Below are 70,836 nucleotides of genomic sequence, written 5' to 3'. Positions count from 1 at the left end.
CAGTGCAGTCACTCTGAAAGGAGCAGACTGACTGCAGATTTTAATTGGAACTACACAGGAAACAGCCCCTAAACATACACTGCCCCCCAAAAGTACTTGATAAGTCAGTCTCATTTCTTTATTTCTGCTTTAGACTGAAAACAAATTGGGTTTGACATTAAAAGATGAATAGGAGACAAAAGGTCAACAATTCAGCTTTTGTCCGAACTTACCAATTTGTCTTCAATATTCATCTTTAAATTATATTTTTGTTACACCAAAATGTTTTCACTAGAGCAGAAGAAAAAAAAAAATCAATTGGCCTCAGTGTTTCAATACTTTTGTAGGAGAGTGCAGACATACAGCTCTGGGAAAAAAAGAAACCACTTAAAAATCTCATTGAAAACCTCTGGAATATAATCAAGAGGAAGATGGATAATCTCAAGCCATCAAACCAAACTGAACTGCTTGAATTTTTGCACCAGGAATGGCATAAACTTATCCAAAAGCAGTGTGTAAGACTGGTGGAGGAGAACATGCCAAGATGCATGAAAACCATTTTTTTCCCCAGAGCTGTATGTTTAACTACATGGTCTCAGTCTTCAACTGAGCACAGCAGAAACTAAAGGAGCAGTTCTGACACACTGAATATATACATACACATTCACCTCACCTCAGGAGAAATACAGTACCTGCGCACTCTCAAACTAAACGCTGTCAATCAACCATGTACACACCATCGTACCCGTGAAAAAAAACCCTGCTCAGCTAAAATGAATAAGTGAATCCAGTTTGGATATGGCTTTAGACATTCAGCTGAACAACTATGGTGATGGGTTAACCTAAAAATCAAATCAAATACATATAGAAAACATTGATGATGTCTTTAAATCAGTGAAAACTTCAGCATCACCTTTGCCTCCTTTGCAGTGGATGGCAATGACATTCCCTCAAACTGGCAGTGTAGTTCAACATGTCACTGAGAACACAATAACACAAAGTTCAATATGTGAATAAGAGCTTAGGTTCTCTGCCCAAACCCAACCCAAGGTCTGACCTGGCTCGAGATTTCCCACCACTTTCCTCAGGTTCCTCGGGCTAAAGAAAATAATATAGTTATAAGTTATTTTCATTTTATATAAAGCTATGAATCAAAATATAGCAGAAACAAATCAAACTGTTTTTAAAAAAAAGTTGCACAAGTGCAAAGTGCACACTGTCCATATTACGCACTTCACCTGCCGCTGCGCTTTCCTCCAAATGTGCTGGCTGCTTGGCAATGCTGCATCAGCAGCAGCTCGAAAAGAAGCGGTGGCTGACTTCACATGTATCGGAGAAAGAGTGTGCTAGTCTTCATCCTCCTGGTGTGTTGGGGCATTACTAGTGATAGGGGGAGTCCTAACGAGTGGGTTGGCTGTGTAAATTGGGGAGAAAATGGGAAAAAAATATAAATAAAATTATAAAAGAATTTATTTTCTTTTCTTAAACCATGTTATATTATACTAGATTAGAGGAAAGTCATTCAGACATTGTTGTAGCCTAATGTTTAGGCCTTTGGATCATTGTTTGCATTGTTCATGTTATAATCTTTTGGAGATCTGTTCCTAATAATTAATAATATTTTTCTTAAATAATAGGTCTTATTCATTCTTCACTCATTCTAAACAGAACGAAAATGTTTTTTAAAAGCTCAGTTTTAATGCTCTACTTACTCAAAAAAGGTCAGGTTTAATTCGGGCTTTGGCTCAAAATGACAGTGTATGGGGCAGGTTGGGTCGAGCTCTAATGTGAATCCTTATACTGCATTCCATCTGAAGTAGGAATTCAGAACTGGAAATTTCCAAGTTCTAAGTAGAACATTTCAACTGGAATAAACCCACAAGTTCAGAACGCAAGATGGCTGCACCAAACATCAACAGTAGTAAAAGCAGTAGTATTTTACGTTTCATTAGCACGTCTAGCTGTTCATGTTTCCATTGTGTGTGTGAATGTGCGTCTGGTATCGCTGACAATGCAAAAAATTATAACCTGGGACATATAATGTGGGACATTTTTTGGTTACATTTGCTATAAAACACTGGTACATGATTAATAATTAAGTTGTAGTAAACATGAAAGTCTTTAGCTTATTTTATAATTCCCTCTGGAAAAAAAGAAAACAAGGGTAAAATATGTATACACATGAAGATTACAAATAGTGTTAACCTATAAATTTAAATTATTTTCTGTGCCTTTTCTATGCTTTCGCAGCACATTTTAATGACCATAGCGTGTTTAAAACATCAGAGTAGACAAGAATGTATATCAAAACTGATTATAGTAGGCCTATATTTACATGAAATATATTTAAATAATTAAAAAAAAAACATTTATTTAAGCAATGCTAAGACACAATCTTCAATAATAAAATGTGTCAAATTCTGAGCGCTCCATAATGTAGGGCTAAATTACTTCACTCTGCACTGATGTATTAATCAGCTCAGGCCCATAAACATTTGGTAAACATTTCTAATGTTTAACCTGTAAACAGTATTTCACACTTTCATCAAACATGATATAGAATCTTCTGTTTAAAACTTTGAACAGAATCAATTTTTAAATAAACTAATTTGGCATATATCTGGCTGTCAGGGAATATGTTTAGGTTGTGTCTATATTGTGTAGATTCTTTATTTTTTAACAGCTTTTAAATGCATCTGTTTAAATGTTGCCTTCTTGTCACCATTACTGGTAATTTACTTGCATATATAACCAATATGCTTCCCAAAGAGTGGAAGAGAGCAAGAGCTTAATTACAGCCTAAACACCTAGATTTTTCTCTGTGAATTTACAGTTATATTCCATCTGAAACTCCAATCAAGTTATCAAATTATTTTTTAAATAGCTTTTCTCAGTCGATAAACAGAGTCGATAAACAGAGTCGATAAATGGAAACACAAAGATCACAAAGAGTAAATTTGACTTTGACTTTGGTTTTTTTTTTTGTTTTTTTCCAAAACTTATCCAGGCCTGAAAATGACTATTTTCAAGTTCCTTGACTTTTCCAGGTTTTTCATGACCCTGTTCCACAGTGCTTCATATACACCTCAAAAATAGCTAGTTATGTACAGGTGCAAGTTTCACTTATAGGGTAAGACATTTTTTCGACATATTTTGTACAGTTATTTTAACAGAACGTTGTCGACTCAGGTGTGAAGTTATTCCCAGCTCCAACATCCAACATAAAAGCTAAATGGAACACAACGTTAACGGCAGAAGAAGCATTTGAGTAAAGTGCTGCTCATTACTTACTCTAATGACGGTACGTTATGGTCGTCAATCATCACTCGTTGCACTCTGTAATGGAAGAACAGTGGATCGTAGCCTTTTTGACCTGAAACAAGACCAAAGCTATGCTCAGCACCACTCATTTATTGAGTGTCTCCAGCAATATAATATAATATTATATGATCTAACTTACTGCAGAGATTGTAAACTCTGTAATGATCGGGATGCTTTGTGTCCAGAAATATGGCAGCTTCCTAAATACAGCAAATTGTAACATTGTTACATAAAAATCTATTTAAATCAATAATTCAGCTAAAATAATTGCCTTCTACAGACTTTTCAGTTTTATTTTATTTTCTTAATTGTTAAGCTTACTTTTATGGGATTTCTGTAGAGTGCCTGCTTTCCAGGTGAGGGAAAAGACATGGCAACAAACATTATTAACTATTGGATCCCAAACCATAAGCAGAAAATCTAGATTCAAATAAGATTACATAATTAGGTAAAGCATCCCAACCTGTGACATAGGTGAGATCCAAATCAAATCCATCCTTTTTGTTACCGCCTTTTGTTATCAGATACCTGCAAGATTCACAAATGCCACAAATCAGCATACAAACAGTAACTTGGGTGTATTTTAAAAGGTTTTGATGGATTTTAATAATTTTCCAACCTATTTCTAAATACATCAAAATGTTTAATTTTTTTTATTTAATTCTCTCTGAATCATGATGAAATAATCAAACTGTAATTAAGTTTAACATTTCATTAGAATCTATATGAATAATTGATATAATTTAATTAAAATAAAAGAATGATGGCCAGCATCCATTTAGATCCTCACCTTTCTTCTAGTGACCTTCTCCAGATCTTTCTTCTGAGAGGCCAGACGAAAGACACGCACCAGGATAACTATCCTCAAAGCCCTCAGGAAGCTCACCACCCTGTTAATGATAGAGAAAATCACATGAATAGCTAAGAAAGAACAACATGTAGATGAATAGTTTACCACATCATCTGAACACAGCATTTGTTCTTTGCACTGTATGATAATTTAATGATGAATGGACTAATCTGCGTCATGAAGTAGCTCCGTAAGTTAGCAAACTAACTTACATAGCTAAGCTGTTTTGGTTCTACTGTCCCCAAACGCCCCATAAACTCGAGCCACGAGACTCATATAGCTTTCATTGCCAAGATTTTACCTGCTATCACTAAAGATTAATAAGATAAATACACGTTAGCCCTGTAAATCCACCTAACGTGCAAATGATCTTAACGCCAGCACGAACGAGTAACGGATTAGTAAACACGCAGGTAACCCTCGCTGTTTCTGAAAGAAAACTTCTCCTCTGTCTCTGTTTATACAGCGATGGTTTGGGTTTAAAGCTGGGTTTGTTGTGCTGGATATTTGCTGCAATATTATGAACTGAGATCAACCAGTGCTAACCAGTGACTTTAAAAAACAAATAAACACAGCTGTTACTGGACTGAAGGGGTTTTAAATATATTGTAGCGTCCGCCTGGACTCTGAAAGAAGGACCGAGTAGGCAGTTTAAGTCGCTTTATTGACTCAACTTAGAACACAGGTTGCTGTAGGCCGCAACCACGCCGAAAAATTAGTGTTGTGTCGTTCATGAATCATTTGAGTGAACGAACTGAATCCAATCACTTCCCCAGCTGATTCGTTAATTTCTCAGTTCAGTAGTTAAGCTCAGCAGCGACCCCACAGGCCGGCAGGGGAACTGCTGTGTGGTCTGTGAATCACTGAATCACCGGCGAATCTGGTGGCGGAGACTCTAATTGCGAGGAAACTTGCTCAATGCTCAGTGATTCCTTCACTCACTGAACTGTTATCAGGGCTGGTGCTCTCGTTCACTCAGTGATTCGGTCACTCACTGAACTGTTATCAGGGCTGGCGCTCTCGAGAAAGAAAAACAAGGTTGAGGCCTGGTAATAGTAATAATAACGTATATTCAATTCAATTCAATTCAATTCAATTTATATAGCGCTTTTTACAACAAAGGTTGTCACAAAGCCGCTTTACAGGAAAAACAGGTCCACGCCTCTTATGAGCAGCACCACAGAGATGCCAATTTTATGGTGACACAGTGGCAAGGAAAAACTCCCTTTAAGAGGAAGAAACCTTGGAAGGAACCAAGACTCAGTCCGAGGAACCCATCCTACTCGGGTTGACCCGCTCAGTACAAACAAACAACAAACAAATAACAGAACAAAACAGTACAGAGAATTAATGTGAACTATGGCTAATATAACAGGTACTAATTTATGAATATAAGAATGTGATGGGCACAAACTATAGAGCTATGGCTAATACAGAAACAGATACTGAGTGTGTTAATGGTAATCAGTGCAGGGTTGCAGAGCCGGACAACAACACAGCGGGCAGTGGAGAGCCAGGCTGGGAACATCAGGAACAGGGCATCTCCATACATGTAAAAGAGATAGATAGAGAAAACAGAAAGGAAAGGAAGAGAAAAAAAAAGCAGGAGTTAGAAGGGCTGTGTAATAACTCTGATGAATAGAAGGACAGGGCTGATTCCTGAAAGCTGGAACCACAGACGGACACATCCAGGAAGACCGGCCGGCCAGGCGTCTCAGCACATGTGAGAAAGATAGAGATAGAGAACAGAGAGGGGAGGGAAGAGAAAGGGGATAGAATGGTTTTATAAAACTCTGCTGGAGTGGGATGGGCACTGGTAGCAGCAGCTCAGGACATGGGGAGAGAAAGAGAAAGCAGATGATTAGGACAGGGTTTATATTTGCTGGATAAGCTGTAAGAGGAAGAAAATTGTAATGAGACATTACTCAAAAGCTTGAGCAAATAGAAATGTTTCGAGTCTAGATTTAAAGATTGAGAGTGTGTCTGAGTCCCGTATATTAATAGGGAGGCTATTCCAAAGTTGGGGAGCTTTATAAAAGAACGCTCTTCCTCCTGCATAGTTTTTTCTAATGCGCGGGACTAATAACAGGCCAGCGTCTTGGGAGCGGAGTGAACGCGGCGGATTGTAAGGAGTAAGGAGTTCCTGTAGATAATGCGGGGCCAGACCATTAAGGGATTTATACGTCAGGAGAAGTATTTTATAATCTATACGAAATCTAACAGGTAGCCAATGTAGGGATGAAAGAATAGGTGTAATGTGATCGAACTTTCTAGCTCTGGTAAGCACTCTTGCGGCTGCATTCTGAACTAGCTGGAGTTTATGGAGTAATTTATGTGGACTTCCAGCCAACAACGCGTTGCAGTAGTCCAGCCTGGAGGTTATGAATGCATGTACCAGCTTCTCAGCATCTTCCAGAGAGAGTATACTGCGGATTTTAGCTATATTTCTTAAGTGGAAGAATGCAATTTTGACTATGCTACATATGTGAGCATCAAACGAAAGAATTGGGTCAAAGATGACCCCAAGGTTTCTCACAGTTTTACCAGGTATAATTAAGTGACCGTCTATGTCTACAGTATTAACATTTATGTTTTTATCAATATTAGGACCTAATAGAAGGACCTCAGTTTTATCAGAATTAAGTAAGAGAAAGTTGTGTGTCATCCAATTTTTAATGTCTTTAATACAGTCTGTTATTTGATTTGTACAGAGCTCCTCGTTGGGTTTAGCAGATATGTAAAGTTGCGTGTCATCAGCATAGCAGTGAAAGTTAATACCATGCCTACGGATAATTTTACCCAGTGGTAGCATATAAAGAGTAAAGAGTAATGGAGTCAGGATTGATCCTTGAGGGACACCATATTTTACTCTAGACTGATAAGAGCATTCGTTATTTAAGTAAACACACTGGAATCGATCGCTCAGATAAGATCTGAACCAGGTGAGGGCTGATCCTTTAATTCCTATAAGATTTTCTAACCTATCAAGTAGAATAGCGTGATCTATGGTGTCAAAGGCAGCACTTAGATCTAGCAGTACAAGGATGGCATTACTGCCCCTATCAAGAGCTGAAAGTAAATCATTAGTTACTCTAAGTAGAGTTGTTTCAGTACTATGGTTTTGTCTAAATCCAGATTGAAAAACCTCATGCATACTATTACTTTGTAGATACAAGCGCAGCTGGTTAAACACAATTTTTTCTAGGATCTTGGCTATAAAGGAAAGATTAGAAATTGGTCTATAATTAGCAAGCTCGCGGGGGTCCAGATTTGGCTTTTTGATAATGGGCTTAATGACCGCCAAGTTAAGAGAATTGGGTACGTAGCCCATGCTAAGGGATGAATTTACTATTTCTAGTAATGATTTTCCCACCTTTGGCAGTGCCTGTTTCAATAATTGTGTGGGTACTGGATCTAATATACATGATGTTGATTTTGATGAGTTAATTACACTAAGTAAATCTTTTTCTGTAACCGGGCTGAAACACTCTAGGTGTGTCTCAGAGCTGGAGCAGCATTCATCGATATCTATAAGTAAATTTTGGGGGTGATACTGAATTTTTTGTCTAATGCTATTAATTTTATCATCAAAGAACTTCATGAAATCATTACTATTAATGTCGACAGGGATAACGGAGCTAGTTTGTTTTTGACTGCCGGTGAGTTTAGCCACAGTAGTGAAAAGGAATCTAGGATTGTCTCTATTTTTCTCAATAAGCGATGAAATATACTGGGATTTTGTTTTAATTAGGGCTTTTTTGTAGTCTGTGAGACTATGCTGCCATGCTAGCCGGAAACATTCTAGTTTTGTGTGTCGCCATTTACGTTCAAAGTTACGAGCGGTTTGTTTTAATGTACGTGTGTGGTCATTATACCACGGTGCTAGCTTTTTATCCCTGATTTGTTTTATTTTTGTCGGCGCTACGCGGTCAAGGTTAGAGCGGAGCACAGTTTGTAGATTTTCTGTTTTGTGCTCGAGATCATGCTCATAGGACGGAAGGGAGATGGTTAAGTCGGGGAGTTTATTTACAAATTCATTAGCAATTGCGGTTGTTATTTTACGCTTGCTGATATAGCGGGGCGGGAGGAGGATATTTTGATTAAAAACTATTTCAAACATAATTAGATAATGATCGGATATTGAGTCATGTTGAGAAAGAGTAACTATATTCTCAGCCTCAATACCCAGTGTCAAAACTAAGTCTAATGTATGACTACATCGGTGAGTGGGGCCAATTACATTTTGTTTAAAGCCTAGAGCATCTAAAACTGATTTAAATGCAATTTTTAGTGGATCCTGGTCCTTTTCAAAGTGGATATTAAAGTCTCCAACAATTATGATCTTATCAGAAAGAAGAATTACTGCTGCTAGAAAGTCAGCAAATTCACTAATAAAATTTGAGTATGGTCCAGGAGGACGATACAGTGTTATAAGCAGAAACGAATGCTGCGTTTTGGAAGCAGGAGACGGGCCTGCTACTTTAAGACTAAGAACTTCAAACGACTTAGCATCCAATTGTGAGTTTTGAGATATACCTAACATTGAGTCATAGATTGTGGCAACACCACCGCCACGACCAGAGCTGCGTGGGTAACTGAAATAGCTAAAACCTGGGGGGGTAGACTCATTTAAAGCGATATATTCATCAGGTTTAATCCAGGTTTCACACAGACATAGTGCATTAAGGTGATTATCAGTAATAATATCATTAACAATAACTGATTTTGGTGCTAGCGATCTTATATTTAATAGCCCTAGTTTCATACGGACGCTGCTGGTACTCTGAGAGACGGATGCTGTTGTTTTAATTTTAATAAGATTATTAAAACAGATTTTCTGAGTTTTTCGGTTTCGAGCGACACGGGGGACAGACACAGTCTCAATCCTACCAGGTAAAATGCACTTGTATCTGAAAAAGGCACATAATTAAAACTCACAGCCTTATGCACAGGAAAGTGGCAAGATAACTCATTAGAACAATGTATATTACTAAACTGCCCATTACTTAGACCACTAACCTGGCCGGTATGACTGGTTAGGGCCAGTCAGTCCCGGCGTAGCACCGCCTCAATGTTACCAGAGAGGACGGTGGATCCCAGGCGGCTGGGGTGAAGCCCGTCTCGGTGGAAGAGGGCTGGACGTTCCCGAAAACTCTCCCAGTTGTCCACGTAGCCAACTCCACTAGCAGAGCACCAGTCCCGCAGCCAGCAGTGGAGAGCGTAGAGGCGGCTGAACGGCTGGCTCCCGCGGCGGTAGGTGGGCATCGGACCAGAGATGAGGAGGCGGGCGCGGGTCAGTCTGCGAGCGGTGTCCAGAAGAGTGCGAAAGTGCTCCTTCAGGACCTCACTGCGCCGGGCGGACGTGTCGTTGGTACCCACATGCAGGATGACGGTGCCGGGGTCCCCGCGATGCCGAACCACCGTAGGAAGCCGCCGGGCGACGTCCAGGACCCGAGCTCCTGGAAAACACGACACTGCAGCATTACTCTTAGCGTTAGACACCTTTAAATGGCTAACAATGGAATCTCCGACAATGAGGGTACTGCCCTTATCTGTTTTCCTCGGGGCTGGGGGAGGTGAAGGAGGCGACGGCGACGAGCTGAGGACCTCAAACCGGTTTGCGGAGGCAAAATCCGGCTGAGAAGGTAGGGGGGAAACCCGCTTTCCTCGGCCGCGCTGCCGCTCCCAGGTCCCTCCCGGAGCGGGGGTGAAGCAAACGACCGCCGGGGTCCGCCGCGCCGGCATCACCGGGTTGGAGACGGCCGCGAAGGCGGCGTCGCGGGATTCCTCCAGCCTCGTCCTCTGCCTGTGGAGCTCCGACTGCCTCTCGAGCAGGCGGTGGATCTGCTGATCCAGACGGACGAGCTCCTCGCTGAGTGTCAGGAGAGCACGATCCTCCGCACACGCCATTACCTCGAAGTAAGCACAAAACACACAAAAAAACGGCAAAAATCGATAAATAACACAAAAATAATGGCTACCTGAGGGATTTTATAAGTTTAGGAAGGTTATAAGACGGTTAAAAGTTAATAAGTAGTAGAAAACGTAAACAAATAGCTAAAACAGAGAGGAGCTAAACAAACAGCAAGCAGGTACGCAGACCGGAAGTTGCGTCACTCACCGCGTCACTCAGTCAGTCTCTCAGTAATTCAACAATATTGTTATCGTGGTTATTTTTTTATAATATTATTACTATTAGTAATAATAGTTGTATAACAAGCATATTCATAACCAATAGACAAAGTTTCTGAAGTAAAGGGCATAAGGCCACCTTTATCATGATGATCCTGTTTGGATTTAATTTGTTCTGCACCCACAACAGTGAGCGTATGGATGTGTCTTTGTTTTATTTATATGTATTTATTTTAGTTTCTTGACCTTTTGTTTTGCACTACAGTTACGCTATTTATTTTCAATTTGATTGCACATTGAAGTTGATACTTTCTTCTGAATGTAATTTTTTTATGTTAATTTTGCTCTTAATGTAATATCTATGTTGCAGAAGTTCATACTTATTTTTTGTATTATGTTATTTGTAATGTGATTTATATATATAAATCACATTACAAATAACATAATAAGAAAAGTCTCCCGTTTTTTTTACAAGTGTTGTAAAATATATATGAATAACAAATATTTCAAGAATTTCCCCCCGGGGATCAATAAAGTATCTATCTATCTATCTATCTATCTAACTAAATGTTGGGTTTATTATACGATATCGTATAATAAACCCAACATTTAGTTACATATTTCAATATTTGTTATTTATATATATTTTTACAACACTTGTAAAAAAAACGGGAGACCTTTCCGTCTCCCATCTTTTTAGTGAACTTATTCTAATGGTTCAGTTCATCTAAAAGAGCTGTTATGCCCATCACTACGAAAAATAACAAAAGGCTAGTGCTAACTGGTTAACTCTAGCTCTCACTCTCAGCACACACTCACGGGCAGCTCTTCTCTCTCTCTCTCTCTCTCTCTCTCTCTCTCTCTCTCTCTCTCTCTCTCTCTCTCCCTTCACACACACACACGCGCTTTCCTGCTCTGCCCCTCCCCCTACCCCAATCACAAGCCCAGCACAGAACAGAACAGAACAGTGAATTCACAGTGAACAGAATATAAAAGCAGCTTCGCTACAATATAGCTAATTGTTAAGAATTTAAAGATTAGGCTCCTGAAAGCCAGTAATGTTGACCCTGCTAAAAAGTCCAGCTCAAAATCAGAAGAAAACATTCCCTATACTCCCTATATTTAACGATATAGCCTCCCAGTATAAAGTACGTTTTTTCTGCTTTTGAGATTGATTATTTAGTAGAGAGTGTAAATCTGTACTGCAGTAAAAGTTTGTAGTTTCATAAACTTGGCTCGACCTAAATTTGGCTCACTATCTTTATAGGTCAGTTGCTTTAAAACAAAGTAATGTTAGCATAATGTAATGGAAGTGTGACTATTTTCACCGGGTAAAAGAAGCTTTTTTTTTTAACACAGGGGGACTAATTTCATCCCTTAATTTAAAACTTCACAGTGCAGTTTACACTACACTGCAAAAAAAAAAAAAAAAAACTAGACATAAAATACATGCAAATTAAGACAAATATATGTATTAAGCAAAACAAATCTGCCAATCGGGTAAGCAAAATTTTCTTAGTAAGATTTCTTACAAAAAAGCAATGGCAAAGTCTCAAAATGAGTGAAGTAACACCTAAATCAAGCAAAAAAGTCACTGTTTATGGACACAAGAATCAGAATAACTTGATTGCTGCTTAATTGTGCTTATTTTGAGTTCAAATTACAAATTCTAAGTAAGAATGATTAAGATAATTATCCCTAAAATAAGCAAAATAATCTAACACTTACACAATGCTTAGTAAGAGTCTTATCAGAGAAGAAAATAAGATTTATTGCCTTAAATTTAGATAATTTAACTTGCTAAGATTTAGTTTTTTGCAATGTAATGACTGTGAACAACTTATTACAATATAGATAACTAACTACCTATGTAGTTATGTATGCATTAGTATGGTACCTAAGCTGTCAGTCCTCTGCTATTCTGAGCACTTCAGAATAAAGATGAATCATATTTGTCAGCAAGTTCTTAGATTTTAAAATGCTATTTTATTATATACACACACACACACACACACACACACACATATATATCATATACATATATATAATGAGAGTACACCAATTTAGCTGTGAGTAAAGGAGAGATTCTAGTTGAGAAACTGTTAAAATGAAATGTAGTTTTAAGAATGTCAATTAGCTGTATTGCCATTTTATCTCAGTTTTGGTTGTCTTTCATTTTTGCATCATCTGAACCTGGGAGTTGTTCTTTAAATTGTCAATATGTCCATACATACACCTTGTTTTAAATAGCTTGTGCTTAATTTAAATGAAACAAAACTTAAAAGCTGGTGTTTTAATAAATATTAGCAATAAATAATACACATCTAAAACAGTAAAACCATAAATGTAATACATACTTTTTATTTGACTAGACTAGGCTTAAATGTTTTGTTGACTAAATGACTAAAGTGTGACAAACAAAAGACTAAAACTAAATTAAAGTCACCTGTCAGAATGAATGATGGACTGTATCTGTACTTAATTTTAAATACTTGTCATTCTTAATTCTCTGTTCTGAACATTTTCATCCAGGCTTGCTTGTTTAAAAAAATAGTTGTTTTACTAATTCTATTATTTCATCATGATAGTGTGTATCCTGCAGTAAAGTTATTTATTTGGTTACTTTTTTGACATTTCTAGTTTAGTACATTAATTACAAATACAGGCAGTGTATAAAATGGTATGAGAGAAGTGCTGAATCAGGGGTTTGCCCAGGATCCCATACAAGCTAAAAACAGTGTATGTTAATGAGACAAATGTATGAACTATGGAGAACTGTAGATCTTATTTGGATAAACTATTACAGGACTACAGTAACTATGTGAAAGTAAATCTACAGATCTTTCTCTTCTGTAAATTCAGGCCCAGTCCCCGAAGACCCAGCATCTTCAGTGTCCTGGAGCTCAAGCAGCAGCACTTGCCTCTCCACCGTCTCCATCCCCACCCGAAAGAGGAAGATCAGCAGAAGGAGGCTTCCAGGATGTAAAGAGGAGGAGAGGAGAGGGAGAGCAGATCAAAGCTTTGTAAATTGCTTTCTAAATAAGTGTTTTTTTTATTGTTATTGCTTGTGTCTGTGTTTTCTATTTATTTGTTACAAAAAATGTAAATGTGGGTTTGAGGGCCTGATTTAAGTGTCTCCCTATTTCTTCCTTTTTTTCTTCTTTCTTTTCCCTTTTCCCCAAGATCTCATGACCTCTCGCCACAGAAATAACTTTCTGGTCTCAAAAAAGTAAACAGGCACAGTAACATATTTTGATAGTTTGAGGTGCTACACATTTGGTACCTACAGCACATGTGAACCTACAGAAACTCCATGCACAAACAATAAAATAATCCCTGTCAATCATCTTGCATTACTGTTACAGAAACTAAACATCCACAGGGTCTAAAAGTCTAACACTGCCCTCTACTGGAAACTGAAAATACTGGTAGTGCCCTATGATAGTGAATATTAAAGTTGCAATAAAAGAGCAATACATAGAACAATAAAAAGCAAAGAAAACTAAAATTATTGTTAAAAGTTTTTTTATCCAATAGCTTTTATAAATACATTTTATTGAATGAGAAGATACATTATTCAGAACATTATTCAGTGGGAAGAAAAGATAGATAAATTGGTGTAATTTATTAACAAAGGAAGAAAATCTACAAAAAAACACTAAATATTTAAACACTAAAATATAACAATATGAAAAGAGAGTTATCTGACAAGTATTTGATTAACTGCTACATTATTTCTGTAAAGACCAGACATGTCTGCTTTGAGAGAAGAAAAAAACATTTTACTCTTACTTTCAGTTGAGTTTACAATGGAGAAAAGTGGTCCCTGACCTTGCAAGACAAAATGTCCCATCTGTCCTCTTTTATTATTTAAAGGCAAAGTATGATACAGGAAGCCTAGTGAGTGAGCATAAAATAACAATGTGATGTAAGTATTTTTCTCAAGCATGTGTAAAGTTTCTGTAACAGTTAGGAGGCAAATATATTCAGTTGTGTCTGTTCCTCTGACCTCCACAAGTGACTCCAGCACTGTGGGAGCAGTCAGTGTGGTTCTTCAGGGAATGAGGACAGTCCCACAGGTGAATCTCATTCCCTCTACACTTCACTCTGTTCATCCAGATAGTTCCTCCACCAGAACCATCAGCAGCTCTTCTATTAGCACTCAGCGCCGGCCCACAACCCAGCTGCCTGCAGATCACCTGAGCATCCCTGATGTCCCACAGATCACCACATACAGACCCCCATGTTTTATTATGATACACCTGCAGCCATCCAGAACAGCTTCCTACTCCTCCCCTCAGCCTCAGAGGAATGTGCTCTACAAACACACCACAGAGGGGAAAAAATGATTATCCATCAAAGTCTTACAAACATTTACAACAGTCGTATATACTGTATGATGAAATATGTTCTTATAGAGATAGAAAAGCATTGTAAGATGAAAAATATATACAAGCAGAAGAGAGCAGGAGAAAAAAAAACAGAAGTAGCCATAGTAAAAAAAAAAAGCACTTACCTTGTTTTACCGTTTTAGTTGAAACAGTTGATTTTTTTAAACTAATATTTTTTTTAAATAAGATATTGCTTCTAATAGAGTGTAGTTTGTCTGTCTTCAGCAAGCTGTCTGTTACACCTGTTATTTCCACCACTAGGGCTGTGCCATATCGTATCAAACGCAAAAAACGATACTATACCCTGAAATATCGTGCCACCCCTAATTATCACTGCAGGGCACCACTGGGGTTGCTGTTTTTATCTGTCCAATATTATTCATTTTACTTTATTATTAATTATATAGATTATATAGAGTGCATTAATAGTATCATGACTTTCTTGATCACTGATGTCTGTTACCATCTGATAAAAAGTCTTGTATTTTTTTATATCGTAGTTTGGGGGGGGTGCCATATCATATGCAAAAACAGAATTAAATTTTTATTTTGTTTCAGTAGTGTATTTTTAAAATAATATCTTTAATTCAGTGTTTTGTCATATCACCAAGAGTACTGTTATCGCGATAAATGCCATGAAACATCGTGATATTGTTTTAGGGCCATATTATCCACCCCCATCCACCACACCTGTCCTGTCTACACCTGAATTCCTCAGACTTACATAGACACTCTGATGGACTCCATTACCCAGAATCCCTCTCTAAACCTTTGTTAAAAATATCACTGTAGAAGTGTTACCTAAAATATGTTAAAGTGCAAAAAAATATGCAAACTACAAATAAAACAGTGCGAGCAAAGACAAGAATTGCTTATTAGTGAAAGCATGCTGGCAGAACATGCAGTCAAAAAGAAAGAAAATGTAGTTTATCAAAGACATGATCATTTTGATAATGATAAGTTTTCTTACTTGAGCACGGTCTCTCATGAGGAGATGAATCACACAGCCAATTTGTCAAATCTAGTGTATTTCCATTCTCTGTGGTAGGACAAAAAATCAAATATTATGAAATTCCAATTACAAACTACATTAGTTCTAGCATTCTTTAAAGTCTTTAACACCTCATCATATCTGCCTACCTGAGCAGGTAATGCAAGCAACCTCATTGTGATTATCACACCTGTTCTCCCCCCAGGAAGAAGATGGACAGTGCCACAGAGTGGAGTCATGTTTCCTACATTTTACATTATCCAGCCAGTTAGGAGCTGATTCCACTCTTGCTTTAGACCAAGACTCACTGCCAGTTCTTCCACAGTTCAGCTCTCGACAGATCAATTTTGCCGTTTCATCTGTCATCCCATTTACACACACATTCCCCCAGGTTCCATTATAGTACACCTCCAGATTCCCCTCACAGCCCTCAGTCAGTCTGATCTCTTTATACTCTGGCGGGAGAAAGATAGCTAGCTAGTTATGCACATTGATTTAAACGTGCAAAAGTTTCTTCTTTAATTATTCAAAATGTACCTCCAGTTGTACATAGATAGGGCATTGGTACTTGATTACAAGATCATTACAAACTGAGCAATTCAAGATACGAAGTACCTGAGCACACGACTCCTACATCATCCTTGTGTCCACATTCATCCTCTCCACACAGCTGATATCTGCAGTTCCACAGAGACGCCTCGTTCCCCTCACACTCCACCTCATTAAGCCAAATGGGTCCAGTTCCAGATCCAAACCGGGCTGGTACCGGTACTGGAGCACTGAGGGCCACTCCACACTGCAGCTGTCTGCAGACCACCTGCGCATCCTCAATATCCCACAATTCATCACTCACTGTCCCCCATGATCCACTGTGGAAAACCTCCAGCCTTCCTGCACAGTCTCCCCCAGAACCAACCAGCCTGATGGAGCTGTGGACTGTGTTAGATGTACCTAAAATTTACACAAATACAAAAGATGTTTTTTTAAAACTCCTTTCACAAGATATGTGTTGTGTATATGTACTCATATTTGCCAAATAATTATTCTCAAATGTTCAAAAATATGGATAATAGAGGCACTTTTGCATGTTATCATACATACAAATAAAATTATACATATATTAACTGTGCAATGCTTACCAGAGCAGGTGATGTAGAGCTGTACTGTGGAGCTGCAGTTAACTGCTTGTGAGCTGCTGCAGTTCCTCAGATGAGCTTCACTCCCAGAGCAGTTGAAACCCGTCACACACATGTAGCTGTGTTCAGGACTGGATGAAGAGGAGCTGGAGATGTTGAGTACAGAACCACAGCCCAGCTGTCTGCAGACCACAGAGGCCTCAGACTCACTCCAGGAGTCCAGCAGAACTCTCCTCCAGTCCTGCCTGAAGAACACCTCCACTTCCCCCTCACACTCCATCCCTCCAGACAACCGCACTCCTCCCTCATGAGACCCCAGAGAAGAACCTGAAGAGAAAAAAATATATTACTTGGCTTAAAATGAGGGAGTAGTAAACTTTCAGTTATTTATTATACTGCAACTGTAAGATCTCACCACTACAGATAACTCCAGCATACTGTTCATGAGAGCATGCAGTTCGACTCCATGATGAAATGGGACATTTTAACAGGTGTGTTTCGTTTCCCTGACAATCAAACACATCAGCCCAGATCCGGCCACTCCCCTCCCCAAACCAGTCTGACCCCAACACAGCCACAGCACTCCCACACTTCAGCTGAGCACAGAGGACACTGGCAGCTCTCATATCCCAGCTTACATCACACACTGTACCCCACTCACTGAGGTACTGGAGCTCCACTCGACCAGAACAGGAATCTGAGCCGTTCATCAGCCGAGCCTGAGTGTGACCTGAATTAACAGAGGAAAAATAGTAGGCAACAATAATACAATACAATAATAATAAAAAAAATACAGTAATTACAAACTAATTGCTCACAGTTTAGTACTAATCTAAATCTTTTACAAACATACTTCATCATACCAGAGCATCTTAGTCCCACATCCTTGTTGTGAGAGCAGTTGGGAAGGAGATGTCTGGCAGAGGTACATATGAGATTCGTTTCCTCTACACTGAAGCTCCTCTGACCACATCTGACCCTCTGCTCTACCAAAAGCAGCTGCTCCCAGAACCTCCACAGGAGAACCACAGCCCAGCTCCCAGCTGCACACAACCTCTGCATCCTGCTGGTTAAAGTCAGCATCACACACTGGAAGCCAAGAATTCCGATGAAGCTTCTATACTCTCCCAGAGCATGCGTGAGGACCACCAACAAGTCTTCGCTTGTCACCTACAGTATAGTATTTGTGTACATTGATCATCAAAAAACACTGCACCCAGAAGAAAGCATCAGATTACAAGGCTAGTCAGAAGAAAGATGTGCTATGCCATGGCTAAACACATTGACAGGTCAATCCACTAATCCACTAAAAAGTGCTGGATACTGTTGGACCCACGATCAGCACTCTACCACATCGCAAAATCACATTAGTGAAAGCACATTAGGAATGCCACACATCTGACATGTTGCATTACACACTGTATGTGTAGTTCCTTAAATATTACTCATCTTAGTCTAAATGAAATAATTTATTATTCCTCACACTGCCTGTAAATCAATGGTAGACATAAAAAAAAAAAACATACTTGTAGTTTTAGATAAAAAAAAATAAGACTTTGTAAGTTTCTTTTAAAATGGTCACCAAAAACAATTCAACATAGTCAAAGTCTAAACATTTTTTCATATGTATAAAACTTTTGCTTTTTGACTTCTCTGCAGCACTCCTTGTAAAATTAAAAAGTCTGGTTAGCCCTCAAGGACATAAATGACAAATCAAATTAAAGGTTTCTTAATGTTTTAATGTCTTAATATCTTTTTTCATAATATTGTGCAATACAGAAATCAATCAAACTGGTGGATTTGTGTCTCCGTCACCTGTCTGTTATCTGAATTTTGTGGATGTGTGTTTTTGTCAGTGTTTTGTGTGAAATTGACAAAAGGAAGTGAAATACCTACCAGAACATTCCAGTCCCACATCATTATCATGGGAGCAGTTGTGTTTGAGTGAAGATGATTTTGGACAGAAGTGAATCTGTGATTCGCTGCCTCTACACTGAAGCTCCTCTGACCACACCGGACCCTCCACTCTACCAAAAGCAGCTGCTCCCAGAACCTCCACAGGAGAACCACAGCCCAGCTCTCGACACACAACCTCTGCACCCTGCTGGTTAAAGTCAGAATCACACACTGTGACCCAGCTCTCACCATGAAGAACCTCCACTCTTCCAGAGCAGTGAGAACCTCCAACCAGCCTGACTCCTAGGTATGATCAAAATATAATAAACATTATGCAGTGGGTTAAAAGGTTTTTTGATCACAGAAGTTCATACTAAGTTTTTAGTGTAACTCACTTGAACAGATGACTCCAGCATCTTTAGGATGATTACAGTTATGTTTACCCCATCCTGCTGATTTACAGTTCTTTAGTATGGATTCTGATTCTCTACACTCCACATTATCCATCCAGATTGGTCCTGATCCTGATCCAAAGTAAGCACCACTAAGTGCATCTACAGCCTCTCCACAGCCCAGCTCTCTACACACCACTGCAGCATCTATCATATCCCAGTTACCATCACACACTGTTCCCCACTGTCCTTTATGAAGAACCTCCACTCTCCCAGCACAGCGACTCAAACCATCCACCAACCTCACACTTTCTAAAGAGCAGAAAGAGAAAGATTGAATGCACAACTCAAACATCATTTTGCATCTTTTAAAATCTGGTAAAACTTCATTTTAATGCTATTCACATGTGCTATATTCCAGCATGCACAAATATGGACTATATCAATAAAAGAATTAAGAAGAATATGTTTCATGAAGTACATTATACACTGACCACTAAGAAAAGAACATCTTTTCATCAAGACTCTAAAAAGAAAAAATAAATAAAATATGTAGCTCTCACCAGAACACACCAGTCCCACATCATTATCATGGGAGCAGTTGTGTTTGAGTGAAGATGATTTTGGACAGAAGTGAATCTGAGATTCAGTTCTTCTACACTGAAGCTCCTCTGACCACACCTGACCCTCCCCTCTACCAAAAGCAGCTGCTCCCAGAACCTCCACAGGAGAACCACAGCCCAGCTCTCGACACACAACCTCTGCATCCTGCTGGTTAAAGTCAGCATCACACACTGTGACCCAGCTCTCTCCATGAAGAACCTCCACTCTCCCAGAGCAGCGAGATCTGCCCACCAGTCTGACCCCTAAATTAGTTTATAAGAGAAAGAGAACATGTACATTAACATTAACACACAGCATTAAGTACTTGGAAACCTTAAGAAGTTCCACAGGGTTCTACTGTAGGACCGATGAAACTAATATTAGTGAAGAATTGATGACAGTGAAAAACTGCAGTGTGGGCTTACACATGGAGTCAATTAACAGTTTAAGCACTAAACACAAACAATCGTACTAATTAACTGCTTAAAATATATAAAGATAAAAACTCTGGCCATGTACCACTGAACTAAGGTGTAACTGTAATTAACTAAAAAATATTAACGCCTGTTTCTTTGTGAATGGGACTTCTGCATGGAAATCCATTATTTTCTACCAGAAAGGAAAGATTACAAAAATGTATTTCTCCGTCATGCCTACAGCAATAGTCTTTCTATAATTAAGTATTGTCTTATAGTGAAAATCACTTTTCATCTCCATATAATAATTTGCTTTTTTAATAATTTGACTTAGTATATCAAGTTATTACCTACATTTAAGTACTAGTAAGACCCGGTAAGTATTTTGTATGTGCTAGTTCATACAGAGAAATCACACTGTAAGTTATGGGAACTTAAGCTCTAAAACACAGGCTGTATTATAAGTGTTAACTAGGTTTATTACAGCTTATAGTTTTCTTCTATACAGTAATTTGCCACATTATTTTTTAAACGCAAAACCAGGTCTGAGATTGAGCAAACAGTGACTGATCTAGTGGTCTTAACCAAATAAAAGTGGGTTAATATAGGTGAAAGTAGGTCATGATTATGGCAGATTAGGAAGAAATGCTATAATAAATAAATTGTGCACAACTGATATACATTCCAACGACAAGTATTTTAAGATTTAGGAGAGCTCACCTGAACAGATGACTCCAGCAAGTCGATTACAAATTTGTTCCACCCATCCAGCTGATCTACAGTGCTTCACTGAAGACTCTGATCCACTACAGTTCACATCATCCATCCAGGCTGATCTTGGTCCAAACTGAACATTTTTAAATACAGCCTCCCCACAGCCCAGCTCTCTACACACCACTGCAGCATCTCTTATATCCCAGTTTTTACCACACACTGATCTCCATGTTCTGTTATAAAAAACCTCCACTCTCCCAGCACAGCGATGGCCACCATCCACCAACCTCACACTGTCTGTACAACAGAGAGAGAAAGAGAGAGGAAAAGTTGTAGAAATCTGAAAAATCAGACTGAATCTCAAAATTAATACATAAACCATTTAGCTCATACCAGAACACACCAGTCCCACATCATTATCATGGGAGCAGTTGTGTTTGAGTGAAGATGATTTTGGACAGAAGTGAATCTGTGATTCTCTGCCTCTACACTGAAGCTCCTCTAAACACACCTGACCCTCCCCTCTACCAAAAGCAGCTGCTCCCAGAACCTCCACAGGAGAACCACAGCCCAGCTCTCGACACACAACCTCTGCACCCTGCTGGTCAAAGTCAGCATCACACACTGTGACCCAGCTCTCTCCATGAAGAACCTCCACTCTCCCAGAGCAGTGAGATCTGCCCACCAGTCTGACTTCTACAATGTGTTTATAAGAGCAAAGAGAACATGTACGTTAATATTAACACACAGCATTGGGAGGGCTGGGAGGTTAATTTGAATAGAAGGGAATTAAATTATATGGGGCAGTGATTTTTATATTTTGCACTTTTCATTAACTGAAATACAAGGATTTTAAAAATATATATATATTATTTCTTAGTTGCTAATTCTAAACCAAAGCATTCAAAACCACCTCTGTAATAATCCATTTATTAAGTGTATGAAAGTGAATTTAGGTTCAGGCTTAAACTTTTCATGTTACAAAGAAGTTTTTTTACAGGGGTGTATATAAAACAACTAACAGTTGTTTAATTAATTCAGTACATTCCAACACAGGCCTCATCACATTTGTTGACATCTCTGTGTAATATGTTTTATTTTTTTGCATCTTACCTGCACAAACAGCACCAGCGTCTTCATCATGATTACATCTCTGTCTACCCCAATCATACGACCTACAGTTCTTCAGTGAAGACTCTGATCCAGCACAGTTAGCATATTCCACCCAGATCGGTCCTGATCCTGATCCAAAGCGAGCTCTCCGTGGTGCATCTATGGCTTCCCCACAGCCCAGCTCTCTACACACCACTGCAGCATCTCTCATATCCCAGTAATCATCAAAACTGTTCCCCAATGTCCTCTATGAAGAACTTCCACTCTCCCAGCACAGCGGCTCCCACCATCCACCAACCTCACACTGTCTGTGTGGAGAAAAAAAACAAACACACTGATAATCAGAGAATAATTACACTTATACTCAAATAATAATACTCAAACAAGGCTGAAATACATTTAAACCAAATCTTGGACATCAAAAGCTCCCATTTAGAGATCATAAGAAATCAGTCACTAATTTGTACTTCTATAGCAATACTAAAATGGGCTGACTGGATGATAGCAAAGTGTAAATCACATGAATGTAAGATCAAAAAGTAAATATATACTTTTCAATTAAATGCCACTTTATGCAACATCATTCAGCATGTCTGGTTTGGTGGGGGATCAGTGATGGTCTGGGGAGGCCTGTAGATGCCCAGGCCTCTACAGGTTAGACAACAGTACCCTGCCTGCTCTTAGGTATTGAGATGAAATCCTTGAACCCATTGTAAGACCCTACGCTGGCGCAGTGAGTCCGTGGTTTCTCACGGTGCATGACAATCCCCGGCCCGATGTGGAGAAAGTAGTTAAGTTCTTTGAGGATAAAGGAATTTATACCATTCACTGCCTTTCCAACAACATCCTAACAGAAAAAGAGGCCAGTATACATACAGTCCACAAAGTTAGTTTAAATATGCTGTATATATTATATATATATATGCTCAACTCAGCAGCAGAACAAGCTTTACCTCTACTCAGCCAGATAAGACTCAAGAACCTGAGAGACAGAGAGACAGAGAGAGAGAGAGAGAGAGAGAGAGAGAGAGAGAGATTCCCCACAGCCGCCAATCACACTCACTATGACCTTATTAGAAAGAGGAGAGGAAATTATCAAACATTTTCAGTGACAAATCAGAAGAAGCTTTTTTTTCATTTCGCCATATTTTTAAAAAGCGTCAGCACTAATTAACACAGCTCCACCTCCTTGTGTCTGTGTCTGTGTGTGTGTCTATGGGCAAAGGAAGGTACAAAGTCAGCTACCTTCTGGAGACAAACTTCAGAGAGAGTAAACACACAAAATACAGCATTAAAGCTGCACCTGCAGACAGCAGATCCAAACACATAACATCCACCATGAAGATAAGTCACAGTTTCTTTTAACTACACATACAAACAACTTTTTTGTGTTTCTCATGCTTTTACAGAGTATATAAAACTAGTTTTAATCCTGATTACAGAAACTCTGATTAAGTGTGGGAATATTGTGGGTTCCCTGTGAACTACAGCAAGGCTGGTGAGCGATGGACCAAACAAAGGCGGTTTGTCTGCCCTGTGAGGCGGGTGTAGGCTATGTTTGTGGAAATGCATCTAAGGATGCACCTACTACTCTACTGATCACAGCAGTTCCAATTACAAAATAAAAGTCCTGTTCTCTGGAGTATGCACTCGTGAGCCGAACTTACCAAGTTCGTTCTGACAAAGTACAAGAGTCCAAACTTGCTTAATCTATAATGAGAAACGGGCCGACTCTGGCGCTGCCAGGAACTTGTGAGCCCATGGGACCACAAGGGTGGTTGAGAAAACCTTTATTCTCTCTGTAATGATTAATTTATTTATCTAAAACAGTATGAAATGCATTAATTAACTGAAACATGTTGCTAAGTGTGCTTTTAAAAATGAAAAAAAAAAAGAAGACACATTCTTTATAGGTGTGAAAAAAATCACACTTTATTATCATAATATAGAAAACCATAATAATGTATGCTGCACAGACATATATAGATATATTTTTGATTAAGGTGAAAAGCAAATATAATTTGCATGTTTACCATGTGTCCACAATAAATCGTACGTATTAAAATATCCAAACCTGTTGTAATGTGTGGGCTCTCTTCAGCAGGTATGATATCATCATAGACCTCGCCATAGTTTTCTGTAAAAATTAAAAAATGCATTGCAGCACAGCAGCATCAGGATGATGGCAGCAAGACACTGTTACTCAAAGACTCAAACTTTTAAAATACTAAGGGGTTTTCAATGTATTGGTACTGTCGCCCTCTGCGATCAGAACTGGTTGACAAATCAAAGTGTGTCCCTTAAAAAAAAAAAAAAAAAAAAACTCCCACACACCAAAGGATATTAACTCACCTCAACATGCCTTTTGCAATCCTGTAGTTACCCCTGGGCAATCCTAAAATCACTATTACAAACTGTACAGTAGGCAAGACATTGTTTTTAACTTGTGCCAGACATGGATATAATGGAGTAGTCAAAGATAAATTGAATTTAGCATTAGCATTACCCGCTAACCACGCTCACTATTTTCCCGTTCAGGGGTGAGTCTTATCGGCCTGAAGCCTGATGCTAACTGCTAAAACACTTCAGAACCCTACACATATTGCATGGAACTTTTTTCTATAAAACAAAAAATATATATATGTTTTTTCTTCTGCATTAAAAATTCTAACACACATTCAGTATATGTCAACTTACCTGAGAGAAGCTCCTCATCTACGTCCTCATATCCTGAATGCTGATCTTCAGAGATAAAACTTCCTGTTAAAGGAGATCAGAACAGTCAGAATGCCAAAGTTCAATTATTTAATCAAAATCTACAGCAAAAAAATGTATTTGTAAGTCTGAAAATGAGATGAGGCTTTAAGCCCAATCCCATTTCACCCCATGGCCCTACCACTTACCCCAACCATTCTTTGAGTGTAAAGGGTGAAATCCTCCCCATAAGAATTGGGACAACACTTCATGCACCAGATACGTCATCAGAAGCACTAAGGTTCAGTAACCTAGCTAATTTTATGGCATTGTATGTCTTCAGAAAGGTTGGTGATTAAGGAACAATTGTCAATTTCTTAATTCCTGTTATGGGGAGCTTGGATTAGCTTTCATTTTATTTAATTGTTCTGTTCCGCCTTAAATGATGCAGCCTCTGCTGTCTCTTGCACCATTTAAGGTGAAATGGGAAAGTTGGCTAACAAACCCCATCCCTTTCCTCTGCTTTTTAACAGCAGTACAGGCCTGAATTGATAGTAACAGATATGTAATTCTTCCTATTATAGTCAGTGGAGTAACACATATTATTTTGAACCTGTAAGATAAGCTAACAATGCTACAATTGATTTACTGCATGTAGTTTTTTCATTTATAGTCATTTAAACACTCAGAATTGCTATTTGATATCTGACCTTAGATCCACTTTACATACTGTGTGAAGACTGCCTTCAGTGAAACTCTCTACATATAATTTACCTCTTTTAGTATATCTGTTAGTGACACATTTATGGTTAATCTCTTCATAGACTGCCTCAAGCAGAGTCTTCCTCCTCGCCTTAGAAATCACTGTGAGAGAAAGAAAGAAAGAAACATGGAGTCAGTTCAGTAGAAGAGAAGACTGATGACAGATTGAAGGACTAATGATGATTATAGAAAGTACAGAAAGTGGATTTTAGATGATCTCTAAATCTCCCTACCTCTCCTGAGCACTCTGTTCTGATAAAACAGCACAACCAGAAGCACTAAGGCCAGGAAGAGCACAGATCCCAGAACCAGGAGAGACACTGGATAGATGTATGGAAAATTAGATGATGGATTTTTTGAAGGAGGGACTGTCTTTTTCTCTGTTAGCTGTGCTGGTACTGAAAACACAGAATAAAAACACTGTTGAACACTGCATAGTGTTGTTTAAACTTAAAAAAAAAATCACACAAAGGAACTAATTAAAAGAGTACCTGTGGTGTAAGTTGTAGTTGTTTCAGATGAAAAAGGTAATGTGACAAATATGTCTGAAAGAAATATCATAAAAATGGTCAAGAAAAAGAGGTTACAGAAGGAGAAAGAGATTAGAGCAGCATTATTTAAGAAATGGTATTTATTGTTTTTGTGTTTATTGTCTTTGAAACAAAAGAAGTATATGGCTGATATGGTAATATTGTAGGTATTTTCAAAAATATTGTTGCATTATTGTCTGCCAATGTTACTTAGTGTATTTATCAGTGTTGTGAGCCTAAATCAGCCATAATATAAATGCTATTCTCCCTTTTACAGGTCAGAGGAGCACAATAATAATAATATTGAACCTGACTGAAATACAGAGTACACTGCTTAACATAACCATAGTTATCTTAAGAGAAGTTAATACTAGATTAAAAAATGTTCTCGCACACCTGCACAGGTGACTCCAGCACTCTGGGAGCAGCCAGTGTGGATCTTCAGGGAATGAGGACAGTCCCACAGGTGAATCTCATTCCCTCTACACTTCACTCTGTTCATCCAGATAGTTCCTCCACCAGAACCATCAACAGCTCTTCTATTAGCACTCAGCGCCGGCCCACAACCCAGCTGCCTGCAGATCACCTGAGCATCCCTGATGTCCCACAGATCAGCACATATAGACCCCCACTCAGCATTATGATACACCTCCAACCTCCCAGAACAGATTTCCTCTCCTCCTCTCAACCTAATAGGCATGTAATCTACATCACACATGAACAGACACATGAATAATATTACATTTTTATAACAAAACTACAGCAAACTGCATTAGTGTTTTTATTTAATCAGCTTTCACTCAAATCAAAGATCAACTGATGAAAAGGGAAGTTTAGAATTATTTGTCAAAACAAGTTAGAATGTAGGCACGAACAAATCTGATTAATATGTATACTTATTCAAGTAGTGAATGGAGTGGTAGTCAAATATTCGTACTTGAGCACTGACCCTGGTTTGGAAATAAGAAGAATTTTTGAAGGTTTTCAAATGCAATCAAATCAAATCAATACTACTAAACTCATTACTAAAATAATGATCTCAGCAATAACAATTGATTTTCGGACAGAACAGGCTCCTATTAGTAAATGTACACCATTATTGTAAGTCACTTTGGACAAAAGCATCTGCCAAATGTAATGTAATTCAATGTAAAATATCTTATTATTTCACTCACAAATGTAAATTTTTTCTGATACACTTTACACTTTTTATTAAAATGTGCTCCCAGCATGACCAGATGAGTGTAAAAAGCACAGCAAGGTGTAGCTTGTAGTCCCAAAAAATCTCAAGCAATCCTGCACACATACATTGCCATGAAGAAGTATTTGCCCCCTACAGATATACTGATATTTTTCTGATTATTAAAAAAAACTTTAACATCAGACAAAGATAACCCGAGTAAACATAAAAAAAAGCTCATTTTAAATGATCAGGAATAAAGGAATTTAAAGAATTTCTTGATTCTACAGGTCTGGCAGTAATCAGGCCTGGTTGAGTTAAGTGAAACTGAATACTCATCTATCCAAAAAGTGTAATTAATCACATTTTATTTTTTAGGGGGTGTTTGGATATTTTTTTCCCTTAATAAATAAAATGATTATTTAAAAATTATTTTATATTTACTCAGGTTGTATACACTTACACAGGGAAAGAGGATGAGGCAAAGTGAGGGTGATCCGGTCACTTTCTTTCAACACAACTTTCCATGAAAAACTGTTTTACTCATGCTCATCTACTACAAAGAAAAACAACATACCGGAGCAGGTAATGTGAGTCACCTCACTGCTTCTATCACAATTGTTCTGACTCCAGGATGAAGATGGACAGTGAAACAGAGTAGAGTCATGTTTCCTACATTTTACATCATCCAGCCAGTTAGGAGCTGATTCCACTCGTGCTTTGGTAGCTCTCTCAGTCTTAAATCTTCCACAGTTCAGCTCCCGACAGATCCATCCCATTGTTACACACATTCCCCCAGGTTCCATTATAGAACACCTCCAGATTCCCCTCACAGCCCTCAGTCAGTCTGATCTCTTTATACTCTGATGAGAGAAAATGCTTTATGTTAGACCCTGGAGTTTTCATGTAGTTTAAAACAAACTTAATGAATCTACACTATTAGTTAAAAGTTTTAGAACACCCCCATTTTTTGCCATTTAAGCTCTCCAGCCCAGTTAATAACCTGAAATGGTACAAAATCCAGTGTGCTCAAATGGTACAAAAGTTAGCAGTGCCAGGGCCTTTAAACAGAAAAGGACCCCAAAAAAGTGTATATTGTTAAAAAAAAAAAAAAAAAAACTGAATATATTTGTTTTAAAGAAAGCTTTGGAAATTGGCGCAAAAATAAGAATAAATTAAGTCTTAGTCTGTAGTAAAGTTAGAAGAGAATGTGTTACTGCACTCTACTGCTGACTTTGTAGTAAACTGCACTTTTATCATAATACCTAAAAAAGACACCAAAATACAGATCAATTTGAAACTATTTAGTTTGCCCTTTAGATACATTCTGACACATTCAAAAAAACAAGAAAAAAAAAGGTACAGGAAGAGGTCTGGCTGACCCACATGGCAACAACTTTAGATTGGTTTAACAAGTCTTATTTTAACAGTTTAACTAAGTCTCACTTTCAGCACTGAAGAGAAAATTCAGAGGTCTGACAGGTGAAGTGTTGTAAGAACACCAGCAATCAGCACACTGTACCTGAGCAGACGACTCCTACATCATCCTTGTGTCCACATTCATCCTCTCCACACAGCTGATATCTGCAGTTCCACAGAGACGCCTCGTTCCCCTCACACTCCACCTCATTCAGCCATATGGGTCCAGTTCCAGATCCAAACCGGGCTGGTACCGGTACTGGAGCACTGAGGGCCACTCCACACTGCAGCTGTCTGCAGACCACCTGCGCATCCTCAATATCCCACAATTCATCACTCACTGTCCCCCATGATCCACTGTGGAAAACCTCCAGCCTTCCAGCACAGTCTCCCCCAGAACCAACCAGCCTGATGAAGCTGTAGCCTAAAATTAAGAGAAACCAGTTCAAAGTATGATTTCTTAGTTCACCCGTAGTCACATGATGATTGGTTCATTTCAGATTCATAATAATTATAATAACCCTTACAATAAAACAAAATAAAACAATTTCCCCCTAACAACAGGCATTATTCACTACAACTCCAAATAATTTGAATTAAATGTACCAGAGCAGGTGATGTAGAGCTGTTCCGTGGAGCTGCAGTTAACTGCTTGTGAGCTGCTGCAGTTCCTCAGATGAGCTTCACTCCCAGAGCAGTTGAAACCCGTCACACACATGTAGCTGTGTTCAGGACTGGATGAAGAGGAGCTGGAGATGTTGAGTACAGAACCACAGCCCAGCTGTCTGCAGACCACAGAGGCCTCAGACTCACTCCAGGAGTCCAGCAGAACTCTCCTCCAGTCCTGCCTGAAGAACACCTCCACTTCCCCCTCACACTCCATCCCTCCAGTCAATCTCACTACACCCTCATGAGACGCCAGAGAAGAACCTGAAAGTACCACAAATATATTTTAGATTTTACAGGCTTAATAAGATTGTTTTTACAGCACTTGAAATAAATCAGATTTAGAAATTAAACACATTGTTTTTTTACAGGTACTGCTGCATTAGCTGAGCTATATATGGAGCAAAATTAGAAATTGATTTTCAGAATCAAAATTGTCTATGGAAATGTATATACATGTTCAAAACTGAGATACATTAGTAAATTAATTGAAGTGAAGTAAAAAAAAATATATATATAATAAAATTATAAGGGCACTTCCTCCTAAAATCACTTTACAGCCCATTGATAAGAATGTTTAAGATTCTTAAAAGCTCACCACTGCAGATGAGTCCAACATCCTGTTTATGAGAGCATGCAGTTCGACTCCATGATGAAATGGGACACTTTAACAGGTGTGTTTCGTTCCCCTGACAATCAAACACATCCGCCCAGATCCGGCCACTCCCCTCCCCAAACCAGTCTGACCCCAACACAGCCACAGCACTCCCACACTTCAGCTGAGCACAGAGGACACTGGAAGCTCTCATATCCCAGCTTACATCACACACTGTACCCCACTCACTGAGGTACTGGAGCTCCACTCGACCAGAACAAGAGTCTGAGCCGTTCATCAGCCGAGCCTGAGTATGACCTGAATTTACAACCAAGAGACTCGTAAAAGAGAAAGTTCTCTCCTATACTGTATATTATATAAAGAAATGTTAGACGATAATATCACATATTATACTGTACCAGAACATACAAGTCCCACATCATTACCATGAGAGCAGTTGTATTTGTGTGAAGAGGTTATTGGACAGAGAGTAATCTCAGATTCATCTCCTCTACACTGAAGCTCCTCTGACCACACCTGACCCTTCCCTTTACCAAAAGCAGCTGCTCCCAGAACCTCCACAGGAGAACCACAGCCCAGCTCTCGACACACAACCTCTTCATTAATGAATAAAAAAAATGAACACAAATAACAAAAATACTGCTCATTAATTACCCTACTTTGTGCCCTCTGACCTCCGACGCTAGATCCCAGTTCACAGATCATATCAAACCACATAATCTATCCAATTCATCCATGTTAATAATACAGATTAATTTAGCTAGGAAAACAGTTGGCATCGCCAAATAGCCATAGTGGCTAATCCGCCATTTTGAAAATCATAACAAAAGATTTATAGAAAAACAATAATTTTTTTTTTTTTATTCTGACTTTTTTTGTTGGTCAAAATATAATTAAATATCTAAATTCTGTCCATATTTGATATCTTAATTCTGTCCATATTTGCATATTATTTTTAATCATTTTAAGCAGGGCTGGTATATTTTATTATTACACAGCAAAGCATTTAAGCTGTTATTGTAATAATAAATGTAAAAATGTTAACTATTTTAGAGTAGCCTAGAATATCTGGCATGTGTGACCTTCATTTATATTTTTTGTAATTTGCATACGAATAAAGGAGCATCAATTTATAACATTTTTTTTAAGATATGTACAGTATTTACAGCATCTTTACTGACTGATTTTTTTTAAGCGAAACAGCAGAGTGGTATAGAATACCATAGTCTGGCAATCTCAGTGTGTGATAATGTACACATCAGGAAGTTGTTCAGTTGAGCTGTACACATTTATATCAAAACGATAACACATCGACTAAAATTAATATATTGTGACATAAGTTTTGTCATATCGTCCAGCACTAAATTGTTAAGCTGGAAATGACACTGTTTCTAATTACAGTGTGTTGACTGGTTTTGTTTTGGCACATAAAGTGTTTGAGAAGTTGTCTGGAAGTGGAAAGGACTAATGCATTTTGTTTCATTCAGGTTATAATTTTGAAAACAAATGTTGTGCTCTAGCAAATCAGTACTGCAGACCCTTTTTTATTAAATTAAATTTTATCAAACAAAATGAAACTGACTAGACAATTTCTTGGGTTAATATTTTCAGCAATTAAATAAAAGTCAAAGCAAATGTTAAAAAAAAACATCACTGCTTCTCACATTAGCTGTAACTGTCAGAATTTACTATGTAATAGAATATTTAATACGGAATAGGTATACAAAACAGTGACATTCCATCATATGATCTCTGATTTGATTTTGTCTATGATGTGTCGAAACATTCTCAGAAAGTTCACAAATGTAATACATGTAATACGTACGTATTACAGTTTTTGTCTAATTAAAACATACCTGAACAGGTAAGCTCAATATCCATATTATGATTACAGCTGTGTTCACCCCACCCTAATGATCCACAGTGTTTCAGTGTAGACTCTGATCCAGTACACTTCACATGACTCATCCAGATCGGTGCAGATCCTGGAACAGCTGCATCAGTCCTAAACGGCTCTCCACAGCCCAACTCTTTACACATGACAAAACCCGCTATGAAATTTGCACCAGCACCACAAATTGTTCCCCACTGTCCTCTGTGAAAAACCTCTGCTCTTCCAGCACAGCGACTGCCACCATCCGCCAACCTCACACTGTCTGTGTAAGAGAAAATAAGAACAAGAAAAATTTACCGAATTATGAACTAGTAAGAGTAAAAATGGGAAACATTTTTTTGAAAAACACTTACCTGCACACACCAGTCCCACATCATTATCATGGGAGCAGTTGTGTTTGAGTGAAGATGATTTTGGACAGAAGTGAATCTGAGATTCAGTTCCTCTACACTGAAGCTTCTCTGACCACACCTGACCCTCCCCTCTACCAAAAGCAGCTGCTCCCAGAACCTCCACAAGAGAACCACAGCCCAGCTCTCGACACACGACCTCTGCATCCTGCTGGTTAAAGTCAGCATCACACACTGTGACCCAGCTCTCTCCATGAAGAACCTCCACTCTCCCAGAACAGTGAGAACCACCAACCACCCGGACTCCTAAAAATTGTGAACATAAAGCTGAATTTAAACATATGTGAGTCACTGCTTCAACATGAAAATGTCTTTCCATGTCATTGAATCTCTGACATTAACACAGCAAGAATGGTCAAAAGAGATATGGCATTTAACCTTCAGTGGAAAAGTTGACTAAATGAACGCTATCTGTTTCCTTACAAACAGTACTACTACGCTTAACTGGACCCTAAGCCTCTAAAATGGGTCCTTTCCCACCACTTACAAGACTTTGTTTTACATGTATGATATATTATGAACAGTTTCCTGTTCCTAGTTAACAGAAGGGAACATAAAATAATTTACTGATACAATTTACCTGAACAGATGACTCCAGCATCTTTAGAATGATCACAGTTATGTTTACCCCATCCTGCTGATTCACAGTTCCTCAGTGTAGACTCAGAGCCACTGCAGTGCACATTATCCATCCAGATTGGTCCTGATGCTGATCCAAAGTAAGACTCATGATATGTATCTACAGCTTCTCCACAGCCCAGCTCTCTACACACCACTGCAGCATCTCTCATATCCCAGTTATTACCACACACTGATCCCCACTGTCCTCTATAAAGAACCTCCACTCTCCCAGCACAGCGACTGTCACCATCTACCAACCTCACACTGCCTGTACAACAGTGAGTAAGACAGACCAAGACATTGAGAAAGAATGGAAAAAAACATGTATTTTCACCACTATTAATGATGTAAAGTAGAATTGTGGCTGAAAACTGAAATAATAGCAAGACATTTGCATTTTTGACAGAATTACAAAAAGTTTACATAAACATTGAGCTAATCTTAATGACATTAATCACAAACATGCAGCTCTTACCAGAACACACCAGTCCCACATCATTATCATGGGAGCAGTTGTGTTTGAGTAAAGATGATTTTGGACAGAAGTGAATCTGTGATTCGTTTCCTCTACACTGAAGCTTCTCTGACCACACCGGACCCTCCCCTCTACCAAAAGCAGCTGCTCCCAGAATCTCCACAGGAGAACCACAGCCCAGCTCTCGACACACAACCTCTGCATCCTGCTGGTTAAAGTCAGCATCACACACTGTGAACCAGCTCTCACCATGAAGAACCTCCACTCTTCCAGAGCAGCGAGAGCCATTAACCAGCAGGACTCCTAAAAATTACCATGAAAAAAAGAAAGCTTATTTATCAGTAATGATAAATGATTAAGCATGATGATGCTAAATATTGCACAATGAATGATTCATAAATGCATTGGAAAAAACTAAAGAGAGTATAAGGATTCAAAATAAGTTCAGTAAAGCTATGAATTACATTAAACAAATTAATATGGATCAGCAAAATTATGAAATCAGTAAAAAAATAAATCAGTAAATTAATTGTTGGTTGAGAATTCCAGTGTACAGCACAGTTTGGTGATTGCTCAGTTTAAACATACCAATTTACCTTGGCAATCAACAAGGATTTAGGGTGGGTTAAAAAGAAAAATCATATGTGCTGTACACTTTGCCTACATGGCAGATAATGTACAGTCCCTGTTTACAGCGTTTTACCTGAACAGATAACTCCAGCATAGGACACCCCTAATCAAAATGTATATTATTGTGACTACAGAAGGAAATAAAAATGACCTAATGTTTAGAACACATAACATTGAAGTGGACACGTCTATTTAGCATTTTTAATATTTTTTCCCTTTACAGTTTCAAAATAACAAAAATAAAAAAGAAAGATACACATAGACTTTTAATTTGTTGGCAATCCTGTGAGCAGTTATTTTCCAGACACTATATGACCTCCACCAGTCTTGTTACCTGCTTAATGGACTGGAGGAACAGAACAGTAGACACATACTTAATTCACCATTCTTGCTTTTAAACTATGTGCTGCCAGTACAAGTATTCTAAGTCTGTTCCACTCCAACCCAGAATATTACATGTGATTCACATGGATACATGTTGCTGTAGCCATTTTGTATAATGTGTTACTGCAGCTCCAAAAATCCACAAATTATCTCCAAAACAACAGTCTCTTGTGTCTGTTAGACTAGAGAAACTCATTACATTTGTCCAAAGTCTATTGTGTTTATAATTAGTGCTATCCATCAGGACGTTTCTGCTAGCTGTGTTTTTAATGTTTTTAAACTCACACTGCAAGGTATTCTAGACAAACACAGATCCCCTACACTTTATTACACTATTATCCACTAAAAAACAAATGCCAGAACAGTAATGCTGCACAAACATAACACCCTCACCCCAAACAAACAATATAATAAGTCACAAATATTTAATTTCACCAGGTCTTAATGGCAAACAGGTAATGGTGCACAGGGCTGAGCTACTGAGACAGAGGGCTGTCTAAGTAGGAATAGATGAAGTCACAGGCTCATTGTGCTGAATGCAGTTCTTACCTGCACACACCAGTCCCACATCATTATCATGGGAGCAGTTGTGTTTGAGTGAAGATGATTTTGGACAGAAGTGAGTCTGAGATTTGTTTCCTCTACACTGAAGCACCTCTGACCACACCTGACCCTCCCCTCTACCAAACGCAGCTGCTCCCAGAACCTTCACAGGAGAACCACAGCCCAGCTCTCGACACACAACCTCTGCATCCTGCTGGTTAAAGTCAGCATCACACACTGTGGCCCAGCTCTCTCCATGAAGAACCTCCACTCTCCCAGAGCAGCGAGAACCTAAAACCAGCCTGGCTCCTAAAATATCACAAGAGCATAAACAATGAGATAACAACAGGATTTAATAAATGAAAGTCAGACAGCACAGACACACAATGTAACTATTCAATACAGTGCACATATTATATGAACATAGTGTAGCTTGCCTGAACAGATGACTCCAGAATTGTGGGTTTCATTGCAGTCATGTTTACCCCATACTGGTGATCTACAGTTCTTCAGTCTAGACTCTGATCCACTACAGTCCACATCATCCATCCAGATTGGTCCTGATCCTGATCCAAAATGAGATTTGCCCAGTGCATCTACAGCTTCTCCACAGCCCAGCTCTCTACACACCACTGCAGCATCACTCATATCCCAGTCATCACCACACACTGTTCCCCACTGCCCTCTATGAAGAACCTCCACTCTCCCAGCACAGCGACTGCCACCATCCACCAACCTCACACTGCCTGTACAACAGACAAGGAATAAAGAAAGAAAGAAGCGAATAAAAAAAAAAGAAATAATAATAGGTCTATGCTTCTTCAGCGTCGCAAGGTTATTTAACATAATTCTTAACAGATTTCGCTAATTCAAACAGCCCGAAAATATTTTAAATAGCTCAATTTTAACGCTCTAATTACTAAAAAATGGCTCGGGTTCAGAATGACAGTTTATGGCTCAGGTCGGGTCTGGCTCGGGCAGAAAGTGCATGGATTTGGGCCGGGTCGGGCTGGATTTTTGGGCCCGATCTAAGCTCTACCGCTCCACACACTGCAGGCTTTTTGCAGCGGGGGAGCCATACACTTTTACAAAAACACAGTTAACTCTGGACTGGAAATATTCCGCTGTTTTAATCTTTCCAGACCTTGTCTCACCCCTAGGCTATTTTAATTAAGTTTTTCCAATAGCAAACTATTTAAAGTTGGCTTATTTAACGTTATATAATATTTACATTCTTCATGCTGATGCTAAGCTAATGGTGGGAATACACATTCATTGAACTCTAGACGAGAAATATGTGCAGTTTTAATCTTGCAAGGTTTTTTTTTAATCGCTAGGCTTTTTTATTGAATTTTTCCAACAACAAACTATTTAAAATTGGCGTATTTACATAATATTTACATGTAAGTTACTTAACGTTACTTCTAATGCTAATATAATGCGGGGATACACTTTTAACACCTGACCAGAAATATGTGCAGTATTTTAACAAAACAATTTCAACAACAAGTTGGCTTATTTATATGAAATTTACATATAACGTTAACTTTATTCTTCACACGAACACTGAGCTAATGCTAAGCTAACAACACTAAGCTTACACCTGAGGAAAAATATTGTGCTGTTTTAATTTTCTCACACTTCGTCATTAAGCTATTTTATCTAGGTTTTTCCCACAAACAAAACTATTTCAAATTAGCTTATTCATAAGACAAGTTTCAAAAATCTGCTCATTTTCAAATGCAATTCATATTACATTTAAACTATGGCAATGTTTAGCTATCCTTAGACAACTAACGTTAGCTAACTACCTAGAAAGAGAGGCAAGGCCAGCACGTGCAGGTGGTGTAAGACACTACAAACACATACATGATCATAAAATAAAGGACCTGGTCGAACTTACCTTATATCTTAGTAGCACAACAAGTCCTGAGGTGAGCTGAGCTGAGCCTAAATGAGCTGTGCTTCCGCAGCAACTAAAAATGTGCTGCTTGGCGCGTTGTGGAGTTTGGGTTGTGATTATAGACTGTATAAAAGTATGGTCTGGACGGTCCCCATTTACTCTCATTAAGGCGTTTTAAAGCCAAAATATGGCCGAAATGGAAGCTGCCATCTTGCCTGCGCTTGCAGAGGCAGTAGAGGCAAATTGGAGCCAGAACTGGCGTGACAGAGGTGGGAGGCGGGGGGCGGGGCCGTGTGACTGCACAAACCCCGCCCACTCCACGTAATTTTCACCAAACAAGTTTAGTTACTTTACTTAGCTAACCTGAGTTGGCTAACCTAGTTAACTATCGTTAAGTACCTAAGGCTAAACGTAATGTAAATACTAAAATTATGGAGAAGAACGAAGTATGTGTAAGGGACAGTGTTAGTATAACAGTAACGGCATTAGAAATGTGTGTTACCACTAGGCACCTGTAGCAGGTTAGATTCGGATAATTACAGTGTTTTTTGGGCAGGAGAAAAAAACAAGACCTTTTCTGACCGCAGTTTTAGGATTTAGGAATTAGGAACATGAATATAAGTACCTAGTTTTCTGTTTATAAGCATTTTAATCGTTTTTTGTTCAGTTTTCTTGTGTATTATTTTGTAAAGAAATAAATCTTTGGTTTGGAAACCTAAAACGCGAGTTGGAAAGTGAGTCAAGAACCGCATGGATCTACAGTATGAATACTAATGAACTGATGGAGAGAAATGATCCACTTACCAAAAAAAAAAACTGGAGAGAAAGTTTTCCTGAGGGTACTGTAAAAAAAAAAAAAAAAAAAAAAACACTGTGGTTATTAACAAAGGAGTGGGGCTTGCAGAATGTACAGAAATCAACTTTCCAAAAAAATCCTGGATGTGTAATTTTAGATAAAAATTCCGTCATCTTTCATTCAGTTGAATGGAAATAGGCTTTAGGGTTAAAAGCTGTACTGAAACCAGAGACGTTGTGGCTTCACTTTTCAACCCCTGTCGTGCTGTCTATACTTATATACAGTCTATGGTTGTGATCAGTGCGGTCTCAGCAAATCAGAGTGGTGTTGACTGGTTAAAATCAACCTAACAATTTTCCGCACAGATTGCATTTTCAAATAGAAAAATACATACATAAATACCTAAATTCGTTAATTAATTAAATAGATACAAAAATATAATCTACTAAATAATTAATAATAAATAATTATTAATAAATGACGCTTAATCAAATAGTCTATATTCATACTGATTAACAATATTTATAACAATGATGTTGATATATTATAAATAAAAAAATATGTATTCTTTAATAATGTCAATTTCATGCACCTGTCACCATAACGTCCAAAAAAAGTTACCTAGTCCGAAGATCAAATGTTTAACTGCATATTGTCCTCCAAGTTGTGGTCATAGTTAAACGTCCAAACAGTTGGGGTTGGATCTTTGCCTGCGGGGAGACGGGCGGCAGTGGTGGGTCTGCGTGACGTCACCCGCCAGCCACTTTTTCATCGACCCGGCAGTGCCAGGCACGTACCCGGCAGTACTAAAAACTGACAGGGGGCTTCCTGACAGTACGCCGGCAGTTTTAAAAACTGTCAGGGGGCTTGCTGACAGTACGCCGGCAGTATTAAAAACTGTCAGGGAGCTTCCTGAAAGTACGCCGGCACTACTAAAAACTGTCAGGGGGCTTGCTGACAGTATGCCGGCAGTTTTAAAAACTGTCAGGGGGCTAGCTGACAGTACGCCGGCAGTATTAAAAACTGTCAGAGAGCTTCCTGAAAGTACGCCGGCACTACTAAAAACTGTCAGGGGGCTTGCTGACAGTATGCCGGCAGTTTTAAAAACTGTCAGGTAGCTTCCTGACAGTTGTTACGACCCGGTCTAGGGTCAGGCCGTAACAGAAAATGAGAGTGGGCTCTCTCCCCAGACCCTCTGCCAGACCAAACACCAGACACCAAAAATGAATTAAAACAGGATGAATTTATTGATAAAAAATAAGGGAATATGACTTCAGGAGTGAGCGTAGGCCAAAATAACAAATAAAACCAACTAACAAACAAAGACAACTAACTGAACCTGTCAAAATAAAGAAAACTAAATACACAAACTACCCTGACTCCCTTTCACCAAAACAGGAGAAAAAGGTAGCAAAACAAAATGGCACTCACCCCCTACTTTACCCAAAGACTAATCTATATTAAAGCAAAAACTAAAGCAACACACAGAATGCAAAATGGAGGTGACGGGTTGGTCTGAGCAGGAAGTTGTTCCAGGTCAGGAAAGGGGAGGAGCCCTGAACGTCTCTCCCAGGTCAGGTTTCCTCTTGCCCTTTTATAGAGTGCACCCCTGGTGGCCAATCATGGTCCTACAATCAAAAACTAAAACACAAACAGCACAGAGGACACACAAAGAAAAACCAATACGACCAGGGGTCGTAACACCCCCACCCTTAAAACAAACATTCTATGTTTGACACATTTAACATTTTTAAGTCAAAGAATCACAAATGCCAAAAAAAAAAATAAATTAACCATCACATGATAAAACAGAATTAAATCTCAAAGACAGATTTGAACACATTCACAGGCAGGAGTCTATGTATCACTTGCAAATAATGAACAAAGTGAGCTTAGGAATATAAACTAAACTAGTCTCCTCTAGGGCAAAAGGAGCACACCACAAACAAAAAAGAAATAAATCAACACACAAAATGTCAGACTGACCAAATCAGATCTACTTCCACTGAAGAGAGATCCTACATACACATGCATCAGCAAAACTGACCAAATCAGATCTTCTTCCACCGAAGAGAGATCCCACATACACAAACGTCAGAAAACTGACCAAATCAGATCTACTTCCACTGAAGAGAGATCCTACATAAACAAATGTCAGAAAAAAAAAACTGACCAAGCTAGATCTCCTTCCACTGAAGGAAGATCCTACAACTCACGCCTTTTTGCCACTGCAAAGAAGGCAATCAAGCCCTAACAAAAGATAAATCAATAATCCTAATGCTACAAACAACAAAACCGAATGAAGTACTGTCATGCAGGGGTGTCCTATACAACAGAGCCTTAAGAACAATGAACTAGGTTTAGGCAAAAGGTTGTTCAAAAAAACATTTTCCTAAAACAAAACAGCAAATTCAAATGTACTTAATGAAAACTGGCAAGATACCACAACTTTACATAAGTAATTGCTAAACACAAATAACAAAATACTAGAGCATGTGTCAATGGTCTAGTGGCATCTTCACATAGCTGCCTGAGAATTTTTAACAACAAGAACAATTTTGTCCAGTAGTATTCCCTAAAAGCAAATTAACTTAACATAACAGAAAGGGTACTCATACCACAAACCAAAATGTTTAGCTGGCAGTTTTCACCAAAATTCATATTTAATAGGTTTGCCAAATGCTAATAACCTGTAACTGAAAGGGTAGAGCATATTTCACTAACGGAGGAGAAACTTAACTCCAAGGTGCAACACTGCAGGTAAATGTGCCAGCAACCCTGCTGCACAAAAGGAAGGGTTCACTTGACTAAGGTAGGCCCAAGCCACCACAATGGCCACAAATGAGCAGACAACACAACTGCAACATTTAACTTAATAACATGTCAAGCACCCATAGAACCACCAGTCTTCTGCATTCAAAAGCCTCAAACAGCAACAGCTCAGGATCTATGCGTTTGGGAAATCTTAACTTCACCACCATTGGTCTCCACCACTGAATGAAGAACTGACTCACCTTTTGCAACACCTGTGTCCACTGTATTGGGCCTGTAAGCAGGATCTGGGGCCTGCACCTAAAACAGAGTCTGAAATCTCCTCATTCAAACAAAGTGCAAACTTCATTAGCTAAAATGGGAGGGCAATAAAAATTACTAAGACCAAATTTTTGAAAGTCACATAATTCTCACCACACACCTCCCCCACCAATATAAAACTGCCAGCAAAACACACACCAAAGAAATACCTACCTGGACAAAATTAGCAGAGGACGAGCCCCCATTCTGTTACGACCCGGTCTAGGGTCAGGCCGTAACAGAAAATAAGAGTGGGCTCTCTCCCCAGACCCTCTGCCAGACCAAACACCAGACACCAAAAATGAATTAAAACAGGATGAATTTATTGATAAAAAATAAGGGAATATGACTTCAGGAGTGAGCGTAGGCCAAAATAACAAATAAAACCAACTAACAAACAAAGACAACTAACTGAACCTGTCAAAATAAAGAAAACTAAATACACAAACTACCCTGACTCCCTTTCACCAAAACAGGAGAAAAGGGTAGCAAAACAAAATGGCACTCACCCCCTACTTTACCCAAAGACTAATCTATATTAAAGCAAAAACTAAAGCAACACACAGAATGCAAAATGGAGGTGACGGGTTGGTCTGAGCAGGAAGTTGTTCCAGGTCAGGAAAGGGGAGGAGCCCTGAACGTCTCTCCCAGGTCAGGTTTCCTCTTGCCCTTTTATAGAGTGCACCCCTGGTGGCCAATCATGGTCCTACAATCAAAAACTAAAACACAAACAGCACAGAGGACACACAAAGAAAAACCAATACGACCAGGGGTCGTAACACAGTACGCCGGCACTACTAAAAACTGTCAGGGGGCTTGCTGACAGTATGCCGGCAGTTTTAAAAACTGTCAGGTAGCTTCCTGACAGTATGTCGGCACTACTAAAAACTGTCAGGGGACTAGCTGACAGTACGCCGGCAGTATTAAAAACTGTCAGGGAGCTTCCTGACAGTACGACGGCAGTATTAAAAACTGTCAGGGAGCTTCCTGACAGTACGCCGGCACTATTAATAACTGTCAGGGGACTAGCTGACAGTACGCCGGCAGTATTAAAAACTGTCAGGGAGCTTGCTGACAGTAAGCCGGCAGTTTCAAAAACTGTCAGGGAGCCTGCTGACAGTACGCCGGCAGTTTTAAAAACTGTCAGGTAGCTTCCTGAAAGTACGCCGGCACTACTAAAAACTGTCAGGGGGCTTGCTACGCCAGCCACTTTTTCATCGACCCGGCAGTGCCAGGCACGTACCCGGCAGTACTAAAAACTGACAGGGGGCTTCCTGACAGTACGCTGGCAGTTTTAAAAACTGTCAGGGAGCTTCCTGACAGTATGCCGGCACTACTAAAAACTGTCAGGGGGCTAGCTGACAGTACAAAATTTTGACCATTCATTAAAACTTGTTTTTTCCATGAAAAATGACTCAAATGAGTGGGAAAATGCATGGGCATGGTAAATTGGGACAAATTTTGCTCAGAAATGTGAAAAAAAGCACTTTTCAATTTTTGACCCAAATAAAAAAAAAACGTAGACCCGCGGTATATCATTTTGGTGAAAATTTTGACCATTCATGAAACCTTGTTTTTTCCATGAAAAATGACTCAAATGAGTGGGAAAATGCATGGGCATGGTAAATTGGACCAAATTTTGCTCAGAAATGTGAAAAAAGCACTTTTCAATTTTTGACCCAAATCAGAAAAAAACGTAGACCCGCGGTATGTCATTTTGGTGAAAATTTTGACCATTCATGAAACACTGTTTTTTCCATGAAAAATGACTCAATCGAGTGGGAAAATGCACGGGCATGGTAAATTGGGACAAATTTTGCTCAGAAATGTGACAAAAGGCACTTTTCAATTTTTGACCCAAATCAGTAAAAAACGTAGACCCGCGGTATGTCATTTTGGTGAAAATTTTGACCATTCATGAAACCTTGTTTTTTCCATGAAAAATGACTCAAATGAGTGGGAAAATGCATGGGCATGGTAAATTGGACCAAATTTTGCTCAGAAATGTGAAAAAAGCACTTTTCAATTTTTGACCCAAATCAGAAAAAAACGTAGACCCTGCGGTATGTCATTTTGGTGAAAATTTTGACCATTCATGAAAACTTGTTTTTTCCATGAAAAATGACTCAAATGAGTGGGAAAATTCATGGGCATGGTAAATTGGACCAAATTTTGCTCAGAAATGTGAAAAAAGCACTTTTAAATTTTTGACCCAAATCAGAAAAAAACGTAGACCCGCGGTATGTCATTTTGGTGAAAATTTTGACCATTCATGAAACCTTGATTTTTCCATGAAAAATGACTCAAATGAGTGGGAAAATGCATGGGCATGGTAAATTGGGACAAATTTTGCTCAGAAATGTGAAAAAAGCACTTTTAAATTTTTAACACAAATCAGAAAAAAACGTAGACCCCGCGGTATGTCATTTTGGCAAAAATTTTGACCATTCATGAAAACTTGTTTTTTTTCATGAAAAATGACTCAAATGAGTGGGAAAATGCATGGGCATGGTAAATTGGACCAAATTTTGCTCAGAAATGTGAAAAAAGCACTTTTCAATTTTTGACCCAAATCAGAAAAAAACGTAGACCCGCGGTATGTCATTTTGGTGAAAATTTTGACCATTCATGAAACCTTGTTTTTTCCATGAAAAATGACTCAAATGAGTGGGAAAATGCATGGGCATGGTAAATTGGGACGAATTTTGCTCAGAAATGTGACAAAAGGCACTTTTCAATTTTTGACCCAAATCAGAAAAAAACGTAGACCCGCGGTATGTCATTTTGGTGAACATTTTGACCATTCATGAAACCTTGTTTTTTCCATGAAAAATGACTCAAATGAGTGGGAAAATGCATGGGCATGGTAAATTGGACCAAATTTTGCTCAGAAATGTGACAAAAGGCACTTTTCAATTTTTGACCCAAATCAGAAAAAAACGTAGACCCGCGGTATGTCATTTTGGTGAACATTTTGACCATTCATGAAACCTTGTTTTTTCCATGAAAAATGACTCAAATGCGTGGGAAAATGCATGGGCATGGTAAATTGGACCAAATTTTGCTCAGAAATGTGAAAAAAGCACTTTTCAATTTTTGACCCAAATCAGAAAAAAACGTAGACCCGCGGTATGTCATTTTGGTGAAAATTTTGACCATTCATGAAACCTTGTTTTTTCCATGAAAAATGACTCAAATGCGTGGGAAAATGCATGGGCATGGTAAATTGGACCAAATTTTGCTCAGAAATGTGAAAAAAAAGCACTTTTCAATTTTTGACCCAAATCAGAAAAAAACGTAGACCCGCGGTATGTCATTTTGGTGAAAATTTTGACCATTCATGAAACCTTGTTTTTTCCATGAAAAATGACTCAAATGAGTGGGAAAATGCATGGGCATGGTAAATTGGACCAAATTTTGCTCAGAAATGTGACAAAAGGCACTTTTCAATTTTTGACCGAAATCAGAAAAAAACGTAGACCCCGCGGTATGTCATTTTGGTGAAAATTTTGACCATTCATGAAACCTTGTTTTTTCCATGAAAATTGACTCAAATGAGTGGGAAAATGCATGGGCATGGTAAATTGGACCAAATTTTGCTCAGAAATGTGTCAAAAGGCACTTTTAAATTTTTGACCCAAATCAGAAAAAAACGTAGACCCGCGGTATGTCATTTCGGTGAAAATTTTGACCATTCATGAAACCTTGTTTTTTCCATGAAAAATGACTCAAATGAGTGGGAAAATGCACGGGCATGGTAAATTGGGACAAATTTTGCTCAGAAATGTGAAAAAAAAGCACTTTTCAATTTTTGACCCAAATCAGAAAAAAACGTAGACCCGCGGTATGTCATTTTGGTGAAAATTTTGACCATTCATGAAACCTTGTTTTTTCCATGAAAAATGACTCAAACGAGTGGGAAAATGCATGGGCATGGTAAATTGGACCAAATTTTGCTCAGAAATGTGAAAAAAGCTCTTTTAAATTTTTGACACAAATCAGAAAAAAACGTAGACCCGCGGTATGTCATTTTGGTGAAAATTTTGACCATTCATGAAACCTTGTTTTTTCCATGAAAAATGACTCAAATGAGTGGGAAAATGCATGGGCATGGTAAATTGGACCAAATTTTGCTCAGAAATGTGAAAAAAGCACTTTTCAATTTTTGACCCAAATCAGTAAAAAACGTAGACCCGCGGTATGTCATTTTGGTGAAAATTTTGACCATTCATGAAACCTTGTTTTTTCCATGAAAAATGACTCAAACGAGTGGGAAAATGCATGATCATGGAAAATTGGACCAAGTTTTGCTCAGAAATGTGAAAAAAGCACTTTTCAGTTTTTGAACCACATCAGAAAAAAACGTAGACCCCGCGGTATGTCATTTTGGCAAAAATTTTGACCATTCATGAAAACTTGTTTTTTTTCATGAAAAATGACTCAAATGAGTGGGAAAATGCATGGGCATGGTAAATTGGGACGAATTTTGCTCAGAAATGTGACAAAAGGCACTTTTCAATTTTTGACCCAAATCAGAAAAAAACGTAGACCCGCGGTATGTCATTTTGGTGAACATTTTGACCATTCATGAAACCTTGTTTTTTCCATGAAAAATGACTCAAATGAGTGGGAAAATGCATGGGCATCGTAAATTGGACCAAATTTTGCTCAGAAATGTGAAAAAAGCACTTTTAAATTTTTGACCCAAATCAGAAAAAAACGTAGACCCCGCGGTATGTCATTTTGGCGAAAATTTTGACCGTTCATGAAACCTTGTTTTTTCCATGAAAAATGACTCAAAAGAGTGGGAAAATGCATGGGCATGGTAAATTGGACCAAATTTTGCTCAGAAATTTGAAAAAAGCACTTTTAAATTTTTGACACAATTCAGAAAAAAACGTAGACCAGCGGGATGTCATTTTGGTGAAAATTTTGACCATTCATGAAACCTTGTTTTTTCAATGAAAAATGACTCAAATGAGTGGGAAAATGCATGGGCATGGTAAATTGGGACAAGTTTTGCTCAGAAATGTGACAAAAAGCACTTTTCAATTTTTGACCCAAATCAGAAAAAAACGTAGACCCACGGTATGTCATTTTGGTGAAAATTTTGACCATTCATGAAACCTTGTTTTTTCCATGAAAAATGACTCAAATGAGTGGGAAAATGCATGGGCATGGTAAATTGGGACAAATTTTGCTCAGAAATGTGTCAAAAGGCACCTTTCAATTTTTGAACCAAATCAGAAAAAAACGTAGACCCGCGGTATGTCATTTTGGTGAAAATTTTGACCATTCATGAAACCTTGTTTTTTCCATGAAAAATGACTCAAACGAGTGGGAAAATGCATGATCATGGAAAATTGGACCAAGTTTTGCTCAGAAATGTGAAAAAAGCACTTTTCAGTTTTTGAACCACATCAGAAAAAAACGTAGACCCGCGGTATGTCATTTTGGCAAAAATTTTGACCATTCATGAAAACTTGTTTTTTTTCATGAAAAATGACTCAAATGAGTGGGAAAATGCATGGGCATGGTAAATTGGGACGAATTTTGCTCAGAAATGTGACAAAAGGCACTTTTCAATTTTTGACCCAAATCAGAAAAAAACGTAGACCCGCGGTATGTCATTTTGGTGAACATTTTGACCATTCATGAAACCTTGTTTTTTCCATGAAAAATGACTCAAATGAGTGGGAAAATGCATGGGCATGGTAAATTGGACCAAATTTTGCTCAGAAATGTGACAAAAGGCACTTTTCAATTTTTGACCCAAATCAGAAAAAAACGTAGACCCGCGGTATGTCATTTTGGTGAACATTTTGACCATTCATGAAACCTTGTTTTTTCCATGAAAAATGACTCAAATGAGTGGGAAAATGCATGGGCATGGTAAATTGGACCGAATTTGGCTCAGAAATGTGAAAAAAGCACTTTTAAATTTTTGACCCAAATCAGAAAAAAACGTAGACCCCGCGGTATGTCATTTTGGCGAAAATTTTGACCGTTCATGAAACCTTGTTTTTTCCATGAAAAATGACTCAAAAGAGTGGGAAAATGCATGGGCATGGTAAATTGGACCAAATTTTGCTCAGAAATGTGAAAAAAAGCACTTTTCAATTTTTTGACCCAAATCAGAAAAAGACCCGCGGTATGTCATTTTGGTGAAAATTTTGACCATTCATGAAAACTTGTTTTTTCCATGAAAAATTACTCAAATGAGTGGGAAAATGCATGGGCATGGTAAATTGGACCAAATTTTGCTCAGAAATTTGAAAAAAGCACTTTTAAATTTTTGACACAATTCAGAAAAAAACGTAGACCCGCGGTATGTCATTTTGGTGAAAATTTTGACCATTCATGAAACCTTGTTTTTTCAATGAAAAATGACTCAAATGAGTGGGAAAATGCATGGGCATGGTAAATTGGGACAAGTTTTGCTCAGAAATGTGACAAAAAGCACTTTTCAATTTTTGACCCAAATCAGAAAAAAACGTAGACCCACGGTATGTCATTTTGGTGAAAATTTTGACCATTCATGAAACCTTGTTTTTTCCATGAAAAATGACTCAAATGAGTGGGAAAATGCATGGGCATGGTAAATTGGGACAAATTTTGCTCAGAAATGTGTCAAAAGGCACCTTTCAATTTTTGAACCAAATCAGAAAAAAACGTAGACCCGCGGTATGTCATTTTGGTGAAAATTTTGACCATTCATGAAACCTTGTTTTTTCCATGAAAAATGACTCAAACGAGTGGGAAAATGCATGATCATGGAAAATTGGACCAAGTTTTGCTCAGAAATGTGAAAAAAGCACTTTTCAGTTTTTGAACCACATCAGAAAAAAACGTAGACCCGCGGTATGTCATTTTGGCAAAAATTTTGACCATTCATGAAAACTTGTTTTTTTTCATGAAAAATGACTCAAATGAGTGGGAAAATGCATGGGCATGGTAAATTGGGACGAATTTTGCTCAGAAATGTGACAAAAGGCACTTTTCAATTTTTGACCCAAATCAGAAAAAAACGTAGACCCGCGGTATGTCATTTTGGTGAACATTTTGACCATTCATGAAACCTTGTTTTTTCCATGAAAAATGACTCAAATGAGTGGGAAAATGCATGGGCATGGTAAATTGGACCAAATTTTGCTCAGAAATGTGACAAAAGGCACTTTTCAATTTTTGACCCAAATCAGAAAAAAACGTAGACCCGCGGTATGTCATTTTGGTGAACATTTTGACCATTCATGAAACCTTGTTTTTTCCATGAAAAATGACTCAAATGAGTGGGAAAATGCATGGGCATGGTAAATTGGACCGAATTTGGCTCAGAAATGTGAAAAAAGCACTTTTAAATTTTTGACCCAAATCAGAAAAAAACGTAGACCCCGCGGTATGTCATTTTGGCGAAAATTTTGACCGTTCATGAAACCTTGTTTTTTCCATGAAAAATGACTCAAAAGAGTGGGAAAATGCATGGGCATGGTAAATTGGACCAAATTTTGCTCAGAAATGTGAAAAAAAGCACTTTTCAATTTTTTGACCCAAATCAGAAAAAGACCCGCGGTATGTCATTTTGGTGAAAATTTTGACCATTCATGAAAACTTGTTTTTTCCATGAAAAATTACTCAAATGAGTGGGAAAATGCATGGGCATGGTAAATTGGACCAAATTTTGCTCAGAAATTTGAAAAAAGCACTTTTAAATTTTTGACACAATTCAGAAAAAAACGTAGACCCGCGGTATGTCATTTTGGTGAAAATTTTGACCATTCATGAAACCTTGTTTTTTCAATGAAAAATGACTCAAATGAGTGGGAAAATGCATGGGCATGGTAAATTGGGACAAGTTTTGCTCAGAAATGTGACAAAAAGCACTTTTCAATTTTTGACCCAAATCAGAAAAAAACGTAGACCCACGGTATGTCATTTTGGTGAAAATTTTGACCATTCATGAAACCTTGTTTTTTCCATGAAAAATGACTCAAATGAGTGGGAAAATGCATGGGCATGGTAAATTGGGACAAATTTTGCTCAGAAATGTGTCAAAAGGCACCTTTCAATTTTTGAACCAAATCAGAAAAAAACGTAGACCAGCGGTATGTCATTTTGGTGAAAATTTTGACCATTCATGAAACATTGTTTTTTCCATGAAAAATGACTTAAACGAGTGGGAAAATGCACAGGCATGGTAAATTGGGACAAATTTTGCTCAGAAATGTGAAAAAAAGCACTTTTCAATTTTTGACCCAAATCAGAAAAAAACGTAGACCCGCGGTATGTCATTTTGGTGAAAATTTTGACCATTCATGAAACCTTGTTTTTTCCATGAAAAATGACTCAAATGAGTGGGAAAATGCATGGGCATGGTAAATTGGACCAAATTTTGCTCAGAAATGTGAAAAAAGCACTTTTAAATTTTTGACACAAATCAGAAAAAAACGTAGACCCGCGGTATGTCATTTTGGCGAAAATTTTGACCATTCATGAAACCTTGTTTTTTCCATGAAAAATGACTCAAATGAGTGGGAAAATGCATGGGCATGGTAAATTGGACCAAATTTTGCTCAGAAATGTGAAAAAAGCACTTTTAAATTTTTGACACAAATCAGAAAAAAACGTAGACCTTATGTCATTTTGGCGAAAATTTTGACCATTCATGAAACCTTGTTTTTTCCATGAAAAATGACTCAAATGAGTGGAAAAATGCATGGGCATGGTAAATTGGACCAAATTTTGCTCAGAAATGTGAAAAAAGCACTTTTAAATTTTTGACAAAAATCAGAAAAAAACGTAGACCCGCGGTATGTCATTTTGGCGAGAATTTTGACCATTCATGAAAACATGTTTTTTTCCATGAAAAATGACTCAAATGAGTGGGAAAATGCATGGGTATGGTAAATTGGACCAAAGTTTGCTCAGAAATGTGAAAAAAGCACTTTCCAATTTTTGACCCAAATCAGAAAAACTTGTAGACCCGCGGTATGTCATTTTGGTGAAAATTTTGACCATTCATGAAACCTTGTTTTTTCCATGAAAAATAACTCAAATGAGTGGGGAAATGCATGGGCATGGTAAATTGGACCAAATTTTGCTCAGAAATGTGAAAAAAGCACTTTTAAATTTTTGACACAAATCAGAAAAAAAACGTAGACCCGCGGTATGTCATTTTGGCGAAAATTTTGACCATTCATGAAACCTTGTTTTTTCCATGAAAAATGACTCAAAAGAGTGGGAAAATGCATGGGCATGGTAAATTGGACCAAATTTTGCTCAGAAATGTGAAAAAAAGCACTTTTCAATTTTTTGACCCAAATCAGAAAAAGACCCGCGGTATGTCATTTTGGTGAAAATTTTGACCATTCATGAAAACTTGTTTTTTCCATGAAAAATTACTCAAATGAGGGGGAAAATGCATGGGCATGGTAAATTGGAACAAATTTTGCTCAGAAATGTGACAAAAAGCACTTTTCAATTTTTGACCCAAATCAGAAAAACACTTAGACCCACGGTATGTCATTTTGGTGAAAATTTTTGACCATTCATGAAACCTCTTTTTTTTCATGAAAAATGACTCAAATGAGTGGGAAAATGCATGGGCATGGTAAATTGGACCAAATTTTGCTCAGAAATGTGAAAAAAGCACTTTTCAATTTTTGACCCAAATCAGAAAAAAACGTAGACCCGCGGTATGTCATTTTGGTGAAAATTTTGTCCATTCATGAAACCTTGTTTTTTTCCATGAAAAATGACTCAAATGAGTGGGAAAATGCATGGGCATGGTAAATTGGACCAAATTTTGCTCAGAAATGTGAAAAAAGCTCTTTTAAATTTTTGACACAAATCAGAAAAAAACGTAGACGTAAACGTAAACGTAGTATGTCATTTTGGCAAAAATTTTGACCATTCATGATAACTTGTTTTTTTCATATAAAATGACTCAAATGAGTGGGAAAATGCATGGGCATGGTAAATTGGACCAAATTTTGCTCAGAAATGTGAAAAAAAGCACTTTTCAATTTTTGACCCAAATCAGAAAAAAACGTAGACCCGCGGTATGTCATTTTGGCGAAAATTTTGACCATTCATGATAACTTGTTTTTTCATGAAAAATGACTCAAATGAGTGGGAAAATGCATGGGCATGGTAAATTGGACCAAATTTTGCTCAGAAATGTGAAAAAAGCACTTTTCAATTTTTGACCCAAATCAGAAAAAAACGTAGACCCGCGGTATGTCATTTTGGTGAAAATTTTGACCATTCATGAAACCTTGTTTTTTCCATGAAAAATGACTCAAATGAGTGGGAAAATGCACGGGCATGGTAAATTGGAACAAATTTTGCTCAGAAATGTGACAAAAAGCACTTTTCAATTTTTGACCCAAATCAGAAAAACACGTAGACCCGCGGTATGTAATTTTGGTGAAAATTTTGACCATTCATGAAACCTTGTTTTTTCCATGAAAAATGACTCAAACGAGTGGGAAAATGCATGATCATGGAAAATTGGACCAAATTTTGCTCAGAAATGTGAAAAAAGCACTTTTAAATTTTTGACACAAATCAGAAACAAACGTAGACCCGCGTTATGTCATTTTGGCGAAAATTTTGACCATTCATGAAAACTTGTTTTTTTCCATGAAAAATGACTCAAATGAGTGGGAAAATGCATGGGCATGGTAAATTGGAACAAATTTTGCTCAGAAATGTGACAAAAACCACTTTTCAATTTTTGACCCAAATCAGAAAAACTTGTAGACCCGCGGTATGTAATTTTGTTGAAAATTTTGACCATTCATGAAACCTTGTTTTTTCCATGAAAAATGACTCAAACGAGTGGGAAAATGCATGATCATGGAAAATTGGACCAAATTTTGCTCAGAAATGTGAAAAAAGCACTTTTAAATTTTTGACACAAATCAGAAACAAACGTAGACCAGCGTTATGTCATTTTGGCGAAAATTTTGACCATTCATGAAAACTTGTTTTTTTCCATGAAAAATGACTCAAATTAGTGGGAAAATGCATGGGCATGGTAAATTGGACCAAATTTTGCTCAGAAATGTGAAAAAAGCACTTTTAAATTTTTGACCCAAATCAGAAAAAAAACGTAGACCCGCGGTATGTCATTTTGGCGAAAATTTTGACCATTCATGAAACCTTGTTTTTTCCATGAAAAATGACTCAAATGAGTGGGAAAATGCATGGGCATGGTAAATTGGACCAAATTTTGCTCAGAAATGTGAAAAAAGCACTTTTAAATTTTTGACACAAATCAGAAAAAAACGTAGACCCGCGGTATGTCATTTTGGTGAAAATTTTGACCATTCATGAAACCTTGTTTTTTCCATGAAAAATGACTCAAATGAGTGGGAAAATGCATGGGCATGGTAAATTGGGACAAATTTTGCTCAGAAATGTGTCAAAAGGCACTTTTCAATTTTTGACCCAAATCAGAAAAAAACGTAGACCCGCGGTATGTCATTTTGGTGAAAATTTTGACCATTCATGAAACCTTGTTTTTTCCATGAAAAATGACTCAAATGATTGGGAAAATGCATGGGCATGGTAAATTGGACCAAATTTTGCTCAGAAATGTGAAAAAAAGCTCTTTTAAATTTTTGACACAAATCAGAAAAAAAACGTAGACCCGCGGTATGTCATTTTGGCGAAAATTTTGACCATTCATGAAACCTTGTTTTTTCCATGAAAAATGACTCAAAAGAGTGGGAAAATGCATGGGCATGGTAAATTGGACCAAATTTTGCTCAGAAATGTGAAAAAAAGCACTTTTCAATTTTTTGACCCAAATCAGAAAAAGACCCGCGGTATGTCATTTTGGTGAAAATTTTGACCATTCATGAAAACTTGTTTTTTCAATGAAAAATGACTCAAATGAGTGGGAAAATGCATGGGCATGGTAAATTGGACCAAATTTTGCTCAGAAATGTGAAAAAAAGCACTTTTCAATTTTTTGACCCAAATCAGAAAAAGACCCGCGGTATGTCATTTTGGTGAAAATTTTGACCATTCATGAAACCTTGTTTTTTCCATGAAAAATGACTCAAATGAGTGGGAAAATGCATGGGCATGGTAAATTGGGGACAAAGTTTGCTCAGAAATGTGTCAAAAGGCACTTTTCAATTTTTGACCCAAATCAGAAAAAAACGTAGACCCGCGGTATGTCATTTTGGTGAAAATTTTGACCATTCATGAAACCTTGTTTTTTCCATGAAAAATGACTCAAATGATTGGGAAAATGCATGGGCATGGTAAATTGGACCAAATTTTGCTCAGAAATGTGAAAAAAAGCTCTTTTAAATTTTTGACACAAATCAGAAAAAAACGTAGACCCGCGGTATGTCATTTTGGCAAAAATTTTGACCATTCATGAAAACTTGTTTTTTTCATGAAAAATGACTCAAATGAGTGGGAAAATGCATGGGCATGGTAAATTGGAACAAATTTTGCTCAGAAATGTGACAATAAGCACTTTTCAATTTTTGACCCAAATCAGAAAAAAACGTAGACCCGCGGTATGTCATTTTGGTGAAAATTTTGACCATTCATGAAACCTTGTTTTTTCCATGAAAAATGACTCAAATGAGTGGGAAAATGCATGGGCATGGTAAATTGGACCAAATTTTGCTCAGAAATGTGTCAAAAGGCACTTTTCAATTTTTGACCCAAATCAGAAAAAAACGTAGACCCGCGGTATGTCATTTTGGTGAAAATTTTGACCATTCATGAAACCTCTTTTTTTCATGAAAAATGACTCAAATGAGTGGGAAAATGCATGGGCATGGTAAATTGGACCAAATTTTGCTCAGAAATGTGAAAAAAGCGCTTTTAAATTTTTGACACAAATCAGAAAAAAACGTAGACCCGCGGTATGTCATTTTGGCGAAAATTTTGACCATTCATGAAAACTTGTTTTTTTCATGAAAAATGACTCAAATGAGTGGGAAAATGCATTGGCATGGCAAATTGGACCAAATTTTGCTCAGAAATGTGAAAAAAGCACTTTTCAATTTTTGACCCAAATCAGAAAAACACGTAGACCCGCGCGGTATGTCATTTTGGTGAAAATTTTGACCATTCATAAAACCTTGTTTTTTTCCATGAAAAATGACTGAAATGAGGGGGAAAATGCATGGGCATGGTAAATTGGAACAAATTTTGCTCAGAAATGTGACAAAAAGCACTTTTCAATTTTTGACCCAAATCAGAAAAACACTTAGACCCGCGGTATGTCATTTTGGTGAAAATTTTTGACCATTCATGAAACCTCTTTTTTTTCATGAAAAATGACTCAAATGAGTGGGAAAATGCATGGGCATGGTAAATTGGGACAAATTTTGCTCAGAAATGTGTCAAAAGGCACTTTTCAATTTTTGACCCAAATCAGAAAAAAACGTAGACCCGCGGTATGTCATTTTGGTGAAAATTTTGACCATTCATGAAACCTCTTTTTTTTCATGAAAAATGACTCAAATGAGTGGGAAAATGCATGGGCATGGTAAATTGGACCAAATTTTGCTCAGAAATGTGAAAAAAGCGCTTTTAAATTTTTGACACAAATCAGAAAAAAACGTAGACCCGCGGTATGTCATTTTGGCGAAAATTTTGACCATTCATGAAAACTTGTTTTTTTCATGAAAAATGACTCAAATGAGTGGGAAAATGCATGGGCATGGTAAATTGGGACAAATTTTGCTCAGAAATGTGTCAAAAGGCACTTTTCAATTTTTGACCCAAATCAGAAAAAAACGTAGACCCGCGGTATGTCATTTTGGTGAAAATGTTGACCATTCATAAAACCTTGTTTTTTTCCATGAAAAATGACTGAAATGAGTGGGAAAATGCATGGGCATGGAAAATTGGACCAAAATATGCTCAGAAATGTGAAAAAAAGCACTTTTCAATTTTTGACCCAAATCAGAAAAAAACGTAGACCCGCGGTATGTCATTTTGGTGAAAATTTTGACCATTCATGAAACCTTGTTTTTTTCATGAAAAATGACTCAAATGAGTGGGAAAATGCATGGGCATGGTAAATTGGGACAAATTTTGCTCAGAAATGTGTCAAAAGGCACTTTTCAATTTTTGACCCAAATCAGAAAAAAACGTAGACCCGCGGTATGTCATTTTGGCAAAAAATTTGACCATTCATGATAACTTGTTTTTTTCATGAAAAATGACTCAAATGAGTGGGAAAATGCATGGGCATGGTAAATTGGACCAAATTTTGCTCAGAAATGTGAAAAAAGCACTTTTCAATTTTTGACCCAAATCAGAAAAAAACGTAGACCCGCGGTATGTCATTTTGGTGAAAATTTTGACCATTCATGAAACCTTGTTTTTTCCATGAAAAATGACTCAAATGAGTGGGAAAATGCATTGGCATGGTAAATTGGGACAAATTTTGCTCAGAAATGTGACAAAAGGCACTTTTCAATTTTTGACCCAAATCAGAAAAAAACGTAGACCCGCGGTATGTCATTTTGGTGAAAATTTTGACCATTCATGAAACCTTGTTTTTTCCATGAAAAATGACTAAAATGAGTGGGAAAATGCATGGGCATGGTAAATTGGACCAAATTTTGCTCAGAAATGTGAAAAAAGCACTTTTAAATTTTTGACACAAATCAGAAAAAAACGTAGACCCGCGGTATGTCATTTTGGCGAAAATTTTGACCATTCATGAAAACTTGTTTTTTTCATGAAAAATGACTCAAATTAGTGGGAAAATGCATGGGCATGGTAAATTGGACCAAATTTTGCTCAGAAATGTGAAAAAAGCACTTTTCAATTTTTGACCCAAATCAGAAAAACACGTAGACCCGCGGTATGTCATTTTGGTGAAAATTTTGACCATTCATAAAACCTTGTTTTTTTCCATGAAAAATGACTGAAATGAGTGGGAAAATTCATGGGCATGGAAAATTGGACCAAATTTGGCTCAGAAATGTGAAAAAAAGCACTTTTCAATTTTTGAACCAAATCAGAAAAACACGTAGACCCGCGGTATGTCATTTTGGCGAAAATTTTGACCATTCATGAAAACTTGTTTTTTTCATGAAAAATGACTCAAATTAGTGGGAAAATGCATGGGCATGGTAAATTGGACCAAATTTTGCTCAGAAATGTGAAAAAAGCACTTTTCAATTTTTGACCCAAATCAGAAAAACACGTAGACCCGCGGTATGTCATTTTGGTGAAAATTTTGACCATTCATAAAACCTTGTTTTTTTCCATGAAAAATGACTGAAATGAGTGGGAAAATGCATGGGCATGGAAAATTGGACCAAATTTTGCTCAGAAATGTGAAAAAAAGCACTTTTCAATTTTTGACCCAAATCAGAAAAAAACGTAGACCCGCGGTATGTCATTTTGGCGAAAATTTTGACCATTCATGAAAACTTGTTTTTTTCATGAAAAATGACTCAAATTAGTGGGAAAATGCATGGGCATGGTAAATTGGACCAAATTTTGCTCAGAAATGTGAAAAAAGCACTTTTCAATTTTTGACCCAAATCAGAAAAACACGTAGACCCGCGGTATGTCATTTTGGTGAAAATTTTGACCATTCATAAAACCTTGTTTTTTTCCATGAAAAATGACTGAAATGAGTGGGAAAATGCATGGGCATGGTAAATTGGACCAAATTTTGCTCAGAAATGTGAAAAAAAGCACTTTTCAATTTTTGACCCAAATCAGAAAAAAACGTAGACCCGCGGTATGTCATTTTGGTGAAAATTTTGACCATTCATGAAACCTTGTTTTTTCCATGAAAAATGACTCAAATGAGTGGGAAAATGCATGGGCATGGTAAATTGGACCAAATTTTGCTCAGAAATGTGAAAAAAAGCACTTTTCAATTTTTGAACCAAATCAGAAAAACACGTAGACCCGCGGTATGTCATTTTGGTGAAAATTTTGACCATTCATGAAACCTTATTTTTTCCATGAAAAATTACTCAAATGAGTGGGAAAATGCATGGGCATGGTAAATTGGGACAAATTTTGCTCAGAAATGTGTCAAAAGGCACTTTTCAATTTTTGACCCAAATCAGATAAAAACGTAGACCCGCGGTATGTCATTTTGGTGAAAATTTTGACCATTCATGAAAACTTGTTTTTTTCATGAAAAATTACTCAAATGAGTGGGAAAATGCATGGGCATGGTAAATTGGGACAAATTTTGCTCAGAAATGTGTCAAAAGGCACTTTTCAATTTTTGACCCAAATCAGATAAAAACGTAGACCCGCGGTATGTCATTTTGGTGAAAATTTTGACCATTCATGAAACCTTGTTTTTTCCATGAAAAATGACTAAAATGAGTGGGAAAATGCATGGGCATGGTAAATTGGACCAAATTTTGCTCAGAAATGTGAAAAAAGCACTTTTAAATTTTTGACACAAATCAGAAAAAAACGTAGACCCGCGGTATGTCATTTTGGCGAAAATTTTGACCATTCATGAAAACTTGTTTTTTTCATGAAAAATGACTCAAATTAGTGGGAAAATGCATGGGCATGGTAAATTGGACCAAATTTTGCTCAGAAATGTGAAAAAAGCACTTTTCAATTTTTGACCCAAATCAGAAAAAAACGTAGACCCGCGGTATGTCATTTTGGTGAAAATTTTGACCATTCATAAAACCTTGTCTTTTTCCATGAAAAATGACTGAAATGAGTGGGAAAATGCATGGGCGTGGAAAATTGGACCAAATTTTGCTCAGAAATGTGAAAAAAAGCACTTTTCATTTTTTGAACCAAATCAGAAAAACACGTAGACCCGCGGTATGTCATTTTGGTGAAAATTTTGACCATTCATGAAACCTTGTTTTTTCCATGAAAAATGACTCAAATGAGTGGGAAAATGCATGGGCATGGTAAATTGGACCAAATTTTGCTCAGAAATGTGAAAAAAGCACTTTTCAATTTTTGACCCAAATCAGAAAAAAACGTAGACCCGCGGTATGTCATTTTGGTGAAAATTTTGACCATTCATGAAACCTTGTTTTTTCCATGAAAAATGACTCAAATGAGTGGGAAAATGCATGGGCATGGTAAATTGGAACAAATTTTGCTCAGAAATGTGACAAAAAGCACTTTTCAATTTTTGACCCATATCAGAAAAACACGTAGACCCGCGGTATGTCATTTTGGTGAAAATTTTGACCATTCATGAAACCTTATTTTTTCCATGAAAAATTACTCTAATGAGTGGGAAAATGCATGGGCATGGTAAATTGGGACAAATTTTGCTCAGAAATGTGTCAAAAGGCACTTTTCAATTTTTGACCCAAATCAGATAAAAACGTAGACCCGCGGTATGTCATTTTGGTGAAAATTTTGACCATTCATGAAACCTTGTTTTTTCCATGAAAAATGACTCAAATGAGTGGGAAAATGCATGGGCATGGTAAATTGGACCAAATTTTGCTCAGAAATGTGAAAAAAGCACTTTTAAATTTTTGACACGAATCAGAAAAAAACGTAGACCCGCGGTATGTCATTTTGGCGAAAATTTTGACAATTCATGAAAACTTGTTTTTTTCATGAAAAATGACTCAAATGAGTGGGAAAATGCATGGGCATGGTAAATTGGACCAAATTTTGCTTAGAAATGTGACAAAAGCACTTTTCAATTTTTGACCCAAATCAGAAAAACACGTAGACCCCGCGGTATGTCATGTTGGTGAAAATTTTGACCATTCATGAAACCTTGTTTTTTCCATGAAAAATGACTCAAATGACTGGGGAAATGCATGGGCATGGTAAATTGGACCAAAATTTGCTCAGAAATGTGAAAAAAGCACTTTTCAATTTTTGACCCAAATCAGAAAAAAACGTAGACCCGCGGTATGTCATTTTGGTGAAAATTTTGACCATTCATGAAACCTTGTTTTTCCATGAAAAATGACTCAAATGAGTGGGAAAATGCATTGGCATGGTAAATTGGACCAAAATTTGCTCAGAAATGTGAAAAAAGCACTTTTCAATTTTTGACCCAAATCAGAAAAACACGTAGACCCGCGGTATGTCATTTTGGTGAAAATTTTGACCATTCATAAAACCTTGTTTTTTTCCATGAAAAATGACTGAAATGAGTGGGAAAATGCATGGGCATGGAAAATTGGACCAAATTTTGCTCAGAAATGTGAAAAAAAGCACTTTTCAATTTTTGACCCAAATAAAAAAAAAACGTAGACCCGCAGTATGTCATTTTGGTGAAAATTTTGACCATTCATAAAACCTTGTTTTTTTCCATGAAAAATGACTGAAATGAGTGGGAAAATGCATGGGCATGGAAAATTGGACCAAATTTTGCTCAGAAATGTGAAAAAAAGCACTTTTCAATTTTTGACCCAAATCAGAAAAAAACGTAGACCTGCGGTATGTCATTTTGGTGAAAATTTTGACCATTCATGAAACCTTGATTTTTTCATGAAAAATGACTCAAATGAGTGGGAAAATGCATGGGCATGGTAAATTGGGACAAATTTTGCTCAGAAATGTGTCAAAAGGCACTTTTCAATTTTTGACCCAAATCAGAAAAAAACGTAGACCCGCGGTATGTCATTTTGGCAAAAATTTTGACCATTCATGATAACTTGTTTTTTTCATGAAAAATGACTCAAATGAGTGGGATAATGCATGGGCATGGTAAATTGGACCAAAATTTGCTCAGAAATGTGAAAAAAGCACTTTTCAATTTTTGACCCAAATCAGAAAAAAACGTAGACCCGCAGTATGTCATTTTGGCAAAAATTTTGACCATTCATGATAACTTGTTTTTTTCATGAAAAATGACTCAAATGAGTGGGAAAATGCATGGGCATGGTAAATTGGACCAAATTTTGCTCAGAAATGTGAAAAAAGCTCTTTTAAATTTTTGACACAAATCAGAAAGAAACGTAGACCCGCGATATGTCATTTTGGCAAAAATTTTGACCATTCATGATAACTTGTTTTTTTCATGAAAAATGACTCAAATGAGTGGGAAAATGCATGGGCATGGTAAATTGGACCAAAATTTGCTCAGAAATGTGAAAAAAGCACTTTTCAATTTTTGACCCAAATCAGAAAAAAACGTAGACCCGCAGTATGTCATTTTGGTGAAAATTTTGACCATTCATAAAACCTTGTTTTTTTCCATGAAAAATGACTGAAATGAGTGGGAAAATGCATGGGCATGGAAAATTGGACCAAATTATGCTCAAAAATGTGAAAAAAAGCACTTTTCAATTTTTGACCCAAATCAGAAAAAAACGTAGACCCCGCGGTATGTCATTTTGGTGAAAATTTTGACCATTCATGAAACCTTGTTTTTTTCATGAAAAATGACTCAAATGAGTGGGAAAATGCATGGGCATGGTAAATTGGGACAAATTTTGCTCAGAAATGTGTCAAAAGGCACTTTTCAATTTTTGACCCAAATCAGAAAAAAACGTAGACCCGCGGTATGTCATTTTGGCAAAAATTTTGACCATTCATGATAACTTGTTTTTTTCATGAAAAATGACTCAAATGAGTGGGAAAATGCATGGGCATGGTAAATTGGACCAAATTTTGCTCAGAAATGTGAAAAAAGCACTTTTCAATTTTTGACCCAAATCAGAAAAAAACGTAGACCCGCGGTATGTCATTTTGGTGAAAATTTTGACCATTCATGAAACCTTGTTTTTTCCATGAAAAACGACTCAAATGAGTGGGAAAATGCATTGGCATGGTAAATTGGGACAAATTTTGCTCAGAAATGTGACAAAAGGCACTTTTCAATTTTTGACCCAAATCAGAAAAAAACGTAGACCCGCGGTATGTCGTTTTGGTGAAAATTTTGACCATTCATGAAACCTTATTTTTTCCATGAAAAATTACTCAAATGAGTGGGAAAATGCATGGGCATGGTAAATTGGGACAAATTTTGCTCAGAAATGTGTCAAAAGGCACTTTTCAATTTTTGACCCAAATCAGATAAAAACGTCGACCCGCGGTATGTCATTTTGGTGAAAATTTTGACCATTCATGAAACCTTGTTTTTTCCATGAAAAATGACTAAAATGAGTGGGAAAATGCATGGGCATGGTAAATTGGACCAAATTTTGCTCAGAAATGTGAAAAAAGCACTTTTAAATTTTTGACACAAATCAGAAAAAAACGTAGACCCGCGGTATGTCATTTTGGCGAAAATTTTGACCATTCATGAAAACTTGTTTTTTTCATGAAAAATGACTCAAATTAGTGGGAAAATGCATGGGCATGGTAAATTGGACTAAATTTTGCTCAGAAATGTGAAAAAAGCACTTTTCAATTTTTGACCCAAATCAGAAAAACACGTAGACCCGCGGTATGTCATTTTGGTGAAAATTTTGACCATTCATAAAACCTTGTTTTTTTCCATGAAAAATGACTGAAATGAGTGGGAAAATGCATTGGCATGGAAAATTGGACCAAATTTGGCTCAGAAATGTGAAAAAAAGCACTTTTCAATTTTTGAACCAAATCAGAAAAACACGTAGACCCGCGGTATGTCATTTTGGCGAAAATTTTGACCATTCATGAAAACTTGTTTTTTCCATGAAAAATGACTGAAATGAGTGGGAAAATGCATGGGCATGGTAAATTGGACCAAATTTTGCTCAGAAATGTGAAAAAAGCACTTTTCAATTTTTGACCCAAATCAGAAAAAAACGTAGACCCGCGGTATGTCATTTTGGTGAAAATTTTGTCCATTCATGAAACCTTGTTTTTTTCCATGAAAAATGACTCAAATGAGTGGGAAAATGCATGGGCATGGTAAATTGGACCAAATTTTGCTCAGAAATGTGAAAAAAGCTCTTTTAAATTTTTGACACAAATCAGAAAAAAACGTAGACGTAAACGTAAACGTAGTATGTCATTTTGGCAAAAATTTTGACCATTCATGATAACTTGTTTTTTTCATATAAAATGACTCAAATGAGTGGGAAAATGCATGGGCATGGTAAATTGGACCAAATTTTGCTCAGAAATGTGAAAAAAAGCACTTTTCAATTTTTGACCCAAATCAGAAAAAAACATAGACCCGCGGTATGTCATTTTGGCGAAAATTTTGACCATTCATGATAACTTGTTTTTTTCATGAAAAATGACTCAAATGAGTGGGAAAATGCATGGGCATGGTAAATTGGACCAAATTTTGCTCAGAAATGTGAAAAAAGCACTTTTCAATTTTTGACCCAAATCAGAAAAAAACGTAGACCCGCGGTATGTCATTTTGGTGAAAATTTTGACCATTCATGAAACCTTGTTTTTTCCATGAAAAATGACTCAAATGAGTGGGAAAATGCACGGGCATGGTAAATTGGAACAAATTTTGCTCAGAAATGTGACAAAAAGCACTTTTCAATTTTTGACCCAAATCAGAAAAACACGTAGACCCGCAGTATGTCATTTTGGTGAAAATTTTGACCATTCATGAAACCTTGTTTTTTCCATGAAAAATGACTCAAACGAGTGGGAAAATGCATGATCATGGAAAATTGGACCAAATTTTGCTCAGAAATGTGAAAAAAGCACTTTTAAATTTTTGACACAAATCAGAAACAAACGTAGACCCGCGTTATGTCATTTTGGCGAAAATTTTGACCATTCATGAAAACTTGTTTTTTTCCATGAAAAATGACTCAAATGAGTGGGAAAATGCATGGGCATGGTAAATTGGACCAAATTTTGCTCAGAAATGTGAAAAAAGCACTTTTAAATTTTGGACCCAAATCAGAAAAAAAACGTAGACCCGCGGTATGTCATTTTGGCGAAAATTTTGACCATTCATGAAACCTTGTTTTTTCCATGAAAAATGACTCAAATGAGTGGGAAAATGCATGGGCATGGTAAATTGGGACAAATTTTGCTCAGAAATGTGTCAAAAGGCACTTTTCAATTTTTGACCCAAATCAGAAACAAACATAGACCCGCGGTATGTCATTTTGGTGAAAATTTTGACCATTCATGAAACCTTGTTTTTTCCATGAAAAATGACTCAAATGAGTGGGAAAATGCACGGGCATGGTAAATTGGAACAAATTTTGCTCAGAAATGTGACAAAAAGCACTTTTCAATTTTTGACCCAAATCAGAAAAACACGTAGACCCGCAGTATGTCATTTTGGTGAAAATTTTGACCATTCATGAAACCTTGTTTTTTCCATGAAAAATGACTCAAACGAGTGGGAAAATGCATGATCATGGAAAATTGGACCAAATTTTGCTCAGAAATGTGAAAAAAGCACTTTTAAATTTTTGACACAAATCAGAAACAAACGTAGACCCGCGTTATGTCATTTTGGCGAAAATTTTGACCATTCATGAAAACTTGTTTTTTTCCATGAAAAATGACTCAAATGAGTGGGAAAATGCATGGGCATGGTAAATTGGACCAAATTTTGCTCAGAAATGTGAAAAAAGCACTTTTAAATTTTGGACCCAAATCAGAAAAAAAACGTAGACCCGCGGTATGTCATTTTGGCGAAAATTTTGACCATTCATGAAACCTTGTTTTTTCCATGAAAAATGACTCAAATGAGTGGGAAAATGCATGGGCATGGTAAATTGGGACAAATTTTGCTCAGAAATGTGACAAAAAGCACTTTTCAATTTTTGACCCAAATCAGAAAAAAACGTAGACCCACGGTATGTCATTTTGGTGAAAATTTTGACCATTCATGAAACCTTGTTTTTTCCATGAAAAATGACTCAAATGAGTGGGAAAATGCATGGGCATGGTAAATTGGGACAAATTTTGCTCAGAAATGTGTCAAAAGGCACCTTTCAATTTTTGAACCAAATCAGAAAAAAACGTAGACCCGCGGTATGTCATTTTGGTGAAAATTTTGACCATTCATGAAACATTGTTTTTTCCATGAAAAATGACTTAAATGAGTGGGAAAATGCACGGGCATGGTAAATTGGGACAAATTTTGCTCAGAAATGTGAAAAAAAGCACTTTTCAATTTTTGACCCAAATCAGAAAAAAACGTAGACCCGCGGTATGTCATTTTGGTGAAAATTTTGACTATTCATGAAACCTTGTTTTTTCCATGAAAAATGACTCAAATGAGTGGGAAAATGCATGGGCATGGTAAATTGGACCAAATTTTGCTCAGAAATGTGAAAAAAGCACTTTTAAATTTTTGACACAAATCAGAAAAAACGTAGACCCGCGGTATGTCATTTTGGCGAAAATTTTGACCATTCATGAAACCTTGTTTTTTCCATGAAAAATGACTCAAATGAGTGGGAAAATGCATGGGCATGGTAAATTGGACCAAATTTTGCTCAGAAATGTGAAAAAAGCACTTTTAAATTTTTGACACAAATCAGAAAAAAACGTAGACCCGCGGTATGTCATTTTGGCGAAAATTTTGACCATTCATGAAACCTTGTTTTTTCCATGAAAAATGACTCAAATGAGTGGAAAAATGCATGGGCATGGTAAATTGGACCAAATTTTGCTCAGAAATGTGAAAAAAGCACTTTTAAATTTTTGACAAAAATCAGAAAAAAACGTAGACCCGCGGTATGTCATTTTGGCGAGAATTTTGACCATTCATGAAAACATGTTTTTTTCCATGAAAAATGACTCAAATGAGTGGGAAAATGCATGGGTATGGTAAATTGGACCAAATTTTGCTCAGAAATGTGAAAAAAGCACTTTCCAATTTTTGACCCAAATCAGAAAAAAACGTAGACCCGCGGTATGTCATTTTGGTGAATATTTTGACCATTCATGAAACCTTGTTTTTTCCATGAAAAATGACTCAAATGAGTGGGGAAATGCATGGGCATGGTAAATTGGGACAAATTTTGCTCAGAAATGTGTCAAAAGGCACTTTTCAATTTTTGATCCAAATCAGAAAAAAACGTAGACCCGCGGTATGTCATTTTGGCAAAAATTTTGACCATTCATGATAACTTGTTTTTTTCATGAAAAATGACTCAAATGAGTGGGAAAATGCATGGGCATGGTAAATTGGAACAAATTTTGCTCAGAAATGTGACAAAAAGCACTTTTCAATTTTTGACCCAAATCAGAAAAACTTGTAGACCCCGCGGTATGTCATTTTGGTGAAAATTTTGACCATTCATGAAACCTTGTTTTTTCCATGAAAAATAACTCAAATGAGTGGGGAAATGCATGGGCATGGTAAATTGGACCAAATTTTGCTCAGAAATGTGAAAAAAGCACTTTTAAATTTTTGACACAAATCAGAAAAAAAACGTAGACCCGCGGTATGTCATTTTGGCGAAAATTTTGACCATTCATGAAACCTTGTTTTTTCCATGAAAAATGACTCAAAAGAGTGGGAAAATGCATGGGCATGGTAAATTGGACCAAATTTTGCTCAGAAATGTGAAAAAAAGCACTTTTCAATTTTTTGACCCAAATCAGAAAAAGACCCGCGGTATGTCATTTTGGTGAAAATTTTGACCATTCATGAAAACTTGTTTTTTCCATGAAAAATTACTCAAATGAGTGGGAAAATGCATGGGCATGGTAAATTGGACCAAATTTTGCTCAGAAATGTGAAAAAAGCACTTTTAAATTTTTGACACAATTCAGAAAAAAACGTAGACCCGCGGTATGTCATTTTGGTGAAAATTTTGACCATTCATGAAACCTTGTTTTTTCAATGAAAAATGACTCAAATGAGTGGGAAAATGCATGGGCATGGTAAATTGGACCAAATTTTGCTCAGAAATGTGAAAAAAGCACTTTTAAATTTTTGACACAATTCAGAAAAAAACGTAGACCCGCGGTATGTCATTTTGGTGAAAATTTTGACCATTCATGAAAGCTTGTTTTTTCAATGAAAAATGACTCAAATGAGTGGGAAAATGCATGGGCATGGTAAATTGGACCAAATTTTGCTCAGAAATGTGAAAAAAAGCACTTTTCAATTTGTTGACCCAAATCAGAAAAAGACCTGCGGTATGTCATTTTGGTGAAAATTTTGACCATTCATGAAACCTTGTTTTTTCCATGAAAAATGACTCAAATGAGTGGGAAAATGCATGGGCATGGTAAATTGGGACAAAGTTTGCTCAGAAATGTGTCAAAAGGCACTTTTCAATTTTTGACCCAAATCAGAAAAAAACGTAGACCCGCGGTATGTCATTTTGGTGAAAATTTTGACCATTCATGAAACCTTGTTTTTTCCATGAAAAATGACTCAAATGAGTGGGAAAATGCATGGGCATGGTAAATTGGACCAAATTTTGCTCAGAAATGTGAAAAAAGCACTTTTAAATTTTTGACACAAATCAGAAAAAAACGTAGACCCGCGGTATGTCATTTTGGCGAAAATTTTGACCATTCATGAAAACTTGTTTTTTTCATGAAAAATGACTCAAATTAGTGGGAAAATGCATGGGCATGGTAAATTGGACTAAATTTTGCTCAGAAATGTGAAAAAAGCACTTTTCAATTTTTGACCCAAATCAGAAAAACACGTAGACCCGCGGTATGTCATTTTGGTGAAAATTTTGACCATTCATAAAACCTTGTTTTTTTCCATGAAAAATGACTGAAATGAGTGGGAAAATGCATTGGCATGGAAAATTGGACCAAATTTGGCTCAGAAATGTAAAAAAAAGCACTTTTCAATTTTTGAACCAAATCAGAAAAACACGTAGACCCGCGGTATGTCATTTTGGCGAAAATTTTGACCATTCATGAAAACTTGTTTTTTCCATGAAAAATGACTGAAATGAGTGGGAAAATGCATGGGCATGGTAAATTGGACCAAATTTTGCTCAGAAATGTGAAAAAAGCACTTTTCAATTTTTGACCCAAATCAGAAAAAAACGTAGACCCGCGGTATGTCATTTTGGTGAAAATTTTGTCCATTCATGAAACCTTGTTTTTTTCCATGAAAAATGACTCAAATGAGTGGGAAAATGCATGGGCATGGTAAATTGGACCAAATTTTGCTCAGAAATGTGAAAAAAGCTCTTTTAAATTTTTGACACAAATCAGAAAAAAACGTAGACGTAAACGTAAACGTAGTATGTCATTTTGGCAAAAATTTTGACCATTCATGATAACTTGTTTTTTTCATATAAAATGACTCAAATGAGTGGGAAAATGCATGGGCATGGTAAATTGGACCAAATTTTGCTCAGAAATGTGAAAAAAAGCACTTTTCAATTTTTGACCCAAATCAGAAAAAAACATAGACCCGCGGTATGTCATTTTGGCGAAAATTTTGACCATTCATGATAACTTGTTTTTTTCATGAAAAATGACTCAAATGAGTGGGAAAATGCATGGGCATGGTAAATTGGACCAAATTTTGCTCAGAAATGTGAAAAAAGCACTTTTCAATTTTTGACCCAAATCAGAAAAAAACGTAGACCCGCGGTATGTCATTTTGGTGAAAATTTTGACCATTCATGAAACCTTGTTTTTTCCATGAAAAATGACTCAAATGAGTGGGAAAATGCACGGGCATGGTAAATTGGAACAAATTTTGCTCAGAAATGTGACAAAAAGCACTTTTCAATTTTTGACCCAAATCAGAAAAACACGTAGACCCGCAGTATGTCATTTTGGTGAAAATTTTGACCATTCATGAAACCTTGTTTTTTCCATGAAAAATGACTCAAACGACTGGGAAAATGCATGATTATGGAAAATTGGACCAAATTTTGCTCAGAAATGTGAAAAAAGCACTTTTAAATTTTTGACACAAATCAGAAACAAACGTAGACCCGCGTTATGTCATTTTGGCGAAAATTTTGACCATTCATGAAAACTTGTTTTTTTCCATGAAAAATGACTCAAATGAGTGGGAAAATGCATGGGCATGGTAAATTGGACCAAATTTTGCTCAGAAATGTGAAAAAAGCACTTTTAAATTTTGGACCCAAATCAGAAAAAAAACGTAGACCCGCGGTATGTCATTTTGGCGAAAATTTTGACCATTCATGAAACCTTGTTTTTTCCATGAAAAATGACTCAAATGAGTGGGAAAATGCATGGGCATGGTAAATTGGGACAAATTTTGCTCAGAAATGTGTCAAAAGGCACTTTTCAATTTTTGACCCAAATCAGAAACAAACATAGACCCGCGGTATGTCATTTTGGTGAAAATTTTGACCATTCATGAAACCTTGTTTTTTCCATGAAAAATGACTCAAATGAGTGGGAAAATGCACGGGCATGGTAAATTGGAACAAATTTTGCTCAGAAATGTGACAAAAAGCACTTTTCAATTTTTGACAAAAATCAGAAAAACACGTAGACCCGCAGTATGTCATTTTGGTGAAAATTTTGACCATTCATGAAACCTTGTTTTTTCCATGAAAAATGACTCAAACGAGTGGGAAAATGCATGATCATGGAAAATTGGACCAAATTTTGCTCAGAAATGTGAAAAAAGCACTTTTAAATTTTTGACACAAATCAGAAACAAACGTAGACCCGCGTTATGTCATTTTGGCGAAAATTTTGACCATTCATGAAAACTTGTTTTTTTCCATGAAAAATGACTCAAATGAGTGGGAAAATGCATGGGCATGGTAAATTGGACCAAATTTTGCTCAGAAATGTGAAAAAAGCACTTTTAAATTTTGGACCCAAATCAGAAAAAAAACGTAGACCCGCGGTATGTCATTTTGGCGAAAATTTTGACCATTCATGAAACCTTGTTTTTTCCATGAAAAATGACTCAAATGAGTGGGAAAATGCATGGGCATGGTAAATTGGGACAAATTTTGCTCAGAAATGTGTCAAAAGGCACTTTTCAATTTTTGACCCAAATCAGAAACAAACATAGACCCGCGGTATGTCATTTTGGTGAAAATTTTGACCATTCATGAAAACTTGTTTTTTCCATGAAAAATGACTCAAATGAGTGGGAAAATGCATGGGCATGGTAAATTGGGACAAATTTTGCTCAGAAATGTGACAAAAAGCACTTTTCAATTTTTGACCCAAATCAGAAAAAAACGTAGACCCACGGTATGTCATTTTGGTGAAAATTTTGACCATTCATGAAACCTTGTTTTTTCCATGAAAAATGACTCAAATGAGTGGGAAAATGCATGGGCATGGTAAATTGGGACAAATTTTGCTCAGAAATGTGTCAAAAGGCACCTTTCAATTTTTGAACCAAATCAGAAAAAAACGTAGACCCGCGGTATGTCATTTTGGTGAAAATTTTGACCATTCATGAAACATTGTTTTTTCCATGAAAAATGACTTAAACGAGTGGGAAAATGCATGGGCATGGTAAATTGGGACAAATTTTGCTCAGAAATGTGAAAAAAAGCACTTTTCAATTTTTGACCCAAATCAGAAAAAAACGTAGACCCGCGGTATGTCATTTTGGTGAAAATTTTGACTATTCATGAAACCTTGTTTTTTCCATGAAAAATGACTCAAATGAGTGGGAAAATGCATGGGCATGGTAAATTGGACCAAATTTTGCTCAGAAATGTGAAAAAAGCACTTTTAAATTTTTGACACAAATCAGAAAAAAACGTAGACCCGCGGTATGTCATTTTGGCGAAAATTTTGACCATTCATGAAACCTTGTTTTTTCCATGAAAAATGACTCAAATGAGTGGGAAAATGCATGGGCATGGTAAATTGGACCAAATTTTGCTCAGAAATGTGAAAAAAGCACTTTTAAATTTTTGACACAAATCAGAAAAAAACGTAGACCCGCGGTATGTCATTTTGGCGAAAATTTTGACCATTCATGAAACCTTGTTTTTTCCATGAAAAATGACTCAAATGAGTGGAAAAATGCATGGGCATGGTAAATTGGACCAAATTTTCTCAGAAATGTGAAAAAAGCACTTTTAAATTTTTGACAAAAATCAGAAAAAAACGTAGACCCGCGGTATGTCATTTTGGCGAGAATTTTGACCATTCATGAAAACATGTTTTTTTCCATGAAAAATGACTCAAATGAGTGGGAAAATGCATGGGTATGGTAAATTGGACCAAATTTTGCTCAGAAATGTGAAAAAAGCATTTTCCAATTTTTGACCCAAATCAGAAAAAAACGTAGACCCGCGGTATGTCATTTTGGTGAATATTTTGACCATTCATGAAACCTTGTTTTTTCCATGAAAAATGACTCAAATGAGTGGGGAAATGCATGGGCATGGTAAATTGGGACAAATTTTGCTCAGAAATGTGTCAAAAGGCACTTTTCAATTTTTGATCCAAATCAGAAAAAAACGTAGACCCGCGGTATGTCATTTTGGCAAAAATTTTGACCATTCATGATAACTTGTTTTTTTCATGAAAAATGACTCAAATGAGTGGGAAAATGCATGGGCATGGTAAATTGGAACAAATTTTGCTCAGAAATGTGACAAAAAGCACTTTTCAATTTTTGACCCAAATCAGAAAAACTTGTAGACCCCGCGGTATGTCATTTTGGTGAAAATTTTGACCATTCATGAAACCTTGTTTTTTCAATGAAAAATGACTCAAATGAGTGGGAAAATGCATGGGCATGGTAAATTGGACCAAATTTTGCTCAGAAATGTGAAAAAAGCACTTTTAAATTTTTGACACAATTCAGAAAAAAACGTAGACCCGCGGTATGTCATTTTGGTGAAAATTTTGACCATTCATGAAAGCTTGTTTTTTCAATGAAAAATGACTCAAATGAGTGGGAAAATGCATGGGCATGGTAAATTGGACCAAATTTTGCTCAGAAATGTGAAAAAAAGCACTTTTCAATTTGTTGACCCAAATCAGAAAAAGACCCGCGGTATGTCATTTTGGTGAAAATTTTGACCATTCATGAAACCTTGTTTTTTCCATGAAAAATGACTCAAATGAGTGGGAAAATGCATGGGCATGGTAAATTGGGACAAAGTTTGCTCAGAAATGTGTCAAAAGGCACTTTTCAATTTTTGACCCAAATCAGAAAAAAACGTAGACCCGCGGTATGTCATTTTGGTGAAAATTTTGACCATTCATGAAACATTGTTTTTTCCATGAAAAATGACTTAAATGAGTGGGAAAATGCACGGGCATGGTAAATTGGGACAAATTTTGCTCAGAAATGTGAAAAAAAGCACTTTTCAATTTTTGACCCAAATCAGAAAAAAACGTAGACCCGCGGTATGTCATTTTGGTGAAAATTTTGACTATTCATGAAACCTTGTTTTTTCCATGAAAAATGACTCAAATGAGTGGGAAAATGCATGGGCATGGTAAATTGGACCAAATTTTGCTCAGAAATGTGAAAAAAGCACTTTTAAATTTTTGACACAAATCAGAAAAA

The 70,836-nt window shown here is 37.1% G+C and overlaps 1 protein-coding gene across 1 annotated transcript; it reads right to left on the bottom strand.

The window, feature by feature from the left end:
- Positions 1–12,067: 12,067 nt before the first annotated feature.
- Positions 12,068–36,938, bottom strand: LOC111194956 (deleted in malignant brain tumors 1 protein). The gene is made up of 16 exons (XM_049473706.1): positions 36,662–36,938; positions 35,196–35,504; positions 34,765–35,067; positions 33,320–33,504; positions 32,049–32,166; positions 20,828–21,118; positions 19,765–19,954; positions 18,697–18,793; positions 17,664–17,970; positions 17,462–17,530; positions 16,804–17,127; positions 16,280–16,615; positions 15,814–16,119; positions 15,644–15,712; positions 14,292–14,600; positions 12,068–14,179 (listed from the first exon to the last, which is right to left on the bottom strand). The coding sequence occupies exons 2-16, from the start codon at positions 35,404–35,406 to the stop codon at positions 13,983–13,985; spliced, it is 3,312 nt and encodes a 1,103-aa protein (XP_049329663.1). The 5' UTR covers positions 35,407–35,504; positions 36,662–36,938; the 3' UTR covers positions 12,068–13,982.
- Positions 36,939–70,836: the final 33,898 nt, after the last annotated feature.

Source organism: Astyanax mexicanus, unplaced genomic scaffold (genome assembly GCF_023375975.1).
Source record: "Astyanax mexicanus isolate ESR-SI-001 unplaced genomic scaffold, AstMex3_surface scaffold_44, whole genome shotgun sequence".
In the NCBI taxonomy this organism is placed as follows: domain Eukaryota; kingdom Metazoa; phylum Chordata; class Actinopteri; order Characiformes; family Acestrorhamphidae; genus Astyanax; species Astyanax mexicanus.
This window is presented reverse-complemented; position numbering and strand designations above follow the sequence as displayed.

Coding starts and splice junctions, on each gene's coding strand:
- LOC111194956 (XM_049473706.1), bottom strand. CDS start 35,406: ATGAGTGATGCTGCAGTGGTGTGTAGAGAGCTGGGCTGTGGAGAAGCT. Junction 18,794..19,764: donor AGAGGGGAGGGTCAGGTGTG/GTCAGAGGAGCT, acceptor GAGGAGCTTCAG/TGTAGAGGCAGCGAATCACA. Junction 17,531..17,663: donor TGTGGGACTAAGATGCTCTG/GTATGATGAAGT, acceptor CTGTTAATTCAG/GTCACACTCAGGCTCGGCTG.